A 72089-nucleotide genomic window follows, 5' to 3' on the forward strand; every position below is an offset into this window, starting at 1 on the left:
AGTACTTCGGGGTCTGATCTCAGCTCTGACTGATGGAGTGGGGGAGATTTTTAGAGGGGCCATTACTTTAGGTTCTGATCTATGAGCTTATTGATGGAGGGAGAGAGTGTTGTATAAGGCCCATGACTTTGGGGTATGATCTGAGATCTGATTGATGGAGCGGGAGTATTATAGGGGTCGTTACTTTGGGGTATCATCTGAGGTCTGATTGATAATGGGGGGTGTTATAGAGGCCATTATTTTGGGGTCTGATCTGAGGTCTGATTGCTGTAGGGTGGTGTTATCTAGAGGCCATGACTTTGGGGTCTGATTTAAGGGATGGAGAGGTAGGAGTTATAGAGGCTATGAATTTGAAGTTGAATCTGAGGTCTGATTTAAAGGATGGAGGATATAGGGAGCCACATGAATTTGGAGTTTGTATGAATTTGAGGCTAATCTGGGGTCTGTATTAATTTTGGGGTCTGGTATGGGTTTAATGCCTAAAGCCTGCATTGGGTCCCAACATTATATATTTCTGCAGCTGCACCCTTTGGCACTTTTATTTTGTCAGTACAGTATTTGTGGAGCAGCAGTAGGCACAATATTGGTGGACGCTACAGGCTGGGACTGTTAAAGGGGCAGCTGTATAGGGGGTTCTATAGAGCGTGGGGATGGACTGAAGAAGCAATGAGTCAATCATAGGTGTAACCTAATCTCCTGGGCCCTAATGTAAAATCTGTAACAGGCCTCATCTACAGTGTGCCATTTATTAATCCTGGGGTGTCACTACACTGAGGTGCTGCTCCTGTTCACTTCAATAGTGCTGCAGTAAACAGTTTAATCCACTACATACCGTAGTAGCTGGTGTGTAGTTCCAGCACCTATTTCCAGAGGGAATTTAAGATTTAGGCCTATTGCACACGACCGTATGGCTTTTTCAGTGTTTTGCGGCCCTCAAAAAACGGATCTGCAAAAAATAAGGATGACATCCGTGTGCATTCCTTTTTTTGCAGAACGGAACATCTGGCCCCTAATAGAACAGTACTATCCTTGTCCGTTATGCGGACAATAATAGGACATGTTGTATCTTTGAGGCCTCATGCACACAACCGTAGTTCAGGTCCGCATCCGAGCCGCAGTTTTTGCGGCTCGGGTGCGGACCCATTCACTGCAATGGGGCCGCAAAAGATGCGTACAGCACTCCGTGTGCTGTCCGGGTCCTTTGCTCCGTTCCGTGGCCCCGCCAAAAAAATATAGCATGTCCTATTCTTGTCCGTTTTGCAGACAAGAATAGGCATTTCTACAATGGGTGGTTTCCGGACCGAAAAAAAACGGAACGGTCGTGTGCATGAGGCCTGAACGGAATGGAAAAACGGAAATATGGAAACGAAATGCATACGGAGTACTTTACTTTACTTGGGACCTATTGAAATGAATGGTTCCGCATACGGTTCGTATACGGAACACAAAAAACGGAACGGAAAAACTAAAACGTTCGTGTGCATGAGGACTAAGAGTATCATCAGAAATTTGAGGGATTGTTTACTTGGGCTGATGCCAGACAATAACGAGTGCCTGACTAAAGATATAAAAAGTCGATCAATGCTCATTCAACAGGCTTTTTACATAGGCCAATGTAAATGCTATGGGGACAAATGATTGTTTAGTTTGCATGTTGTTTGACATATTTTGCATACAAGATGTGGTTGTTTTTTAGGCCTGCATACAAGATGTGGTCATCGATAAACAAGCATTTGCTCACTTGATGGCTGATCAACCTTACTTTTCAAACAGGTGTTTGATTTTCCTATATAACACTTATTTTTGGTTCATATAATTTTGGGGGTTTTCCTAAATCTTAGTCTATAAATTCACCGTTGGTAATGTCCCTTCTATTTTAAAGATACCTTTTCCTCACATTTATTAATTTTGTTCTTTTCACATTTTCTATATCTCGCCCGATCCCTTTGAACCTTGAGATCCCCCTACCTTCCCTCCCTTCCCTTTTTCTTGATTTTCCATTTGGTAAGTGCTAGGAAATTGGTCTCTGGAATAGGTGCCTTATTCTCTAGGCCTTTGTGGTCCATGGCAAAGTGTCATTCCTTCTTCTCAGCCAGCTAAGCGCATCGAGGCCCTAAGGGTAAGACTGTGTGTACACAAGATTATACATCACCATTACCATGTTTACATAGACTAATGTTCAGGAAAGAGCACTGTCATGTTTGTTCATTAGGCCAGTTGCTACAGGCAGTGAGTGTGGACTCACTGTGCCAACCAACTGGTTTGACTTTGGGCTAGTCCTGAGTGCATTATCCTGGCAATCCCCTGGTTTTAACCCTTTAACCCTTATAAAGGGATCTGGCCGCCGTTGCAGGGGAGCCACCAGACTGCTAACTCTTGTAATAGTCCCGTTCTGGTTGGCTGCTTACCTATGGGGTGAGAGACACTGGTGCAAAGCATGGATGGATCAGGCAATAATCCTAGTCAGGAAACAGGCAGAGGACTGAGCAAGCAGAATAGTGCAAATCTTTAAAACAGTCCAGAGGTCAGGGCAGGTAGCACCAGTTTAGATCAGAAAAAAAGGCACGGGTCAAATCAGGCCGCAGAGAGTCATAATCCAGGGACCAGGCAAAAGTTGGCACCCAGGCAGACAAACATATAACAGGCAGAGAGATTATATCTCTTTTTTTTTTACAGAGCCTAGCAAGCTAGTGAGAACTAAGTGAATTGATCAGGCAAAGGGAGGAACAAAGATCCTAACATATATAGTACAGCTGATATTTGCTGATTAGCCAAGCAGCTGCACACAGAGCAAAACAGGAATTAACTCTTGCAGAACTGCACTGTGAGGTTCAATGAATAGGCTCTTATCCAAACACAAGAATAGACTGTGGCCTGCGGTGTGGTACAAAGGAGTCTGGAGGCCAGACCCGAACAGAGGTCAGGAGAAGGATGGAGCACTCAGAAAATAGGTCGTCAGTGTAAAACTCCTGGAAAACATAAGGACATAAGAATACATGAGCACTGAAATAATGTATCCTTATAGTTCCCAGAAAACCTACCTATAACGTTCTGTTGCAGACAGTAGATGCAGGTCAGAGACCCAATGTGCCTTTTGTGACCACAATGAAGGTAAAGCTTGATTTTTCAGGGATTTCATAGCTGTGCAATGGGATGATTAACAGCTTTTAATTACTAAAGGATCCTAGTTTACCTTTTAAAATGAGATATTGATCTGCATTTAATGAGAAAACAATGTGTAAATACATTGGAAAGGACATTTATTTGTGAACTGTTGACCTGTACAGAAGACTGTAATACTCTGAGGATCTCTGCAGTGGACGTCAGCTCTCTACATATGTAGATGGTTAATGTTTATACGCAGATTCAAGATTCATTGAGCTCTCAGGCTGTATGTCACACACCGCCTCTGACAGCCATCATTTCCTTCTTAGCAAATCGAATCCCTGTAGCTAAGCCTAAGGAAGTTGATAAAGCAATTAAAGGCTTCTGTCTTGGTTACCATAGCACCATCTCGGCACACATCTGCTTACACAACGCCAGTAGGTATGCAAGGGGCTTGTATGACACGGGTATGACGGAGTTTGTGCTGCAGTGACATTTCTAAGACCCATGTTATGTCTCCTGCTATCTGCTATGACTTTCTAAATGGATACAGAAAACAGCGTGTGCGTTATATGTCATATGAATGCATGTTAACCCATAATATCCCAGATGTATAATACTGAATTTCCCAGCTTCTGCGGCTAGGAAATCTTATTCTTAATTAAAATTAAAAATATATTGGCATAATCTATAAGAAAAATCATGAACTGTACCCATTTCACACTAGAGACCAGATTCTTCTCCGATCTTGGATAATCACTGGGTAATACTGATTATTCTGAGCTTAAATATTTTTCTCTATTGTAGTAATAACTATGGCCATCTTTAACATTGATTGGACCCTGGGCAAGAATTTACTTGGGCCCCCTGGATCCCGCCTTCCCACACCCTAGCAGGCAATCACCCCCTCCACCACAACACACACACACAAAAAAAATCCACACACCTCATAGTGTAGTAAACTTTAATAATGATGAGTGGCCACTAGAGGTGTTCCTTGGCAGTAATGTAAATACTGCCTTTTTTTCCGAAAAGGCAGTGTTTACATTAAAAAGCTTGCAGAGACATGCTATAGACACCAGAACTACTACATTTAGCTGTTGTGGTTCTGGTGACTATAGTGTCCCTTAATATAGAAAAAAAAAAAATCACCACAAAAGTATCAAATAAAATGGCTGCATCATTATTCTAAAAATTTAAAAAGCACAACTTCTGACAAAAAAAATGTTTTTTTTACAATGTTCAGATAGTACTGTACTACTAACCCCTCCATCCACCCCTACATACAGGGTAATACAGCGCCACATATCTCTTACATCCAGTGACGTCTCTTTGATGTACAGGGTGGGCCATTTATATGGATACACCTTAATAAAAGGGGAATGGTTGGTGATATTAACTTCCTGTTTGTGGCACATTAGTATATGTGAGGGGGGAAACTTTTCAAGATGGGTGGTGACCATGGCGGCCATTTTGAAGTCGGCCATTTTGAATCCAACTTTAGTTTTTTCAATAGGAAGAGGGTCATGTGACACATCAAACTTATTGGGAATTTCACACGAAAAACAATGGTGTGCTTGGTTTTAACGTAACTTTATTCTTTCATGAGTTATTTACAAGTTTCTCTTTGTTTACAGCCATTGACATGTTGCCGAGGTTAACACGTGAGGAGCGGATAGAAATTGTGTTGATGTCTGGTGAATGCAGTAACCGGGTCATTGCAGCAGATTTCAATGCAAGACACCCTACGAGACCACCCATCTCCCATGCTACAGTTAGCAAACTGCTTGCTAAGTTTTGTGAAACTGGTTCAGTGTTGGATTTGCCAAAATGTGGACGCATGAAATCTGTCTCTAATGAAGAAACATCAGTGGCTGTCCTAGCTTCATTTAGCAAGAGCGTAGCACTCGCCGCATGTCACTGGAGAGTGGCATTAGTCGAACATCCCTTCAACAGATATTAGCTACTCACAAATGGCACCCTTACAAACTCCAGCTACTGCAGCATCTCAACGAGGATGACCCAGATCGGCGCACTGAATTTGCAGAATGAGCAAAACAAAAATTGGAACAGGACCCTCAGTTTACGCAGAAGATTTTGTACAGTGATGAGGCAAACTTTTATGTGAATGGTGAAGTTAACAAACAAAACCACCGCTATTGGTCTGACACTAACCCACATTGGATAGATCCCTCCAAGACTGTTGGAACAAAAAAAATTATGGTATGGTGTGGTATATGGGGTACAAAGATAGTGGGGCCATTCTTCATCAATGGAAACCTCAAGGCCACTGGATATGCGAAATTGCTACATGATGATGTGTTTCCCTCTTTATGCACTGCAGCTGGCACGTTCCCTGAGTTTTTCCAGCAAGATGGTTCACCACCACATTATGGGTGTCAGGTCCGAGCGTTTCTAGATGAACACTTTCCTGGAAAGTGGATTGGTCGTCGTGGGCCAGTTGAATGGCCCCCAAGGTCTCCCGATCTGACCCCCTTAGACTTTTATCTTTGGGGTCATCTGAAGGCAATTGTCTATGCTGTGAAGATACGAGATGTGCAGCACCTGAAACTATGAATACTGGAAGCCTGTGCTAGCATTTCTCCTGCGGTGTTGCTATCAGTGTGTGAAGAGTGGAAGAAGAGGGTTGCATTGACAATCCAACACAATGGCCAGCACATTGAACACATTTTATAAGTGGTCAGAAACTTGTAAATAACTCATGAAAGAATAAAGTTACGTTAAAACCAAGCACACCATTGTTTTTCTTGTGAAATTCCCAATAAGTTTGATGTGTCACATGACCCTCTTCCTATCGAAAAAACAAAAGTTGGATTCAAAATGGCCAACTTCAAAATGGCCGCCATGGTCACCACCCATCTTGAAAAGTTTCCCCCCCCTCACATATACTAATGTGCCACAAACAGGAAGTTAATTTTACCAACCATTCCCATTTTATTAAGGTGTATCCATATAAATGGCCCACCCTGTAAATGTTCTCTTTCCTCATCTTCTCCTTTCAGACCTTCTTACCAGACCACCATTTTTCAGCCATTTCTCGTTTCTGCAGTTTGACAAACAAAAGTTTACTACTTTTCCATCATCCTGCCATCTTCTTGACAAATCATCCTACCACCCCCAATACTGTGCCGCTCTGCTCCCCAATACTATACTGCAGAAACAGATAAACCCCCTGATAATAGTAGTACAATGCAGATAGTGCCCTTCAATAATTATTGGCACACAGTGCCCTGAAATAACTGCGCACAGCAAATAGTGCCCCTGACACTAATAGTGTAAACATAAAGTCCCTTAAAAATAATTGTGGTAATCTGATACTGTGCCAAGGTGCCCCCACAGTAATAGTGCTCCCACAAGTCCCACCAATAGGAATAATTCTCTGCTAGAGCACACATGGTAGTAATAGTGCTCCTACAGTGCCCCCAACATGTCCCCACTGTGCCCCAGAAGTAATAATGCTCCCATAGTGCCCATACTAGTAATCATGTTCCCAATAGACCCCCAGTAGTAATAAAGCCCATCATAATTCCCCCCCAGTAGTAATAATTCTCCCTATAATGTGCCAGTGCAAAAAATATCCCCTTTTAATGCCCCCATTTGAGCTAATGTCCCCATAGTGCCCCCGTAATGTGCCAGTATAAAATACCCCTATATAGTGCCCCCAGTAAATGCCCCATAGTGCTCCTCTCCCCCCTTCTTCCTAGTGACCCCATAATGTACCAGTATAAAATGCCCCATATACACTCACCTAAAGAATTATTAGGAACACCATACTAATACGGTGTTGGACCCCCTTTTGCCTTCAGAACTGCCTTAATTCTACATGGCATTGATTCAACAAGGTGCTGATAGCATTCTTTAGAAATGTTGGCCTATATTGATAGGATAGCATCTTGCAGTTGATGGAGATTTGAGGGATGCACAACCAGGGCACGAAGCTCCCGTTCCACCACATCCCAAAGATGCTCTATTGGGTTGAGATCTGGTGACTGTGGGGGCCATTTTAGTACAGTGAACTCATTGTCATGTTCAAGAAACCAATTTGAAATGATTCGAGCTTTGTGACATGGTGCATTATCCTGCTGGAAGTAGCCATAAGAGGATGGATACATGTTCTCATTCTGTTTACGCCAAATTCGGACTCTACCATTTGAATGTCTCAACAGAAATCGAGACTCATCAGACCAGGCAACATTTTTCCAGTCTTCAACAGTCCAATTTTGGTGAGCTCGTGCAAATTGTAGCCTCTTTTTCCTATTTGTAGTGGAGATGAGTGGTACCCGTGGGGTCTTCTGCTGTTGTAGCCCATCCGCCTCAAGGTTGTGCGTGTTGTGGCTTCACAAATGCTTTGCTGCATACCTCGGTTGTAACGAGTGGTTATTTCAGTCAACGTTGCTCTTCTATCAGCTTGAATCAGTCGGCCCATTCTCCACTGACCTCTAGCATCCACAAGGCATTTTTGCCCACAGGACTGCCGCATACTGGATGTTTTTCCCTTTTCACACCATTCTTTGTAAACCCTAGAAATGGTTGTGCGTGAAAATCCCAGTAACTGAGCAGATTGTGAAATACTCAGAGCGGCCCATCTGGCACCAACAACCATGCCACGCTCAAAATTGCTTAAATCACCTTTCTTTCCCATTCTGACATTCAGTTTGGAGTTCAGGAGATTGTCTTGACAAGGACCACACCCCTAAATGCATTGAAGCAACTGCCATGTGATTGGTTGACTAGATAATTGCATTAATGAGAAATAGAACAGGTGTTCCTAATAATTCTTTAGGTGAGTGTATAGTGCCCCAGTAGATGCCCTCAGTGTCCCCCAAAATTTGCAAGTATAAAATACCCCTTCTTAGTGCCCCCCATAAATGAGCCCATAGAACTCCTCTCTCCCCTTCCCCATAGTACCCACCATAATGTGCCCCAGTATAAAATACCCCTATACAGAGCTGGCATTTCTTACAGCCCCATTTTTTGGGGTGGCATTCTGGGGGCATTTATTTCTTGCCCATTTTGGGGGCGCACTATGGGGGCATTTCTTACTGGCACATTATGGGGGGGCACCATGGGGGAGAGGAGCACTATGGGGGTATCTGGGGGCCCTAAAGGGGCTTTTTTTTTATTATTATTGGCACATTATGGGGGGCACTATAGGGGAGAGCGGCATTATGGGGCATCTGGTGTCACTATAGGGGCATTATTTGGGGGCACTATGGGGAAGTGGGGGCTCTAAAGGGGCCTTTTTTATTTGCACATTATGGGGGCACTATGGTATCTGGTGGCATTCAGGGGGCATTTTTTACTGGCACATTATGGGAGGCATTATAGGGGAGAGCGGCACTATGAGGCATTATTTGGGGGCACTATGGGGGAGTGGAGCACTATTGGGGCATTTGGTGGCACTAAGAAGGGGCATTTTTTACTGGCACAATATGGGGGAGAAGAGCACTATAGGAGCATCTGCTGGGGGCACTAAGAAGGGGCATTTTTTTACTGGCATATTATGGGGGACACTATGGGGAAGGGGGAGAGGAGCATTATGAGGGCATTTACTGGGGCACTATATAGGGGTATTTTATACTGGCATACATTATGGGGACATTAGCTCAACTGCGGGCACTAAGCGGGGGTATTTCATGTACTGTCATATAGGGAGAATTATTACTACTAGGTGGTATTATGCAGAGCTTTACTACTACTGGGGGGCTATGAGGAACATGATTACTAGTATGGGCACTATAGGGGCATTATTACTACTAAGTGTGCTCTGGCAGAGAATTATGTCTATTGGTGGGATTTTGGGAGCACTGTTACTTTGGGGGGAACCCTGGCACAGTATCAGCTTAGCACAATTATTTTTGGGGGACCTTATCTTTATACTATTAGTGTCTGGGCGCAGTTATTTTTTAGAGCACTGCAGTATAGTATAGTGTGGCAGGAAAGGGTGTTCAGAAGATGTGAAGATAATGGAAATGTGGGAAACTAATGTCTGTTTGTCAATCTCTGCAGAGACGGGAGATGGCTGAAAAATCATCATGGCGGTCTGGTCTGAATGGAGAAGATAGAGAAAGAGAACGTCTACAACAAAGGTGACATCACTGGATGTAAGAGGTATGGGGAGCTATGTATTAGAGGTGATTCTCCGGCTCCTCCCCCTGCCATTTGCAGAGCTGGGTGAGGATGGCCAAAGGGGGCAGCTGGCCACGGGCGGGTGGCAGATGGTGGGGGAACAACAGGCCTTGAGCACTATCTGGGGAGGGAGGAGAGCGAAGGAGCTTCCTGGCTGTAACCTGCTGTTTATTGTATAATGTGAAGCAGGTAGTGCAGCCAGGACAGGTCCTCCCCTCTCTGTATGATGTGTAGAGACAGACCTCAACTATAGAATTTCAGCTGTACAGTGTTTGTTGGGAGTGGCCTATTATATGTAGGAGGGGCTTTTAATAAAGGGCGGGGCTTAAAATAGGCCACTTGACTGGATTTGCCCCCCAGGACTAAGGCTGCCAGCCCTCCCCTGGTAACAAGTGCCCCCATAGATGCCCCCCAATCATGTGCCAGTAACAAGTGCCCCCATAGATGCCCCCCAATCATGTGCCAGTAACAAGTGCCCCCATACATGCCCCTCAATCATGTGCCAGTAACAGGTGCCCCCATAGATTCCCCCCAATCATGTGCTAGTAACAGGTGCCCCCATAGATGCCCCCCAATCATGTACCAGTAGTAGTACCATATAAAAAAAATAAACACTTATACTTACCTCCATCAGGCTGGCAGTGATGAGATGCAGGCCTCTTCCAGCCTCTGTCCCGCGCTGTACGGCTCAGGTGGCGCGATGACGTAATCGTGCCGCCTGCAATGGCCTCTGATAAGCTATCAGAGAAACGGGGAAGGGAGATGCCTCTTCCTCCTCTGCCCCGCCACAGCACTTCCATCTGTATTGCTGTCCTGAGGACGGCGATATAGATGACTGTGGAGATGAGTGCTTCCACAATGGAAGTGCTCATCTCCCTGTGCCCTGCCGCCGCCCCCCACGTCACCAGTGGCCAGCGGGGCTCAAGAGGCAGCTGCCTTGGGCCCCCAGGGAGCCCTTAAAGACGACCCTGGTAATAACCACATTCAGTTACAAATTGCAGACTTGTAACGATTTGCAATTGTTGTTTCAGAAGATGATGCTGGATTTTTCCTGCTCAGTGAACGCAGATACCGACCTCCTCCACCATAAGTAGTTTAGAAGACATCCTACTGGAAGATGTTACCCAGGAATGGAGTCTGCTTGCTCTTGGTGGAGTCACAACCCATTAGTGCTATATCCATTGGGCATTTGGATTCTAAAATCATCTTTGCTGAACAATCCCAAGAAATTTTTTGGAATTGTACTATTGTCTTCTGTTATACATAGTTAAAGGGGTTGTTCTAGAGTTAAAAAAGGTACTTTGTTTACAGACTGCCAACAATGATGTGTCCTCTATAGTCACATGCCATGTCACTGCATCACCACTGAGTGCTCTGTTATTTTTCAACTCCTGGATGACCTGGGTCATTTTTTTCATACAATTCTATGTAGTTCCATTCCTCAGATATTGCTACTAGAAGTTTATTAAAAAATCAGAAAATTGGAGGAGACATAGTATTACTACTCTTGCACATATCATAGATAGGGGGTCTCTTTACCCCTTCCAATATTTACAGGCTACTTATAACTTTCCTAGTCATGCGATTTATAACTATTATCAACTGAAACATGCCTCTCGGACACAATTTGGGGGCCTTGATCTATTTTTCAATACTCCACTCCTTGAGCACATGGTGAGCAATAACGACCTCAGGAAACCACTGTCAGCATTTTATGGATATACTGCTCGGAGTTTTACACCCATGCAAACTACTACAGAAGTGGCAAAGGGACATCCCAGATCTAGATGAGGATGATTGGAAGACTCTCCTGACTGCTTCAGTCCCCCCAATGATTAGTGCTAGAGACAACTTAATAAATGTTTAATTCACACATAGGATTTATAATACCTCTCATAGACTTTGTTATGGGTGCATTGTCCTTGGCTGAGTGTCCCAGATGCTGTATAGCGGATGGTACGATGCTACACATGTTCTGGGACTGTACAGTCTTACAGGCGTATTGGAGAGACGTTCTGGGGTTTATGGAAACTAATTTGAATATGCCGAATATACTGCATCCCATGGTTTGCCTCTTTGGGCTCGTTGATGACCTTCCTCTTACCGTGGCTTTACGCAGCTTATTTAAATTACTCTATTATGCTAAAAAGGTTATCGTATACAATTGGAAGCACCCAAAGAGGCCCACCAAAAATGCTTGGCTTAGAGAAGTGAATAGGGTACTCCCACTTTATAAGCTTACCTATTTATCCCGAGGTTGTCCTGAGAAATTCAACAAGGTATAGGGACCTTGGTTAAGGATTCCTCCCACTGGTTTGGGACCTTTGGCTCCTTAGCTTTTATTTCTTTTTTCTCTGCTTTCTTGTTGATTTGTTTTTACTGTTAGGAAAAAAAGTTCCACGGCTACTGTTGGTGGCAATTGGGCTGCTTGTTGTTCTAGATCATATGCCAGCAACCTTCTACATGTGCTATTACTCAGAAGCCTAATTGCATAATGTTTAGTTTATTTACATGTATTTGGGATGAAGAAAAAGTTTAAGGAAATGGTATCTTTACTATTGATGGCCTATTGTCTGGGAATGTATATTTGCCATGGCTATGTTTTGTACCTGCTTTATACACTGATTTTCTTTTTCTTACCGTTTACTTTGAATAAACGTTGCTTTAAAAAAAAAAAATATGGGTGTTACCAGTGAGACACTGTGTGACACTGTCCAATCAGTGCTACCAATGTGAGACTCTACAGGGACACTCCTGCCCCCACTGGTAATACCCAGTTGTAGACTAATTAATACGTTTCTAGTAGCAGTTTTGAGGTTGGGCAGCATGGTGGCTCAGTGGTTAGCACTGTTGCCTTGCTGCGCTGGAGTCCTGAGTTTGAATACAATTAAAGACAATATATGCATGGAGTTTGTATGTTTTCCCTGTGTTTACGTGCCAAAAATATGCAAATTGGCTTCCTACGAAATAGGCCACTGCCACTGACTTCCCCGGCCACGCAACTCTCCCTGCGAGTCCCTGTGAGAAAAGTGCATTTCAAATGTTTGTCATTGTCATAGTAGAAATAACTGAGGAACAAAACAACGTTATATTAAAAGAAGCTCCAGATTTGTTATTACATGGGGAATCCAAGTAGTAGACATGTCAGGAGAGGTTAACAGGTCCTCTTTAAGAGTCTGTACAGGGTTATCATTAGGGCGAATCTAAGGTGGTACCTTTCAAAATTATTTGATAAGAGCGAGATTAGGGTGTCAAAAATAGTGACACTTTCATCATGCACATGAAAACTGAATACAATCTTGAGCTCTCTCACTTTACTTACAACTAGGCTTGAGCAAATCGATCTTCGGATAATAGATCCAAAGTCGATTCATTCAAATACTTTCGATTTGAATGCTGTTTCCGTACAGAATTAAAATGTATTGGCTCCGTGGAGTCAAAGTTAGTCTCTTACTACTGTATTCATACTGTATCTGCGTATTTAAAAACTATTTAAAATAGCAATCCAAGTGGGCTCTGGTACTGGCTGGTACCTCTGTACCAAAGCCCACTTCGGATTGCTATTTTACATTGTTTTTAAAGACGCAGGTATGAATCCAGTAGTAATTCACCAAACTCTCACACGACTTTGGCCGAGGCGAACATTGGCTCCATGGAGCCAATACACTGCGTGCAGAATTATTAGGCAAATGAGTATTTTGACCACATCATCCTCTTTATGCATGTTGTCTTACTCCAAGCTGTATAGGCTCGAAAGCCTACTACCAATTAAGCATATTAGGTGATGTGCATCTCTGTAATGAGAAGGGGTGTGGTCTAATGACATCAACACCCTATATCAGGTGTGCATAATTATTAGGCAACTTCCTTTCCTTTGGCAAAATGGGTCAAAAGAAGACTTGACAGGCTCAGAAAAGTCAAAAATAGTGAGATATCTTGCAGAGGGATGCAGCACTCTTAAAATTGCAAAGCTTCTGAAGCGTGATCATCGAACAATCAAGCGTTTCATTCAAAATAGTCAACAGGGTCGCAAGAAGCGTGTGGAAAAACCAAGGCGCAAAATAACTGCCCATGAACTGAGAAAAGTCAAGCGTGCAGCTGCCAAGATGCCACTTGCCACCAGTTTGGCCATATTTCAGAGCTGCAACATCACTGGAGTGCCCAAAAGCACAAGGTGTGCAATACTCAGAGACATGGCCAAGGTAAGAAAGGCTGAAAGACGACCACCACTGAACAAGACACACAAGCTGAAACGTCAAGACTGGGCCAAGAAATATTTCAAGACTGATTTTTCTAAGGTTTTATGGACTGATGAAATGAGAGTGAGTCTTGATGGGCCAGATGGATGGGCCCGTGGCTGGATTGGTAAAGGGCAGAGAGCTCCAGTCCGACTCAGACGCCAGCAAGGTGGAGGTGGAGTACTGGTTTGGGCTGGTATCATCAAAGATGAGCTTGTGGGGCCTTTTCGGGTTGAGGATGGAGTCAAGCTCAACTCCCAGTCCTACTGCCAGTTTCTGGAAGACACCTTCTTCAAGCAGTGGTACAGGAAGAAGTCTGCATCCTTCAAGAAAAACATGATTTTCATGCAGGACAATGCTCCATCACACGCGTCCAAGTACTCCACAGCGTGGCTGGCAAGAAAGGGTATAAAAGAAGAAAATCTAATGACATGGCCTCCTTGTTCACCTGATCTGAACCCCATTGAGAACCTGTGGTCCATCATCAAATGTGAGATTTACAAGGAGGGAAAACAGTACACCTCTCTGAACAGTGTCTGGGAGGCTGTGGTTGCTGCTGCACGCAATGTTGATGGTGAACAGATTAAAACACTGACAGAATCCATGGATGGCAGGCTTTTGAGTGTCCTTGCAAAGAAAGGTGGCTATATTGGTCACTGATTTGTTTTTGTTTTGTTTTTGAATGTCAGAAATGTATATTTGTGAATGTTGAGATGTTATATTGGTTTCATTGGTAAAAATAAATAATTGAAATGGGTATATATTTGTTTTTTGTTAAGTTGCCTAATAATTATGCACAGTAATAGTCACCTGCACACACAGATATCCCCCTAAAATAGCTAAAACTAAAAACAAACTAAAAACTACTTCCAAAAATATTCAGCTTTGATATTAATGAGTTTTTTGGGTTCATTGAGAACATGGTTGTTGTTCAATAATAAAATTAATCCTCAAAAATACAACTTGCCTAATAATTCTGCACTCCCTGTACATTTTAATGCTGTAGGGAAACAGCATTAAAATCCCGGTATTTGAATGAATCGACTTCAGATCTATGATCCGAAGGTCGGTTCTCTCAAGCCTACTTACAACTATGTGGAGTTGAATGATTGTCAATCCAGCACTTTCACCTGCACTGTAGATGTGATACAGGCAGCTCTCCACTGTGCATTGTAGGTAAGTTCTTTTTTTGTTATTTCAAAGCTATTTCAACAGAGGTGAGACTGGATGAATAACCTCTATACATTGCAAAAGCGGGTGTTATTTATTTTAATATTTTTGTATAATTCTATTATTACACAGAAAATGTTATCAATCGCTGATAACACCTCCCCGATGTACAATGCACCCTGGGAAATTTCCTTGTAGGCTCTATGGCCAGTCCGCTACTAATGAGTTAAGTAAACAATGGCAAGAAACTATTAATTAACTTTTTAAAAAAATTTCTGCATTTTTTTGACATGATATCGAGTTTATAACTGTTACATTCTGTACATAAGTTTCACCAAAATTACTCCTGATCATGTCATCGATGCAATAGGGACAATACATGTAGTAATTCCTATAGTGCCAGCTTCATGGTAGTCCCAACACAGCCAGATTCATTATAATCCCCATAGTGCTAACCTAATAGAAAAACCCAACATGCTTACCTGTTTCATGGTCTCACTCACCTTTCTTGTCCACTGTAAGGTTTGATGTGAAAAGTCAATCTCCAATGTTTGAACATCAGTAGCATGTCTGAGCAGTAAGATGACTGTATTACAGATCCCTCTTGCTAGAAGAAATATACAAAAATTTTAGATTAGATGGTTGATATATTTACAATTATGCTGTTCCCCTGCCATCAGGAGAGGCTGATTGCAGAAAGAGCGAATTTCTCACATTTGTCTCATTGATGGCGCACATAGGATGACACCCAAAGATATTGTATGTCAAAACTTTGTTACAGTATCTTCTATTGAACATTGAGTCTGGAAGATCAGATGAAAGAGGAAGCATGCTGAATGACTGTGCTGTCCAAGAAAACGAAGTGTTAAAGTGGTTATCCGATATCAGAAACATCCCCCCCATGTGCCGGGCCCCTCACAGGTAATATACTTACCCCGATCCCAGCGCCGCTCCTGGTCCCCGCACCGCCACTGCTGCTTCTCCCTGCACACCGATGAAAACATCCGGTGTCGGGGGGGGGGGGGGAGCAGCCAATGGCAGACGGGGATGGGGACAAGCCGCCTCCCCGCGGATGACGCTAGGGAGGCTCATTCCCATCCCCGCCTGCGATTGGCTACTCCCCCCCAACACCGGATGTTTTTATCGGTGTGCAGGGAGAAGCAGCAGGGGCCGTGTGGGGACCAGGAGCAGCGCAGGGAGCAGGGTAAGTATATTACCTGTGAGGGGCCCGACACATGGGAGGGATGTTTCTGAAATTGGATAACCCCTTTAACTTTGATGTATGACTTGTAGTGTGGACGAGCATGCTCTGCGAACACAAATTTTACTCGAGCATCACGATGCTCGGCACATCGCAGTGTTCGGCAAACAGTGTACTGGCATTACAGTGATTGGCTGGCCGAACGCGTCATTGGGTGCTATATAGCACCCGATGACACATGTTCGGCTCAGTCTTAGGCTACTTTCACACTAGCGTTCGGGTGTCCGCTTGTGAGCTCCGTTTGAAGGGGCTCACAAGCGGCCCCGAACGCATCCGTACTGCCCTAATGCATTCTGAGTGGACGCGGATCCGCTCAGAATGCATCAGTCTGGCAGCGTTCAGCCTCCGCTCCGCTCAGCAAGCGGACACCTGAACGCTGCTTGCAGCGTTCGGGTGTCCGCCTGACCGTGCGGAGGCAAGCGGATCCGTCCAGACTTACAATGTAAGTCAATGGGGATGGATCCGTTTGAAGATGACACAATATGGCTCAATCTTCAAACGGATCCGTCCCCCATTGACTTTCAATGTAAAGTCTGGACGGATCCGTTCAGGCTACTTTCACTTAGAATTTTTTTCAAATTATAATGCAGACGGATCCGTTCTGAACGGATACAAACATCTGCATTATAGGAGCGGATCCGTCTGAGCAGACATCAGACGGACCCGCTCTGAACGGTAGTGTGAAAGTAGCCTTAGTCAGGGAGAGCTATGCTGAAGAAGGGACAGATAGTGTAGGGAGTGAAATAGTACTATTTTAGTGAAAAAACTTGTTAGAGACCCAAAAGTCCTTTAAAGGACTATTGTTGTATCTGGCAGTAATATAATTATTAGCGCAACCTGCGCTAAATTGCATGGAATTGTCAGAGAGCCCCAAAAGTCCTTTTAAGGACTATTGTTGTATCTGGCAGCAATATATATTTTTAGCGCAACCTGCGCTAAATAGCTTGCAATTGTTTGGCCGCTGGTGACAGCGACATTATCTGCGCTACATCTCCTGTGTAATGTGTGCGCAGCCTAAAAATATCTGTGACATACATTTGTACTTTTTCTGTAGACGGTGTCCGCTGCAGACAGTTACATCTCCTGTATAACGTTTGCCCATCCGAAATATCAGTGACATTCAGTCAAATATTTTTGCTGCTGGTGTCAGCGACATTGCCTGTGACATTAATTCAGTGTAATTTTTTATTAGCTGCTGGTGACAGCGACATTACTTGGGCTATACCTCCTGTGTAACGTTTGCGCGTCCTAAATATCAGTGACAATAATTCAGTGTAATTTTTTATTAGCCGCTGGTGGCAGCAACATTACTTGCGCTATACCTCCTGTATAACGTTTGCACGTCCTAAATATCAGTGACATTATTTCAGTGTAATTTTTTATTAGCCGCTGGTGACAGTGACATTACTTGCGCTATACCTCCTGTATAACGTTTGCGCGTCCTAAATATCAGTGACCATATTTCAGTGTAATTTTTTATTAGCCGCTGGTGACAGCGACGTTAGCGCATCCTAAAATTATCTGTGGCATTCAGTGTACTTTTTTCATAGATGCTGCGGACAGCGACATTATCTGTGCTACATCTCCTGTTTAACGTGTGCGCATCCTAAAAATATCTGTGACATTCTGTGTACTTTATTTGCTCATACACTTACAAAACCTGCGCTACTGTATGTGACATACTTGCAAGTATATATACCATTTAATATGCGCAAGACGTGCAGTAAGGGACGGGAAGTGGCCATGCTGCTGATGGTGCATGCAGAGGCCGTGGCCCTGGGCGCGATGAAACTGTGCCTACTGCCAGAGCACAAGAAACACACTCATCCACGATTCCTAGCTTTATGTCCCAGTTTGCAGGGAGGCGCAGGACACCACTCTCAAAGTCAGACCAGTGCGACCAGGTGGTCGTTGGATTGCAGCAGATAATGCTTTCAGTCGGTTAAGCACCACCCTGTCTTCCACAAAGACCAGTCTCAGTAGCCAAGAGTCTGGTCAACAGAATCTTCACCCTGATACTTCTTCCTCCCACCATTTAGAGTCTTGGTAAACAAGTGATCCCACACTCAGATATTATGAGGAGCTCTTTTCATCGCCATTCCTTGATTTGGGCCTCTCGAAGAGAGGGACATGAGGAGATACTGGGCCCTGATTCCCAAACTCTTGAGCATCCACAGTCACAAGAAGATGACGGTGGGGAACGGCAATTAGTGTTTCACAAGGTGGATGATGATGATGAGACACAGTTGCCAATAAGTCAACCGCAATTAGTGTCTCAAGAGGTTGATTATGAGGATGAGACACAGTTGTCAATAACTGAGGTTGTTGTTAGGTCAACAAGTCAGGAGGATAACCAGAGTAAGGAAGTGGAAGAGGAGGTGGTGGACGATGAAGTCACTGACCCAACCTGGGAAGGTGGCAAGCCGAGCGGAGGACAGCAGTACAGAGGGGGAGGGATCCGCAGCACTGCAACAGGCATGAAGAGTCAATGGGGTGGCAAAAGGGACAAGGCGGGCCACACCAAACAGGCCCAAAACTGGAGCACCCTCTTGCGGCAATCTCCCTTGCCAAGGGGTAGGTGTTCCGGAGTCTGGCGCTTTTTTGAGGAAAGTGTGGACGATAAAAGAATTGTCATTTGCAACCTGTGCCATACCAAAATGAGCAGGGGCATTCACACTAGAAACCTTACCACCACCAGCATGATCCGCCACATGGCATCAAAGCACACTAATAGGTGAGCCGAACGCCTGGGGGTCACGCCACTGTGTCGGCGTGACATGCCGGCCAATCTCCTGTCCAAGACGCAGGCCCGGATGCCTCCCACCCTACACCTGGACCTTTGCAAGCACCATAAGCTAGCACATCCACTTCTGTGTCCCAGCGTAGCGTACAGATGTCTATACGCCAGGCCTTTGAATGAAAGTGCAAATACCAAGCCACCCACCCACAGGCCATAGCACTAAATGTGCACCTTTCCAAATTGCTGGCCCTGGAAATGTTGCCATTTAGGCTTGTGGACACTGAGGCTTTCCGCAGCCTGATGGCGGTGGCCGTCCCGCGGTACTCTGTCCCCAGTCGCCAATATTTTTCACAGTGTGCAGTCCAGTCTTACACCAGCATGTGTCCCGTAACATCACCCGTGCCCTGACCAACGCAGTTATTGGGAAGGTCCACTCAACAACTGACACATGGACAAGTGTTTTTGGCCAGGGACGCTACATTTTCCTGACGGTACACTGGGTAAACGTTGCGGAGGCCGGGAGCGAGTCATACCCTGGGATGGCACAGGTGCTACCGACACCAAGGATTGCGGGCCCTACTTCCATCCGGATTTCTGCCACCTACGTTAGTGGCTGCAACCCCCCCTTCTCCTCCTCCGCCTCCTCCTCCTCTGCCTCCTCCTCCTCTTCCACCTCTGAATTATCATCTTGTAGCATCAGTCAGACATCAGTCAGTAGCTGGAAGCAGTGTAGCACTGCAGTGGGGAAGCGGCAACAGGCCGTGCTTAAACTGATCTGCTTAGGTGACAAACAGCACACCGCCACAGAGCTGTGTGGATAAGGGACCAGACTGAGCTTTGGCTCTCGCCACTCAACCTATAACTAGGCATGGTTGTGTCTGATAATGGCCGTAACTTGGTGGCGGATTTGGAGCTCGGCAAGCTCACACACATACCATGCCTAGCCCACGTGTTCAACCTAGTGGTTCAGCGGTTTCTCAAAACCTACCCCAATTTGCCTGAGCTACTAGTGAAGGTATTCCGCATGTGTGCCCATTTCCTCAAGTCATCGACAGCTTCCGCCGGTCTGGCATCGCTGCAGCAGCGCTTGCAATTGCCAGCTCACCGACTGTTGTGCAACGTTGAGCATGCGCTGGAACTCCACATTCCACATGTTGGCCAGGCTTTGTCAGCAGCAGAGGGCAGTAGTGGAATACCAGCTGCAACATGGTCGTCGCGTTTCCAGTCAGCTTCCACTCTTCACAAGCGACGAGTGGGCATTGATGTCTGACTTCTGTGAGGTTTTACGCAACTTTGAGGAATCAACACAGATGGTGAGCGGTGGTAATGCTATCGTCAGCGTAACCATCCTATTTCTGTGTCTACTCAAACGCTCGCTGCTCACAATTAAGAGGAAAGCTTTGCATGTGAAAGAGGTGAAAATGGGGGAAGACAGTACACAGGGTGATAGCTAGACCACCCTCAGTTCGTCTTCCCAGCGCAAATTGGATGATGAGGAGGAGGAGGAAGAGGAGGAGAAGGAGATGGTTGCCACCACTACAGAGGGTAGTACCCACGGAAGTTTAATTTCATCTGTTCAGCGTGGATGGGTAGAAGAGGAGGAAGAGGATGAAGAGATTGAGAGTCATCCTCCTGATGAGGATAGCAAAGTCTTGTCTGTTGGGACTCTGGCACACATGGCTGACTTTATGTTAGGCTGCATTTCCCGTGACCCTCGCGTTGTACGCATTTTGCCCAACACCGATTACTGGTTGTTCACCCTTCTCGACCCCCGCTACAAAGAGAACTTTTCATCTCTCATTCCTGTGGTGGAGAGGACGAGCAAAATGGTGCAATACCAGAAGGTCCTTGTGGAAAAATTGCTCCAAAAATTTCCAGCTGACAACGCTGGCTGCAGAGTACGTAATTCCTTGGCCAACCGAGGAGGGGGGACGAGGGGAACACACAGCAGTTCCAACAGAGGCAGGGCAACACTCTCCAAGGCCTGGGACAGTTTTATGACACCCCGCCAGCACTCTCAACCTGATGTGTGGCCTATTGTCAAAAGGAGAGAAACATTTTGGAAGATGGTGAAGGAGTACATAGCAGACCGTGTCAGCGTCCTCAGTGATCCCTCTGGGCCTTACAACTATTGGGTGTCCAAGCTGGACACGTGGCACAAACTGGCGCTCTACGCCTTTGAGGTGCTGGCCTGCCCCGCTGCCAGCGTTTTGTCAGAGCGTGTATTTAGTGCTGCTGGGGGCATAATAACTGATAAGCGCATCCGCCTGTCAACTGAAAATGCTGACCAGTTGACTCTTATAAAAATGAACAAGGCCTGGATTGCCCCTGATTTCTCTACTCGACCAGAGGAAAGCGGCTGAACATAAAGGCACTCTAAATTTGGCTTTTATGGTGTGTTGAATACACTGTATTCCCATGCACCCCTTCCACCACTAAAAAGGGTATATGGTTCAATCTCCCTTTTCTCCTCCTCCATCATATCAACATGCTTATTAGGCTGCCCTCGCTCCTAATGTTATATAGGGTCAGCTCAGCAGCAGGCCCTCACCCATAATGTTTTAGAGGGTCATCAGCAGGCCCTCACCCATAATGTTTTTGAGGGTCACCATCAGGCCCTCACCCATAATGTTTTTGAGGGTCACCAGCAGGCCCTCACCCATAATGTTTTTGAGGGTCACCATCAGGCCCTCACCCATAATGTTTTTGAGGATCACAAGCAGGCCCTTGCCCATATTGTTTTAGAGGGTCACCAGCAGGCCCTCACCCATAATATTTTTGAGGGTCACCAGCAGACTCTCGCCCATAATGTTTTAGAGGGTCACCAGCAGGCCCTCACCCATAATGTTTTTGAGGGTCACCAGCAGACTCTCGCCCATAATGTTTTAGAGGGTCACCAGCAGGTCCTCACCCATAATGTTTTAGATGGTCAGCTCAGCAGAAGACCCTCACACCAAATGTTTTAGATGGTCAGATCAGCAGCGGGCACTCGCCCCTAATGTTTTAGGGGGTCAGCTCAGCAGCAGACCCTCACCCCTAAGGTTTTAGATGGTCAGATCAGCAGGTCCTTGCTCCAATAGTTTTTGAGGGTCACCAGCAGGCCATCAATCATAATTTTTCAAGGGTATTTATGATGCCCTCCTTTATGTGTAATAAAGGGTGTATTATAGTGTCGGTTCCTTGTGATTTTTGGCAGCCTTTTCACTTAGTGCATAGGCTTTATGAGTGTAGGAGTCCCTCTACCTGAACAATTGTACCACAATGTGAATGAGGCCCTCCTTAATGTGATATACAGGTTGTATCTGAGTGCCTCTTCCTTGTAATTTTTGGCAGCACTTGCCCTTTATATACAAGTAAATATACAGGAAAGAATGTTTCCTAACAATTTTTCCTCTGAAATCAATTTTATCTTCGGTTTTGTGCGTATTATTGTCAGTCTGTAAAAGTGGCGTACTACTCGGACAACATCGTTCCCAGCAGCTACCTGGGAGTCCAAGATGCATCCAGACATCCTCCCCATGCTGTTACCGAACCATTTCGGTGGTGTTATCATCAATTTCTGACCTTTTCCTGTAAACCAGACACCTTCCCCTCTTCAGAGCAGGGGGTGCCTGGTTTAATGCTCGGGTTCTCCCATTGACTTCCATTGTGCTCGGGTGCTCGGTAGAGCACCCGAGCATCCCGAGGTGTTCTACTCGAGCACCCGAGCACTATGGTGCTCGACTAGTAAAACTAATGACTAGTAAGCAATATGGACTTTAGTACGTCTATATTAGTAGATCTGAGTGATTGATGATTCTTTACACTTCCAATTTATCACTTTGTATTGATTGAACCAGACATAGAAGAGTATTCCTTGTCTTGTGTGAGGATGTACAGCTTTCTTTTACCTGAAACATGTATCTTGATTTTCTCCTTAGCTCATAGAGACTGCATTATAACATTAAAACCTCATTTTATTCTTTGTTGTACTCCGAGATTTGTATTGACAGTTATTTTAATTTTTCTCCTTTCTTAGGGTACTTTCACACTAGCGTTATTCTTTTCCAGTGTTGAAATCCGGTAAAGGGTCTCATACCGGAAAAAAACGCATCAGTTTTGTCCTAATGCATTCTGAATGGAAAGCAATCCGTTCAGTATGCATCAGGATGTCTTCCGTTACCTCCCTTGTATGGTATTTGACCGAACATAATAATGTTCGGTCAAATGCTCACCCATAATGTTTTAGAGGGTCATCAGCAGGCCCTCACCCATAATGTTTTTGAGGGTCACCATCAGGCCCTCACCCATAATGTTTTTGAGGGTCACCAGCAGGCCCTCACCCATAATGTTTTTGAGGATCACCAGCAGGCCCTCGCCCATAATGTTTTAGAGGGTCACCAGCAGGCCCTCACCCATAATGTTTTTGAGGGTCACCAGCAGACTCTCACCCATAATGTTTTTGAGGGTCACCAGCAGGTCCTCACCCATAATGTTTTAGATGGTCAGCTCAGCAGAAGACCCTCACACCAAATGTTTTAGATGGTCAGATCAGCAGCAGGCACTCGCCCCTAATGTTTTAGGGGGTCAGCTCAGCAGCAGACCCTCACCCCTAAGGTTTTAGATGGTCAGATCAGCAGGTCCTTGCTCCAATAGTTTTTGAGGGTCACCAGCAGGCCATCAATCATAATTTTTCAAGGGTGTTTATGATGCCCTCCTTTATGTGTAATAAAGGGTGTATTATAGTGTCGGTTCCTTGTGATTTTTGGCAGCCTTTTCACTTAGTGCATAGGCTTTATGAGTGTAGGAGTCCCACTACCTGAACAATTGTACCACAATGTGAATGAGGCCCTCCTTAATGTGATATACAGGTTGTATCGGAGTGCCTCTTCCTTGTAATTTTTGGCAGCACTTGCCCTTTATATACAAGTAAATATACAGGAAAGAATCTTTCCTAACAATTTTTCCTCTGAAATCAATTTTATCTTCGGTTTTGTGCGTATTATTGTCAGTCTGTAAAAGTGGCGTACTACTCGGACAACATCGTTCCCAGCAGCTACCTGGGAGTCCAAGATGCATCCAGACATCCTCCCCATGCTGTTCCTGAACCATTTCAGTGGTGTTTCCAATAATTTCTGACCTTTTCCTGTGAACCAGACACCCTACCCAATTCAGAGCAGGGGGTGCCTGGTTTAATGTTCGGGTTCTCCTATTGACTTCCATTGTGCTCGGGTGCTCGGTAGAGCACCCGAGCATCCCGAGGTGTTCTACTCGAGCACCCGAGCACTATGGTGCTCGACTAGTAAAACTAATGACTAGTAAGCAATATGGACTTTAGTACGTCTATATTAGTAGATCTGAGTGATTGATGAGTCTCTACACTTCCAATTTATCACTTTGTATTGATTGAACCAGACATAGAAGAGTATTCCTTGTCTTGTGTGAGGATGTACAGCTTTCTTTTACCTGAAACATGTATCTTGATTTTCTCCTTAGCTCATAGAGACTGCATTATAACATTAAAACCTCATTTTATTCTTTGTTGTACTCCGAGATTTGTATTGACAGTTATTTTAATTTTTCTCCTTTCTTAGGGTACTTTCACACTAGCGTTATTCTTTTCCAGTGTTGAAATCCGGTAAAGGGTCTCATACCGGAAAAAAACGCATCAGTTTTGTCCTAATGCATTCTGAATGGAAAGCAATCCGTTCAGTATGCATCAGGATGTCTTCCGTTACCTCCCTTGTATGGTATTTGACCGAACATAATACCGCAGCATGCTGCAGTATTTTTTCCGGCCAAAATCCCAGAACAATACCGCACTTACTGGATCCGGCATTAATTTCCATAGAGATGTATTAATGCCGGATCCAGTACCAAGTGTTCCGGAAAATGCTGCATTGCCGGATCTGGTTTTCCGGTCTGCGCATGCGCTGGGACAAAGGAGGAGCTATTTTTGCTTTTGATATTTAAATTCCGGATCCATTATTCCGGGAGATACCGGATGAGACGGATCCGGTAATTCACCGGATCCGTCTAACAGATCCGGAAAAAACACATTTTAGTTTGCATACGGTTTGCCGGATCCGAACAACGCTAATGTGAAAGTACCCTAAGTTTGCCATAGTATTTAGCAATAACTTTTCAACACCAAGATTTCATTGGATACTATCAGTTTGGTACTATCAGTTTACAACCCCCCTATCCCCCCAAGTGTTCTGGAAATTGCACTGTTGCCGGATCCGGTTTTCCAGTCTTCGCCTGCGCCAGGACATAGGAGGAGCTATTTTTGCTTTTGATCTTTGAAAAAAATAAAAAAAACGATCCGTTATTCCGGATGATACCGGATGAGACGGATCCGGTATATGACCGGATCCGTCTAACGGATCCAGAAAAAACTGATTTCCGTTTGCATACGGTTTGCCGGGACTACCTGCCGGATCCGAACAACGCTAGTGTGAAAGTACCCTTAACTGGAGATTCGATAATCAATCTTTTACTCTGGATTTCCATTTACAGTGTGCCTGAAGCACATACGTATATATATGTTTGATTGATATATAACCACTTTGTACATTCAGACATGTAACTTTTGTATGTTGATTTGAAAAACGTTTTTTAATAAAAAAAACTATTGACATCTCCCCTCACACCACGAAAACAGCTCTGATCAATTGAGGCATGGACTCCACAAGATTTCTGAAGGGGTCAGCATCTAGCATTAAGACAATAGTAGCAGATCCTGACTCCTATGTAAGTTGTAAGGTGTAGCCTCCATGGATTGGACAATTTTGGCAGGGTGGTAGGGTTCTGCTGAAATAGGTCACTGTTAGTGGAGATGGTGCATGGACTGCAATAATAAGATAGGTGGTACATTTCAAAAAAACAAATACATGAATGCCAGACCCAGGGTCTCCCAGCACAACATTGCCCAGAGCATCATACTGTCTGCTGGCTTGTCTTCTTCCCATATTGCATCCTAGTGCCATCAGTCCCAACCAGTCTGTTGTCCTTTCTTAGACAACTCTTGACAGGTACTGCATATAGGGAGCACCCTGCAAGACCTGCCATCCTACTAGAGAACCCAGTTCTCTAGCCATCACAATTTTGTCCCTTGCCAAAGTTGCTCAGATCCTTACACTTGCCTATTTTTTTACTGATTCCAACACATCAACCTCTAGAACCGCCTGTTCACGTACACCTAACCTTTGATTCATGCCATTGTTATGAGGTAACCTTTGTTATGCATTTCACTTGTCAGTGGCTTTAACCCCTTACTGCTCTGTGATGGACTTTGTCGTCACAGAGCGCTGCTAATTAATGCTCTGTGCTGTAATAGAACATTAGGGGGTGGCACAAGCTCAGGAGCTAGGCCCACACGATAACTTGTGGGTGCCAGTTGTATTATACAGCGGGCATCCAGCTGTCAGTGCCAGGATCAGAGATAACTCCGATCCTGGCAGTTTATCCCCTCAGATGCTGCCCCCAGCAGGATGTGTTAGCACGCCTCTTAGAATAACTGTGCACTGTAATACAGGAGTGTTTTAGTGCAAATTGCAAGTCGTCAAAAGATTGCATGTTCAGGTCCCTTAAGTTTTTAACAATATAAAAAAAAAATCTAAATGAAAAAACTAAACATTTTTCCCTTTGGCCCCAAAAAATCCATTCTATTAATATATCCCACTATTTAACCGTCATACAAAAAATCCCAAATGCTGGAATTGTCATTTTTTTGTCACTTTACCTCCTGAAAAAAAATTGAATTAAAATTTTTTTTAAATGTCCCATGTATTCCAAAATGGTATTAATAAACTATAACATGCCCTGAAAAAAATTAGTTCTCTCACAGCTCCATTAGTAGAAATGTTATGCGCATCAGACTATGTCGACACAACGTAAACTTTTTTTTTAAGCATTTAAGTTTTTAAAGGCAGTAAAACATAATAATTATTTAAATGTCATTACTGCCATATAGTGAACACCGTTAAAACAAAACCCTAAAAATAATGCAATTTTAGGAACGAAATTTGGCTGTGACCTTAAGCGGTTAATGTTATGGCCGATTGGTGTACATGCAATATAAAAGATTCAATGAAAAACAGTGCATTTTCCAGTTAGTCCAGAGAAGTTCATTTATAAGAAAAGCAGATACCCAGGAGACACACGTAATGAAGACCTAATGTCTGTTCCCTATCATCATTAGATTAGCTGGACTTAAATGAAGCTAAACCAAGCAGAATTGCACAAAGAAAGCTCAACATTTTCTTTCAGTGATAGTTCTAAAACAACAGCAAATGCAACTTCCTCATGTATAATATATATGCACCAATGGTGGCATTATCTAGCCAAAAGTTACTTGCCCTTTCTAGCACCACTAGGATATCATCCCATTTAAAAGAAAAATGAAGACGACAGGGTAGATATTTGCATCTTGACCATTCTTCTGACATCATTAAAAACAACCTGGCAATATTGTCACTTGGGGGGTTGTAAGCTGATAGTACCAAACTAATAGTATCCATTGAAATCTTGGTGTTGAAAGATTATTACTAAATACTATGGCAAACTTAGGGTACTTTCACATTAGCGTTGTTCGGATCCGGCAAACCGTATGCAAACTGAAATATGGTTTCTCCAGATCCGTTAGACGGAGCCGTTGAAATACCGGATCCGTCTCATCTGGTATCATCCGGAATAATGGATCCGGAATTTAAATATCAAAAGCAAAAATAGCTCCTCCTATGTCCCAGCGCATGCGCAGATCGGAAAACCAGATCCGGCAATGCATCATTTTCCAGAACACTTGGTACTGGATCCGGCATTAATACATTTCTATGGAAATTAATTCCGGATCCAGCAAGTGCGGTATTGTTCTGGGATTTGGGCCGGAAAAAATACTACAGCATGCTGCGTATTTTTTCCGGTCAAATACTGTACAAGGGACGTAACGGAAGACATCCTGATGCAAACTGAACAGATTGCTTTCCATTCAGAATGCATTAGGACAAAACTGATGCGTTTTTATCCCCGTATCAAGACCCTTTACCAGATTTCAATACCGGAAAAGAATAACGCTAGTAAGAAAGTACCCTTAAAAGGGAACTTCCAGTGTCCAGGTATTTTTGACCTATCTTTAGGATCAGATCATTGGGGGTCCGACATCCAGCACTCCCACCAATCAGCTATTCACAACAGCTATCCATTTGAATGGTAGCTGGGCTGCAGTAACCCAGCATGGTCACTACTCAGTAGACAGAGCCTCCTGCTTTCGTCTACATTCACTGTGTTATTTATGGAGCTGGTAGCTGCCAAAAACAGCTTATCTGTTCCGGTGGTCGGCTGCCTAATGATTTGATACTGATGACCTGTCCTCAGGACAGTACATCAATATCTAGGTACTGGAATACCCCTTTAAAGATAATAAAGGATGATGGTAACACTAGACTGTCACGGCGCAGTGTGGGTGGTAAACCCACACCGAACACAGGAGGGAAAAGGTACTAGCCTGGAAACTAGGGAAAGGGGAAAGGTTACCACCTAGTGAATCCCTAAACTGAGCCCTGACTACTATCAGTATGAACGGACCTCGATACGCAGGAACCTAGAGCCCTAACTGACCCTAAAGGGCCCTGGAAATAGGACAAGAAATGACCTGTTCCTTCCCAGCTGAAGGAACAGGAGACTCCCTCAGGCCTAATATCAAAAGATAAGGGAATACAACAAACAAGAAGTAGGGAAAAGACACGTAACTCCGAAGTACACAGATAAGCAAGAACTCAGAGGAGAACCATACACCAGCACTTCCACAACCAAAAAGGAGCTATCAACCGCATAGCATGATGGTTAAGAACAGACTAAATAGAGGAGTTGGAATGACCACTTAAGCTACACCTGAGACAAGAGGTGTGGTCATAACCTTCAACAACACAGAAACAAGTGAAACCAAAGAGACTGTCAGATCACATCACATGCAGCCAGTCTCTTAGATCTTCTGACCCCTGTCACTGGAGAGACTGTAACATAGACCGACCTTGCTACCTTTTTTATATACAACCAACCACAATAGCTGCTCAATAAATAACTGCCAGCCGCCATGCTACTGAAACAAGTAAGGAAGGAGGACACATGGGTCTGCAATGGAGCTGTAGACAGAAAATGATAGGATATTTGTGATCTGCAAAGTTACTTCATCAGTAAAAGCAGTGGTAGGCCTCTCTCACGGACTCTCATCAGTTGTCATCCTGACCATTCACTGTGTTTTTGGTCTTCAAAACTCCTTGTTTCACTGTTTTGCCTCTTAGGGTGCATTCACATCACCGCATGTATTTTGGGGTCCACCAAACGCAGATCTGCAAAAAAAAAACTGATGGCGTCGGTCTGATGTCCATAATGCATTGTTTTTTTGTGGACCCATTGTAACATTGTCTATTCTTGTCCGCAAAATAGACAAAAATAGGACATGCCGGAGTGAGAAACAGACATATAATACGCTGTTGTGGCCCCATTGAAATGAATGAGCCCGCATACAATCTGCTACAGTTTGGACAACTTCATGTCACGCTTCGGTGTGAGAGTGAAACACCACACCGAGCATAGGAGGGAAGGGGGAAACAGGGAATCAGGACTGAGAACTAGGGAAGGAAGATGGACACCTCCTAGTGAAAACCCTAACCAAAATCCTGACTGACTTCAAGTATGAACAGACCCCAAAGGTAGGTGAGTTCATACGCAGGAATACCTAGTGTCCTATCTAACCCAAGAGGACCCTGGTCCAAAAGGAAAGACGAACAGGAGTCTACACACCGAACCCAAACAAAATTCAAAATGGAAAGGAAAGACTTAACTTCAAAGAGGCTATGGAAGCAACAGGAACTCAGCCGAGATCCAACCACATTCTATCCAAAGGTCCAAACAGAAGCTATAAACCGCACAGCATTGTGGGGGAAAGCAACTATAAATAGAGAAGGTTAAATGACTACATAAGCAATACTTATAGATCCACAAGGAAAACCTGTCAGATCAAAGCACGTGTTGCCAGTCTCACAGATCTTCTGCTTCTCACTATCGCCAGGATGTCCGTATGTCTCGGTACGTCCGTGACACTTCACTTTTGTCACAAAAGTTCTGCATGGGAAAAACACTTTTTCCAAGCTTGTTCATTCTGTAGTGCAAGAAAGGATGATTTGAATGATAAAATGGCACATTTAAATTGATACTTCCATCAGAAGGGCATATCTTTTTAAACTTAATAAACTTTAAATTTTTGTCATTTTTTCTTTTGGCAGTATTATACCATTGAAAATACACATAAAACTCCTATAGAGATAGGTAATACACTGCCAGTTTATGGCTGTTGTGAGGGAAAAATGTCACTCATCCCCCGCCTCTCTGTGACTGCAGTGAAAGGTCAAAGTGAGAAAGTGAAGTGAAGCTGTTTGCCATGCTAAAAGTCCAAACAAGCGAGGAAGTTAAAGAAGTCGGAACAGAAAGCAGAATACATGGAGTGAGTTCAAAAACGTATATCCAGAAAATCATTTACCTTTTTTTGTAAAACTAAAATACATAGAACGTTCCAATATAGGCTTGTTAATATGCAATAAAAAGGTTTGATGGTGATATCTATTGCTTATTTGTGGTCTTAAAGTAAGTCAAAACCTTGGTTCCATTTGGCATACCTCCCATCCTGATTTTAGTGGCTATCCCTTGGCCCCGGGAGGGCTGTGACATTTCAAATATACCTGTATGCATTGCTCAGGATGCAGATACAGTTAAATACAGTGGTGAAGCAGAGAGCTGTCAGCTTCCTGCTCCATTATTCCCCAGGCTGTGCCCAGGCTCTTCCCAGCAGAAGGTACAATGCAATGACATCATCGTGCATGCTGAGCAGGAATGTGCACAGGCCAGGGATCATCACCCCCCTATGCGCTCTCCTGCTCAGCTGCATTGCATCGCGCCTGCTGTTGGGGAGAGCATGATGTGCTCTCCAGAGCTAGATATTACTTTATTTGGTTAATACTGTAGGGGCAGCACGACTGTAAGGAGGCAGTACTAATATAAATGGGGCATTAAGGGAGCATTCAACTATGATGGGGCATAACTACTGTATGGGGGCGCCAAGGAGACATAACTACTGTGTGTGGACACTAAGAGCTTTCTTCTACTGTGTAGGAGTGCTAAGGGGGCATAAGTGCTGTATGGGGGCACAAGGGGGGCAAAACTACTAGGTGGAGGCACTAAGGGAGCAATCAACTGTGTGGGGACACTAAGGGGGTATCACTACTGTATGTATGGGTGCATTAAAAAAGCATTATACTGTGAATGGGGCATAACTACTGTGTGGGAGCACTAAGGAAGCATGACTACTGCATAGGGGCACTAAGGGGTCATTCTACAGTGTGGGGGCACAAAGGAAGAATAACTACTGTGTGTGGGCACCAAGGGGGCTTCACTACTATGAAGTGGCACTAATGGAGCATTCTTCTGTGTAGGGGCACTAAGGGATTATTCTACTATTTGGGGTCCCTGGGGGGGGGGGCATAACTACTGTGTGAGGAAACAAAGAGGATTGGGGGGGATTGGGAGTGTATAGATAGGCATTTGGTGAAGGCGTGGCATGGGTAAAAAAAAATTGACACAGTGTGCTACGGGCATCGTTGCTTTTGTCCCTCCTTAGAGTTTGCAAAAGTTGAGATATACAGTATGCATCTAGTCTTTGCTGGTGATTCCGCTACTTATTTAGCTCTGCATGAGCTATGATCAGTGAATCCATTTTATTTGCACTATTTAATGAAAGTCTGATATCCAATTTCTGTCTCCTTAGAGATTCCTTCTCTCTTTACTCTGCAGCTCTGCTTGTTTAGATTGGTAGCAGTGTTTAAGCACAAGGGCAGCACAAGCTATGTGCATCTCCTTAGAAAGCTCCTTAGGCTACCTACAAACAAAGGGGCACTTTTACTAACCTATTTACACCACTTTTGTGGCGTAAATAAGTTGCACATTTTCTCCCACGCCATTTGTGCAGCAAAATGTGCAACATTTCTCCTTTCATGACGCAATACAAATGGCGAGAAAAGGGCAATATTTATCTTTCTTCACAACATTATTTTTGCGCCGCTCTTGATAATGTCCCCTAAAGTATGGTTGAGGATCCTGGACAAAAATGTATGGACGTTCCCTACAAAAATATACGTTCCTGGACATAAATGTATGGATGTTCCATTTTGGGGAGGTAGAAAATGGCAATGCCCAGGGGTGGATTGGGAACTCAAAGTGGCTCTGGGAAAAATTGTAGAAGAGGCCCAATGTTGTAGGCGGTACCAAACTAGCAGAAGGTGTGGCCAAGCCAGGTAAGCGGGGTATTGTAGGGCAATCTGTAGTTTTTATTTATACCATTTTAGAATATGCCTTTTTAATAATTTTTTCATCCGCAGTTTGGATTTTTTTTTTTCATTATGGAGTTCACCGCGCAATGATCTTTATTTTTTATTGTTGTTTTGTTAAAAATATGTGGAAAAGGGCTGACTTCAATTTTTATAATGTTTTATAGTTTTGAAAACGTTTTTCACTTATTTTAAGGGCTGTTTCACATGACCATGTCCATTGCAGCAATTGCGCTCTGTGTGTGAGCGGGATCCTCCGGTCTGGACTTGCAGGAGCGCACGCGGCGTTATCATGACTTATAATGCTATGTGCCTCTTCCTGACCTAACTTCTACAGGATCATACTGACAGCTTTATGTCACTAGGATTCTGTAGGAATAAGGTAATCAGAGGCACATACCATTATAAATCATGATAATGCCATGCGCTCCTGCTAGTCCAGAATGGAGTATCCCGCTCACACACAGAGCGCAATTCCCGCAATGGAGTCGCTTGCTTGAAACAGTCCTAAGTCACCCTAGGGGATTCTTACATGCGATCGCTGCTCCCATAGACTGTACATGTATGGTGGAGATCAGGAAGAGGTTAAAATAAAAGTAATTTCCGCATATAACTAGGGTCTTGAGCATTATAACAGTGATTGAGAACACCCGTGTATTTAAAAGACTTATTTTCCTTTTATCCAAATTGTCACTGATAGGTTTTGAACCAGGGATCCTTCTGCATCAGAGGCAATAGACTTACCATCTGAGCCACAGGCTTGATAGCTTTGGGTGAGTGGAATTTCTCTAAATAAAAACCTTTACTAGTATTCCTGTACAATGTACTGGTATCTACAGATATATCTCTGTATACCAGCAAGTCAAATTTATTTACTAATCAAAAAATGTAATGGAGCAAAATAAGTAACAATAAATATATATGTAATTTATTTTCCTCCATTACATTTGTGTGCTTACTAAATAAACTCTTCTTTTGTGCTACCCCAGGATTGTAAATCATGTGTGAAAGACTGTTGTCTTATAAGGTGTGCTACAGAGCACACTGTAACCAGCTAGAGGAATTTTTCTAACTAAAATGTCCTGCTATATAGAGCATTATACAAGTATACTAATGCAGGTTTTCATTTACAGAAATTATTTTCTATACTAGCAGTGTGCCCCGTGTGTGTGTGTCATTTATTTTGCTCCATTACATTTTTGTGATTTACATGATTGTGGTTCTTAAATAATTACTATTAATAACTATATTAGGCTTATATCGTTATCACAATGTCCTGGTATATACAGTCAGGTCCATAAATATTGGGACATCAACACAATTCTAACATTGTTGGCTCTATACACCACCACAATGGATTTGAAATGAAACGAACAAGATGTGCTTTATCTGCAGACTGTCTGCTTTAATTTGAGGGTATTTACATCCAAATCAGGTGAACGGTGTAGGAATTACAACAGTTTGCATATGTGCCTCCCACTTGTTAAGAAACTAAAAGTAATGGGACAATTGGCTTCTCCGCTGTTCCATGGCCAGGTGTGTGTTATTCCCTCATTATCCCAATTACAATGAGCAGATAAAAGGTCCAGAGTTCATTTCAAGTGTGCTATTTGCATTTGGAATCTGTTGCTGTCAACTCTCAAGATGAGATCCAAAGAGCTGTCACTATCAGTGTAGCAAGCCATCATTAGGCTGAAAAAACACAACAAACCCATCAGAGAGATAGCAAAAACATTAGGCGTGGCCAAAACAACTGTTTGGAAAAAAGAAGGAACACACCGGTGAGCTCAGCAACACCAAAAGACCCGGAAGATTACACAAAACAACTGTGGTGGATGACCGAAGAATTCTTTCCCTGGTGAAGAAAACACCCTTCACAACAGGTGGCCAGATCAAGAACACTCTCCAGGAGGTAGGTGTATGTGTGTCAAAGTCAACAATCAAGAGAAGACTTCACCAGAGTGAATACAGAGGGTTCACCACAAGATGTAAACCATTGATGAGCCTCAAAAACAGGAAGGCCAGATTAGAGTTTTCCAAACGACATCTAAAAAAGCCTTCACAGTTCTGGAACAACATCCTATGGACAGATGAGACCAAGATCATCTTGTACCAGAGTGATGGGAAGAGAAGAGTATGGAGAAGGAAAGGAACTGCTCATGATCCTAAGCATACCACCTCATCAGTGAAGCATGGTGGTGGTAGTGTCATGGCGTGGGCATGTATGACTGCCAATGGAACTGGTTCTCTTGTATTTATTGATGATGTGACTGCTGACAAAAGCAGCAGGATGAATTCTGAAGTGTTTCTCGCAATATTATCTGCTCATATTCAGCCAAATGCTTCAGAACTCATTGGACGGCGCTTCACAGTGCAGATGGACAATGACCCAAAGCATACTGCAAAAACAACCAAAGAGTTTTTTAAGGGAAAGAAGTGGAATGTTATGCAATGGCCAAGTCAATCACCTGACCTGAATCCGATTGAGCATACAAGACAAAACTGAAGGGAAAATGCCCCAAGAACAAGCAGGAACTGAAGACAGTTGCAGTAGAGGCCTGGCAGAGCATCACCAGGGATGAAACCCAGCGTCTGGTGATGTCTATGCATTCCAGACTTCAGGCTGTAATTGACTGCCAAGGATTTGCAACCAAGTATTAACCACCTCCGGACCGCCTAACGCAGGATCGCGTTCCGGAGGTGGCAGCCCTGCGCAGAGTCACGCATATATGCGTCATCTCGCGAGACGCGAGACTTCCTGTGAACGCGCGCACACAGGCGCGCACGCTCACAGGAACGGAAGGTAAGAGAGTTGATCTCCAGCCTGCCAGCGGCGATCGTTCGCTGGCAGCCTGGAGATGTGTTTTTTTTAACCCCTAACAGGTATATTAGACGCTGTTTTGATAACAGCGTCTAATATACCTGCTACCTGGTCCTCTGGTGGTCCCATTTGTTTGGATCGACCACCAGAGGACACAGGTAGCTCAGTAAAGTCCCACCAAGCACCACTACACTACACTACACCCCCCCCCCCCCCCGTCACTTATTAACCCCTTATTAGCCCCTGATCACCCCTGATCACCCCATATAGACTCCCTGATCACCCCCCTGTCATTGATCACCCCCCTGTCATTGATTACCCCCCTGTATGCAAAGCTCCATTCAGATGTCCGCATGATTTTTACGGATCCACTGATAGATAGATCGGATCCGCAAAACGCATCCGGACGTCTGAATGAAGCCTTACAGGGGCGTGATCAATGACTGTGGTTATCACCCCATATAGACTCCCTGATCACCCCCCTGTAAAGCTCCATTCAGATGTCCGCATGATTTTTACGGATGCACTGATAGATGGATCCGATCCGCAAAACGCATCCGGACGTCTGAATGAAGCCTTACAGGGGCATGATCAATGACTGTGGTGATCACCCCATATAGACTCCCTGATCACCCCCCTGTAAAGCTCCATTCAGATGTCCGCATGATTTTTACGGATGCACTGATAGATGGATCCGATCCGCAAAACGCATCCGGACGTCTGAATGAAGCCTTACAGGGGCGTGATCAATGACTGTGGTGATCACCCCATATAGACTCCCTGATCACCCCCCTGTCATTGATTACCCCCCTGTAAAGCTCCATTCAGACGTCCGCATGATTTTTACGGATCCACTGATAGATGGATCGGATCCGCAAAACGCATCCGGACGTCTGAATGAAGCCTTACAGGGGCGTGATCAATGACTGTGGTGATCACCCCATATAGACTCCCTGATCACCCCCCTGTCATTGATCAACCCCCCTGTCATTGATCAACCCCCCTGTCATTGATCAACCCCCCTGTCATTGATCACCCCCCTGTCATTGATCACCCCCCTGTCATTGATCACCCATCTGTAAGGCTCCATTCAGATATTTTTTTGGCCCAAGTTAGCGGAATTTTATTTTTTTTTTCTTACAAAGTCTCATATTCCACTAACTTGTGTCAAAAAATAAAATCTCACATGAACTCACCATACCCCTCACGGAATCCAAATGCGTAAAATTTTTTAGACATTTATATTCCAGACTTCTTCTCACGCTTTAGGGCCCCTAGAATGCCAGGGCAGTATAAATACCCCACATGTGACCCCATTTCGGAAAGAAGACACCCCCAGGTATTCCGTGAGGGGCATATTGAGTCCATGAAAGATTGAAATTTTTGTCCCAAGTTAGCGGAACGGGAGACTTTGTGAGAAAAAAATTAAAAATATCAATTTCCGCTAACTTGTGCCAAAAAAAAAAAATTTCTATGAACTCGCCATGCCCCTCATTGAATACCTTGGGGTGTCTTCTTTCCAAAATGGGGTCACATGTGGGGTATTTATACTGCCCTGGCATTCTAGGGGCCCCAAAGCGTGAGAAGAAGTCTGGTATCCAAATGTCTAAAAATGCCCTCCTAAAAGGAATTTGGGCACCTTTGCGCATCTAGGCTGCAAAAAAGTGTCACACATCTGGTATCGCCGTACTCAGGAGAAGTTGGGGAATGTGTTTTGGGGTGTCATTTTACATATACCCATGCTGGGTGAGAGAAATATCTTGGTCAAATGCCAACTTTGTATAAAAAAATGGGAAAAGTTGTCTTTTGCCAAGATATTTCTCTCACCCAGCATGGGTATATGTAAAATGACACCCCAAAACACATTCCCCAACTTCTCCTGAATACGGCGATACCACATGTGTGACACTTTTTTGCAGCCTAGGTGGGCAAAGGGGCCCATATTCCAAAGAGCACCTTTAGGATTTCACAGGTCATTTACCTACTTACCACACATTAGGGCCCCTGGAAAATGCCAGGGCAGTATAACTACCCCACAAGTGACCCCATTTTGGAAAGAAGACACCCCAAGGTATTCCGTGAGGGGCATGGCGAGTTCCTAGAATTTTTTATTTTTTGTCACAAGTTAGTGGAAAATGCTTATTTTTTTTTTTATATATTTTTTTCATACAAAGTCTCATATTCCACTAACTTGTGACAAAAAATAAAAAGTTCCATGAACTCACTATGCCCATCAGCGAATACCTTGGGGTCTCTTCTTTCCAAAATGGGGTCACTTGTGGGGTAGTTATACTGCCCTGGCATTCTAGGGGCCCAAATGTGTGGTAAGGAGTTTGAAATCAAATTCTGTAAAAAATGACCTGTGAAATCCGAAAGGTGCTCTTTTGAATATGGGCCCCTTTGCCCACCTAGGCTGCAAAAAAGTGTCACACATCTGGTATCTCCGTAATCGGGAGAAGTTGGGGAATGTGTTTTGGGGTGTCATTTTACATATACCCATGCTGGGTGAGAGAAATATCTTGGCAAAAGACAACTTTTCCCATTTTTTTATACAAAGTTGGCATTTGACCAAGATATTTATCTCACCCAGCATGGGTATATGTAAAAAGACACCCCAAAACACATTCCTCAACTTCTCCTGAATACAGAGATACCAGATGTGTGACACTTTTTTGCAGCCTAGGTGGGCAAAGGGGCCCACATTCCAAAGAGCACCTTTCGGATTTCACAGGTCATTTACCTACTTACCACACATTTGGGCCCCTAGAATGCCAGGGCAGTATAACTACCCCACAAGTGACCCCATTTTGGAAAGAAGAGACCCCAAGGTATTCGCTGATGGGCATAGTGAGTTCATGGAAGTTTTTATTTTTTGTCACAAGTTTGTGGAATATGAGACTTTGTATGAAAAAAAAAAAAAAAAAAAAATCATCATTTTCCACTAACTTGTGACAAAAAATAAAAAATTCTAGGAACTCGCCATGCCCCTCACGGAATACCTTTGGGTGTCTTCTTTCCAAAATGGGGTCACTTGTGGGGTAGTTATACTGCCCTGGCATTCTAGGGGCCCAAATGTGTGGTAAGGAGTTTGAAATCAAATTCAGGAAAAAATGAGGAGTGAAATCCGAAAGGTGCTCTTTGGAATATGGGCCCCTTTGCCCACCTAGGCTGCAAAAAAGTGTCACACATCTGGTATCCCCGTACTCAGGAGAAGTTGAGGAATGTGTTTTGGGGTGTCTTTTTACATATACCCATGCTGGGTGAGATAAATATCTTGGTCAAATGACAACTTTGTATAAAAAAATGGGAAAAGTTGTCTTTTGCCAAGATATTTCTCTCACCCAGCATGGGTATATATAAAATGACACCCCAAAACACATTCCCCACCTTCTCCTGAGTACGGAGATACCAGATGTGTGACACTTTTTTGCAGCCTAGGTGGGCAAAGGGGCCCATATTCCAAAGAGCACCTTTCGGATTTCACAGGTCATTTTTTACAGAATTTGATTTCAAACTCCTTACCACACATTTGGGCCCCTAGAATGCCAGGGCAGTATAACTACCCCACAAGTGACCCCATTTTGGAAAGAAGAGACCCCAAGGTATTCGCTGATGGGCATAGTGAGTTCATAGAACTTTTTATTTTTTGTCACAAGTTAGTGGAATATGAGACTTTGTAAGAAAAAAAAAAAAAAATCATAATTTTCCGCTAACTTGTGACAAAAAATAAAAAGTTCTATGAACTCACTATGCCCATCAGCGAATACCTTAGGGTGTGTACTTTCAGAAATGGGGTCATTTGTGGGGTGTTTGTACTGTCTGGGCATTGTAGAACCTCAGGAAACATGACAGGTGCTCAGAAAGTCAGAGCTGCTTCAAAAAGCGGAAATTCACATTTTTGTACCATAGTTTGTAAACGCTATAACTTTTACCCAAACCATTTTTTTTTTTACCCAAACATTTTTTTTTTTATCAAAGACATGTAGAACTATAAATTTAGAGCAAAATTTCTATATGGATGTCGTTTTTTTTGCAAAATTTTACAACTGAAAGTGAAAAATGTCATTTTTTTGCAAAAAAATCGTTAAATTTCGATTAATAACAAAAAAAGTAAAAATGTCAGCAGCAATGAAATACCACCAAATGAAAGCTCTATTAGTGAGAAGAAAAGGAGGTAAAATTCATTTGGGTGGTAAGTTGCATGACCGAGCAATAAACGGTGAAAGTAGTGTAGGTCAGAAGTGTAAAAAGTGGCCTGGTCTTTCAGGGTGTTTAAGCACTGGGGGCTGAGGTGGTTAAAAAGTGAAAGTTTGATTTATGATTATTATTATGTCCCATTACTTTTGGTCCCTTAACAAGTGGGAGGCACATATGCAAACTGTTATAATTCCTACACCGTGCACCTGAATTGGATGTAAATACCCTTAAATTAAAGCTGACAGTCTGCAGTTAAAGCACATCTTGTTCATTTCATTTCAAATCCATTGTGGTGGTGTATAGAGCCAAAAATGTTAGAATTGTGTCGGTCTCCCAATATTTATGGACCTGACTGTATATAGATGTATCTGTAGATACCAGTACATTGTGTATTAATACTAATAAAGGATTTTAGTTAGAGAATGTATTCTCACAGACTGTAGTGTGCTCTGTAGCACAACTTTCTCTAAGGCTACATGCACATGACCGTTGTTTTGGTCCGCATCCGAGCCGCAGTTTTTGAAGCTTGGATGCGGACCCATTCACTTCAATGGGGCCGCAAAAGATGCGGACAGCACTCTCTGAGCTATCCGCATCTGTTGCTCCGTTCCGTGGTCCGCAAAAAAAAATATAACCTGTTCTATTCTTGTCCGTTTTGCGGACAAGAATAGGCAGTTATATTAATGGCTCTCCGTGCCGTTTCGCAAATTGCAGAATGCACACGGATGCCATTAGTGTTTTGCGGATCCGCAATTTGCAGACCGCAAAACACACAACAGTCGTGTGCATATAGCCTAAAGCAGAAGGTTGTATGTTTGAACCCCTCTGGTGATGGTTTCAAAGTAGAGTCAGGCAATGTTTTAAACATTCAAGGGTATCCCCATACACTGTCAGAAGGTTGACAGTGTTTGGGGATACCCCCAAGGATGATTATATATATGGAAATAGCCATATATGGAGTCAGGCAGGGAACTCCTAAGCAAAGCAAGAGTGGATACCATGTTACGGCCCACTGCTTCTGAAAGGCAGTCGGCCCATCCAGGTAAGGTAGGTTGCCAATCCGCCCCTGGTACTACCCAAATAATAGCACTTCTCAGTATTAAGTAAAAGTACAATATATCATCCATATAACATAGTTTTCTAATGCCTACATGATTGGTGTCATGCAGTAAACACAGGTAAAATGGCCAAATAATTCCATATATGGCACCATAGTATAAATTCAAAATTATCTGCTAAGTAGATAGCCCAAACGTCATAAATGGTCGGAGGCAGTTTGTGGCCCTACATGAGGGGCCAGGGTGGTTAGTTCTTTTGCTCTTAGTGTAATTAGGACCTTGGTCCTACTACTGATCCAAATATGGAGAGGTGTCATAAACTTTCTTTCTTAAAGGGTTTTTCTTTAAATTGTAAGATAAAATAAGATAAGATATTAAGTGGTGATGATGAGGATAGTAGTAGTTGTACTCATTTATACTCACAGGAGTCAGGTAAAGGAAATGTAAATCTCTTCAGTGCTGAGCACAGGTCTCTTGCTGCACAACCTTTAGACTCCGATCTCCCATTTACGTCACTTGTAGAACAGCACATCTCGCCCACACAGCATTGTTGTTTGGATTTTGAAGGGGGTGGGGGAGCCATAGGACCAGGTGGTAAAGCATGAGAGCTATTGGCAGATACAATGAAGTAGAAAATACATCCTAGTTTCATCTCACAACAATCTGTCATACCAAAAGAAACAGAAAAATGTATTTAAATAAAAAAATAGATGGTTAATTTCAATCTGACAATTGGAACACTTGACCAGCCTTGCATCATTAAAAAAGTAGCAATGTTACTTTGTGTAGCATATGTATTATTGGAGTTAATATGTTAGAACACTTTAATTGGTGGTAAGGCTGAATCATGACTTTCTCATTTTATATGGAAGAAAATGAATTTAATTGCTTCTTATTTATGTGTAACCACACACGTATACTGTATACTTAGTAATACATAGTGCAGAATATGCTTAGGTTAGGGATTAAAACAATATGGAATAAAAGCATGAAGAAAACAAACATAATTTGAGGGTGATTCATGTTATTTGGTTTAATATAATTATCCAAGTCTGAAAGCCTGAATTTATTGTTAATTGTAATTTAATTATTGCTGATTAAAAGGAAACATCCATGAAAAAAGATTGACTCATTTACATTTTAAATGCACAGTATCTCCAAAGAGGATGTCCAGGACTTACCAAAGACCTATCCTTAGGTCGGTGGAAGTACAACTCCCGACGTCCCTGCTGTTATTGTTTTCACAGACTACACCAGAACCAGGCACTAGAACTACACTGTGGCTCCATACACATACACATGGCTTAATACAGTATGTGCCATTTTCAGGGGCGGACTGGCCATAGACCCAACAGGGAATTTTCCCGGTGGGCCGATGACCCATAGGGCCACCCAAACTGCCGTTAGCCTGGTACATACTACTAGGGGAACCATAAGGGTCATTATTAGAGCACGTCCAGGCAGCATGCTGTAGGTAGGGCTGGTTTGGTGTTGTGGCCCACTTCTCTCCTGCTCCCTATCCATATTAGACACAATTGGAGGAAGAGAACAGAACGTGGCAGCTATTGATGACCACCATAGAGGCGCAGCTCCTTATGAGGTATTTTGTCCTGCACTGTGGTGGTATTACTGACCCTGCCAACTTGTGTTGGCCCCATCTACTTGTGTTGTCCCGCCTTTTGTCAATTTGGACCCACCTACAACATTGGGGCCACTTTTAGGTTTTTTTCCAGGGCCACTTTAAGTTTCAAGTCCGCCCCTGGCCATTGTGCTCTAAATTTTGGAACAAAATTCTGTTATAAAGTAAGACAACTGATACTGTACATGTATGTGGTATGAACTAAGTCGTATTTAGTGCAATTTGTTTTATTTGCATATCAATGGTGGCTGCTGCGGCGGAGTGACGTTTCGGCACCTCCGTGCCTTCATCAGACTGCAGCAAAACATAAAAATAAATATAGGTATAATATAAATCAGAGTGCCGTATAACATGACAGCTGAAAGAGCCTCTCGTGGTAAGGACACAGTCAGGTGCCGCCATCTCTCAATTAAAGAAGGGAGGGCTGTGATGTGGGGTTAAGGAAGTTATCAGGTAAGCAGTGGTTATTTAACATTTTCTATCATCGTCACTGTTAACACATTCCTAACAGACCAGCTATGAAGTACATAATAACGAATGGTGGGGGTCTAATGCCCCAGAAGCAACTTACCTAGTGCCGCTGGTGGAGGGAGTCACAAAGGTGTGGACGCAGTCGGGAGTAAACATGCGGTAGTACCGCTGACAGGTATATGCGCCATGTCTGTGGTAACGGGTACGGGGTTTAAATAACCCCGCGCTGCTCAGCCGTGTAAGCGCGCCTCCGGAAACCGGAAGTGCGTCACGTGGAACGCATACTATCGCCGCGATGCGTTCCACCAACAGGAAGTATGTTGGTGGAGCGCACAGCGGTACCAGCAGTCACAGAGAAGAGAAGGGGGGTAAACAGGACAAAAGTGGTGTTGTCATGGAGTGTTCGTGATGATGATGCATGTTGTGTAATAATCTAGTTTTGGGCTGCATAGTGGAATGGAACGCATCTGTGAGAAGTGCTGCGTTCCAGCGACCGGAAGTCGGTCATGGGGGTGTGTCGGTATACTAGGTACTATGGTTACAAGTGTTGTGTACGGATATGGCGAATGGGGCATCGTGGTCTGACAAGTATAGTGGATAAGGGGATCTGGTGACTCCATATATGCAGGAATATGTGGAATGAGGGCAGATGGAGGGAATGATGAAGATGAATGGTGTCCTAAAGAGTATAAGGGGCCATAATAAATTGAAAGGGTCATATAGTGGGTATGTCATAGTAGAAGCAGGAATAGGGACACCGCTGCTGTTATGGTAGCCGAGTCTATATGAAGGGTAGGAAATCAGTAAATGTAGTAGAGTGTAATGAGGTATAGTCAATGTATAGAGGTGATGTTTATATAAAATGGGGACGTGCTATCGGTTGTATCCTGGAGGTGATTGTATGGTGGACTATAGTGATTGAGGCAGACTATAATGGTAGAGTGTAGTGTGATGACGCCAAGTGAGTAACTAAGACGGACATGGTAGTGAAATAAGGATATAACATATGACGTGGGTCCACAGTATGATACAACATAGAACATAGGACGTAGGTTTACATTGTGATACATAAAGGATACATTGCGGCACTAGAGTGGTCCTGGAGAATCAATGGGCCTGTAAAGAGAGAAAACATAGGTGGTTAATCAGTGAACATTATGGTCGTTATAATAGGGTTTGTATCTCATATTCCCTGTTTAGACCTTTTGGTTCCATGCTTTCGAACTTGTGTATCCAAAAAGCCTCTCTTTGTTTAAGTAGTTTAACTCTGTCGCCACCCCTTCTTGGTGTCGGGATGTGCTCTATGACCTGGTATTTTAATTGGGAGATGGAATGTGAGGCCTGGTTGAAATGGTATGGAACGGGGAGCAGGAGATTTTGTTTGCGTATTGATGATTTATGTTGACAAATTCTATTGCGGATGGTTTGTGTGGTTTCGCCGACATAAATGAGTCCACATGGGCATTTTAGTGTGTAAACAACAAAGTCAGAATCGCATGTAAAGAAGTCGTTTATCAGGAACTGTTTGCCTGTGTATGGGTGGGAGATGCTATTGCCTTTTTGTACGTGAGAACATTGGATGCAGTGGTGACAGGGAAATGTGCCTTTTTTGGGTGTCCTTAGAAATGTCTGGCGGGATATTCTGGTGGCTGAGCCAATGTCTGCTCGGACTAGTAAGTCTCGTAGGTTCTTAGGCCGTTTGTGACACATTAGGATTGGATTTTTAAACTCCTCAATGTCTGGATAGGCTCTAGTCAGTAGGTGCCAGTGGGATCTGAGGCTATTCTCCATTTTTCTAGTACATGGATGGTAGGTATGGACAAATGGAATGCGTTTACCGGTTTGGCGGTTGGTATTGCGGGGATGCATAGGATGTTTTATGAAATGTGTCGGGTAGCCTCTCTCTTTGAAGCGTTCCTGCATTTCTTCAATTCTCTTGGTCTGTGTAGGTTCTGTTTGCACAATTCTGTGTATCCTCTGAAATTGTGACATCGGGAGCGATTTTTTGGTGTTAGTTGAGTGAAAGCTTGAAAAATGTAGTAGGTTGTTCCTGTCGGTAGGTTTTCTGTATAGGTCGGTTGTGAGGTTTCCGTCCGAATTTTTGGTTATTAGTGTGTCTAGGAAATTAATTGTTGTAGGATCAAAGTGAATGGTGAATTGGAGTTCTGGTGTGATATTATTCAAGAATTTATGGAATGTGAGTAATGTTTCAGTTGTTCCGTTCCATATGCAAAAGATATCATCAATGTATCTTTTCCACAGTTGTACATGTGTTGTGAAGTTGTTGTCTGGATATACGTAAGACTCTTCAAAGTCTGCCATATAGCTGTTGGCGTATGGGGGTGCCACGTTGGACCCCATTGCCGTCCCTTGTTTTTGTAGATAAAACTGATCTTGAAACAGAAAGAAGTTATGGTATAAAACTATGGAAAGTAGGTCCTTACATAGGGTGATCACATTTGGGTGTTTGTCTGTCTTCTGAAGTATTTTATCCACCGCTGCTATACCTTTTTGATGTTGGATGTATAGGAGTATAGGCTACACACATCCCAAGTAACTAGAATGGTGTCTTTTTGTATGGGTCCAAGGTTTTTTAGAATGTCCAGGAAAGCATATGTATCAAGTAGGAAAGATGAAGTTTTTTTAATCTCGGGGGTCAGTATTTTTTTTAAAAAGATGGATAGGGGTGAGAGAATGGAGTCAGTGGAAGCTACAATGGGACGTCCGGGTGGGTTGAGCAAATTTTTGTGAATTTTGGGTAGGGTGTAGAAAACTGGGATGATTGGGTGTCTGTTAGTCAGAAAGTTGGCTGTCTCTTGGTCTATAGTACCTTTTGCTATGTGTTGAGTTAATGTCTCTTGAATTTTCCCCGCTATGCTTGTGGTTGGGTTGTGACTGAGTTTTTCATATACGTCTTGGTCATTTAGCTGCCTTAAAATCTCAGCTGTATAGTGATCTTTGTCCATTATGACCAGGGCACCGCCTTTGTCAGCTGGTTTGAAGATGATGTTTTTTTGTTTAGTAAGGTTTTTGAGTGCCTGTCTGTCGAGCTGGGTGAGATTATTTGTGAATTTAAGTTCATATTTTTCTACGCTCTTCCTGAAAGAGTGCAAATCCTTCTGTACCAGTGATATGAATGTCTCTACCGGTGGTTGGGTTTTGGGTGGCATATATGTGCTCTTATTCCTTAGGGACAGTTCTTTGCTTGAGATAAGGGCATTGGGACTTTGGGAAATGTTTTTTTCTTTTATGGTACTGAAATGTGCTGTCAGTCTTATGCGTCTGTAGAACCTGTGTAGGTCCAGTTCTAATTGAAAGGTGTTGAGTGTATGGGATGGGCAGAAAGATAAGCCTTTTTCTAGCAGTGTCATGTCTGCTGGGCTAAGTGATTGAGATGAGATATTGACTACCAATGACTGTGTCCTTACCTGTGATCTAGTCGTCACGGATGTTGACTGTGTTCCCTGGAGGTGTGTTCCTCTTTGGGATCTTCTTTGGCCTCTTGGTGGTCGAAATTCTGGTTGTCTTGAGCGGTAGTGTGGGTCCCGATTGGACCCTGAATTAGAAGTCGGTTGAGGAGGATCTCCATCTGCTGTTGGTTGGAGTAGTGTCGGGCCATCGGTAAACTCTGCTTAGGCGGTAGTCCTCAGTATCCCTGCGGAACTTGTTTCTCTTGGTATCCTCAATTTCTTTTCGTTGAGTTGCCAGATGGGTTTTTAGTTTTTCCTGTAGTTTATCGTAATCTTCTTGTGAGAGTATAGCATTTACTTGGTCCTCCGTACTCTTAATAAGATCCTTGGTGTCTGTAATGGCTTGTTGTAGAAAAGATAATGTAAGCGTCATGATGTCAAAAGAACATTTGTTAAGTATCTGTTCGAATTTAGAGCAGTACTCCGGGTTATCTTTGAAAAAAGTGGGTCTTGTTCGTATCCTCAGGCCTCGAGGTATACGCTTGACCTTCAAGTATTCGGCCATGGTTACGCTGTGCAATTCGAAGCTTAGTAGTTTTTATGGATTCTCTTTCCAGGTCTCTAGCCTTGAATTCAGAGCTAGGTGTTTGTAGAAAGTCGCTCGTGAGGGTGACTTTGGATAGGATGGAGTTAATTTCATCCTCTTGAAAGGAAAGCGTGTCGCTTGCCATGTTCTTTTCCACAGTGCTTCACCAGGATAGGGATTCTTTATATGTGCAAGCAGAGCCCTTGTAGCACTCAGTGGATGTATGGAGCTGGAGTAGGGTTCCCACCCCTTCTATAATAGATACAAAGACTCCAGCGAAGTCGTATTTAGTGCAATTTGTTTTATTTGCATATCAATGGTGGTTGCTGCGGCGGAGTGACGTTTCGGCACCTCCGTGCCTTCATCAGACTGCAGCAAAACATAAAAATAAATATAGGTATAATATAAATCAGAGTGCCGTATAACATGACAGCGGATACATAGCATAAGTCTCTATGTGCGTCATATTTCCACAAACATATATATATTTTATAGGAAAGTAGTGGATTCTCACATCCATTTACTGATTTCCTACCCTTCATATAGACTCGGCTACCATAACAGCAGCGGTGTCCCTATTCCTGCTTCTACTTTGACATACCCACTATATGACCCTTTCAATTTATTATGGCCCCTTATACTCTTTAGGACACCATTCATCTTCATCATTCCCTCCATCTGCCCTCATTCCACATATTCCTGCATATATGGAGTCACCAGATCCCCTTATCCACTATACTTGTCAGACCACGATGCCCCATTCGCCATATCCGTACACAACACTTGTAACCATAGTACCTAGTATACCGACACACCCCCATGACCGACTTCCGGTCGCTGGAACGCAGCACTTCTCACAGATGCGTTCCATTCCACTATGCAGCCCAAAACTAGATTATTACACAACATGTATCATCATCACGAACACTCCATGACAACACCACTTTTGTCCTGTTTACCCCCCTTCTCTTCTCTGTGACTGCTGGTACCGCTGTGCGCTCCACCAACATACTTCCTGTTGGTGGAACGCATCGCGGCGATAGTATGCGTTCCACGTGACGCACTTCCGGTTTCCGGAGGCGCGCTTACACGGCTGAGCAGCGCGGGGTTATTTAAACCCCGTACCCGTTACCACAGACATGGCGCATATACCTGTCAGCGGTACTACCGCATGTTTACTCCCGACTGCGTCCACACCTTTGTGACTCCCTCCACCAGCGGCACTAGGTAAGTTGCTCCTGGGGCATTAGACCCCCACCATTCTTTATTATGTACTTCATAGCTGGTCTGTTAGGAATGTGTTAACAGTGACGATGATAGAAAATGTTAAACAACCACTGCTTACCTGATAACTTCCTTAACCCCACATCACAGCCCTCCCTTCTTTAATTGAGAGATGGCGGCACCTGACTGTGTCCTTACCACGAGAGGCTCTTTCAGCCTTGAACTTCAGCATTTGAAAATATGCATTGTTACTATTATTTTATTTTATTTTACCTGATTGCTTTTCTCTTTTCTTTTTTCTTTCTTTTTATTCCTAAAATAATTTGGATGTGAGAATCCACTACTTTCCTATAAAATATATATATGTTTGTGGAAATATGACGCACATAGAGACTTATGCTATGTATCCGCTGTCATGTTATACGGCACTCTGATTTATATTATACCTATATTTATTTTTATGTTTGGCTGCAGTCTGATGAAGGCACGGAGGTGCCGAAACGTCACTCCGCCGCAGCAGCCACCATTAATATGCAAATAAAACAAATTGCACTAAATACGACTTGGCTGGAGTCTTTGTATCTATTATAGAAGGGGTGGGAACCCTACTCCAGCTCCATACATCCACTGAGTGCTACAAGGGCTCTGCTTGCACATGTGGTATGAACTAGAAAGTCCGCTGGTTTTACACATTCTAACCAGCCACCAATTATCAAGAAGGAGGCATTCCTTCCCAACAATTGACTGCTCGTTCAGAGCAGGTAAAAAGCGCCATTTACTGTTTAGTCATGCATTCTGAATGGAGAGAGATCAGTTCAGGATGCCTCAGGATATCTTCCGTTCATCAGCATTCTGTTTTGTGACCGGTTATAAAAACAGGAAAAAAAACAGAGCCTAACGGAAAGGATGCATCCTGATGTGCAAAATAAAAACGGATCCATTTAATTCTGGTATTGAGATCCTCTGCCGAATCTCAATACCGGAATTAACAATGCAAGTGTTAAAGTAGCCTAAGAACAGCTGAAACATGCAGACACTCTCCTGAACATGGCCAGTGCCTTCTGAAAGCCACAATACTTTATTTATCACAAGCTTCATGGAGGGAGCATATGTTATTTCCCCCTTAATGCAGTGCAGCCACGATATTCCTGCCAATGTCACTGACACTGACCACCTTGCTCAGTTGTAATTGACAAGGAGACATCCAGTGGGATATTTTCTGCTTGATCCACTGTAGCAACTGATCCACTGCGTGGCTTCTCCCATCCAGGCTCATCAGTTCTAAGACAGCATGGCAATGCTTCAGTTTACACATATGATAGGAGTGGAACACTCTGCCCTGTTTTATTGGCAATGAGAGGATGTCTATTGCGGATGACATGGAGTAGGTGGATAAGCACTTGAAGTGGGAACTAGACCGACACTAACATGGAGGTGTCAATAAGACCTGGCCTCATCGCTGCGGTGTGGCGTCATCGCTACTTCGCAAAACACTGACTCAGTGGAAAGACACGTACTGTCCGTGCCTGTGGTCAAGGTGTCAACAGTACCATGCACCATGCCACAGAGCGACAATTATAAGACGTGGCCCACGTTCTCCCCCACATGAGAGTATAAGGCAGAGATGGCTATTTTGTAGATATAGTGCCAGCCAGGTGTTTTCCATCAAGGCTGAGTGCACAACATAAGTTACCTAAGGGCTCTTTCACACCTGCGTTGTTGTGTTCCGGCATAGAGTTCCGTCGTCGGGGCTCTATGCCGGAAGAATCCTGATCAGGATTATCCTAATGCATTCTGAATGGAGAGAAATCCGTTCAGGATGCATCAGGATGTCTTCAGTTCCGGAACGGAACGTTTTTTGGCCGGAGAAAATACCGCAGCATGCTGCGCTTTTTGCTCCGGCCAAAAATCCGGAACACTTGCCGCAAGGCCGGATCCGGAATTAATGCCCATTGAAAGGCATTGATCCGGATCCGGCCTTAAGCTAAACGTCGTTTCGGCGCATTGCCGCATCCGACATTTAGCTTTTTCAGAGTGGTTACCATGGCTGCCGGGACGCTAAAGTCCTGGCAGCCATGGTAAAGTGTAGTGGGGAGCGGGGAGCAGTGTACTTACCGTCCGTGCGGCTCCCCGGGCGCTCCAGAGTGACGTCAGGGCGCCCCAAGCTCATGGATCATGTGATCACATGGATCACGTCATCCATGCGCATGGGGCGCTCTGACGTCATTCTGGAGCGCCCCGGGAGCCGCACGGACTGTAAGTATACTGCTCCGCCGCTCCCCACTACTACTATGGCAACCAGGACTTTAATAGCGTCCTGGGTGCCATAGTAACACTGAACGCATTTGGAAGACGGTTCCGTCTTCAAATGCTTTCAGTACACTTGCGTTTTTCCGGATCCGGAGTGTAATTCCGGCAAGTGGAGTACACGCCGGATCCGGACAACGCAAGTGTGAAAGAGGCCTAAAGGCTTTGGAATCCAGTTAGTGGTATGGCAATGACTACAGCACCAGTAACTTGGCCAGGTGGGAGATCAGCTTGCACACAAGCAGATTTCTGAGTGCTTATACTTGTCTACCTGCCACACACTCCATTATGGATGACTGATGACAGTGCAGAGGAGGAATCTGAGCAGGAGGAGAAGAAGCAGTTGATGATTATGACAAGGATACTTTACAGCTTGGGAAAGCAAGCTGGCTGCCACAAAGAAGACAAGGAGAAGGAGGATGGACTTGTTCTGATTGGGAATGTTGCCCAGTTCTATTTTCTAACAAGATCTGGTGATGCCACCTCATGTGTTGCAATAGAGCTGTGGTGCCTATGTTTGTGTTTCAACACCCACAGTTGATCATCATCCTGCATATCTTGCACATGGCAGTGGTTTTCTCAGCAGGTACTTTGGAGAAAAATTGCACATGAGAGATACCCACACAGAACTATGATAAAGGAGGGCGTAGCTTGTCCATGGCGGAGTAGTATGTGTGGAACTGCAGCTCTCCCTCCACTTCTCCCTTTACAGCTATCCAACTACCATTCCTGACCAACACACCGGCAAGATGGGTCGCAAAACGGCCAAGGGCACCCCTAACACCAGCCCGACATTGCCGGTATCCAGAAGTTCTTTGGATTCCAAACACTTGCAACAGGGCCTCCGGCTTCACCCAAGATGGCCACCGGCGTGTCTTCTCCGGCATCAGATCATAGCATGCTCTCCTCTCCACTCAAAATAGACCCAGGGAGCCCCTTCTCGTGCACTTTGCTGCAGGATGGGACCTTTGGGTCCAACTTTAGGCTCTGCCTACAAAAGAGGACTTGGAGAAATCAGTTTTTTGGGCTGGAGCAGACATACCACGCGAAGATGGATAAATCATTTGGGCCACTGTGTAGAAGCCTCAGAAAACACACAGGAGGCCATGCACACCCATTCAGATGACCACCAGAAGGTACTGCAGGCCCACTCTCAGCCTATAACTCAACTATTGTCCCACCTGAACAAAATATAGACAACCGCCACCACAGGAATAACTTGCGGATAAGAGGGGTTGCTGAAACTGTCCAGGAGGGTGACCTAGAGGTCACGATCCAGACTCTGTTTGGCTCCTTGCTGAATGGCACAGTGCTGCTCCCTATTGAACTGGACCGCATACACAGGACTTTGGGCCCCAGACCAACTGATGCGTTCTAGACCTAGAGACATAGTATGCCGGGTGCACTTCTTCAAAATAAAGGAGGACATTCTGAGGGCTGCTCGCCAGTCAGAGAAGTTGGAGGTTGGGGCGCATCTATCCAGATCCTGCCCAATCTATCTAGAAGGAAATTGCAGCTGCGTAGGGCGGTGAAGCCCATTCTCACTCTTCTGAAGAAAAAGGATATTACTAGAGATGAGCGAATCGAAGCTGAAGTGGAATTCGTTTAAAATTTGAGGAAAAATTTGATTTGCAGCGAATGCGAATTTCCACGCTCTTCGTGGTAACAAATCGCAATTTTCCTAAAATGGCGGCTACACGTGTGAGGACTGAGGACATGGGGCAAGTAACTCTGGGAAGGCGGGATCACCCAGATTGACATGCCTGCATGCAGCCAATCAGCAGCCAGCCAGCCCTGTGATGTCACAGCCCTATAAATACAGCAGCCATTTTAGATTCTGCCATTTTCCAGCGTTCAGAGTGCAGGGACAGATGAGTGAAGGTGCTAGGGACAGCAAGTGGAAAAACAATTGTGGGGGGAAAAAATGACAAAAAAAAACTATTTCTAAGTGCAGGGAAAGGATAGGGAGGAATCATTTCACAGCATCTTAGTGCAGGGAGAGACGTCAGAAGGTTCTAGGGACATTGATAGGAAAGTGATTTACAAGTGCAAGCAATGATTTTTTGGGGATCCAAATAGTCATTAGACAGCTCTGTCATTCCAGCTATTTGTTATTGGGCTGCAAGTGTTATGTTGAAAAGCCTTTAGAGGCTTATATCTTAACATCAGTACTACAAGAAAAATTTATACGCATTTCACTTCTGCAGTTATTTGTGGTGAAAGCGTATAGTGGTGTATTTCAGTAAAAAGATCAGAGTTTGCCCTGGAAAAAGCTGTCCTGCCCCGCATGTAGTGTGGCATCAGAGCTGGTGTTTAGTGCGGCGGGGGCCATAGTTACCCCATTGAGAACTCGCCTGTCTACCCAAAATGTGAAGAGACTGACCTTGGTCAAGATGAATCAAGCGTGGATCAGCCAGGATTTCCAACCACCAATTCCTGATGCATGAGACTAGATAATCCATGGTGCCACACCAACACTTTGATACAAGAGAACGGTTTCTTCTGACTACCTGCCTCAGCTAATATTTTGATGCTGCAACCCACCTGATGCCACACATATGATGCCAAGTGCTCCTTATTTTACCCAACTTTGTCAGCGGGTACTGGTATTGCCACCCACCACCCCACTCTGTTACCGGGTCACTTTGTGGTCTCCTGAAGCAGCTGCTGCTGCCATCTCCAAACTATGTCACCTTGCCACTCTGTGGTCTCCTCATGCTGCTGCCATCTCCACACTATGTCACCTTGCCACTCTCGATAAGTGTCCAGGCCCTGATGGATTCACACCCCGCTTCTACAAGATGTTCCTGGATGATGTCTCTAACCCTCTTACTAGAATGTGCAACTCTCTCACTGATGGTTCCTCCTTCCCCTCTCAGGCGTTGACTGCACATATATGCGGAATTCCTAAACCAGGCAAAGATCCCCTGGTCTGTAGTAACTACCGGCCAATATTATTGATCAACATAGATGTGAAGGTCTATGCTAAAATTCTGGCCGATAGACAAAAGATCATTATGCCTTCTTTAATACATAGCGACCAGATAGGCTTTGTCCCGGGACGGGAAACAAGAGACAACACAATACGCTCTCTGGCCCTTATTGCGTGGGCTCATACGACCGCTTTCCCCCTTTGTCTTCTCTCGATCGATGCTGAAAAAGCCTTTGACCGGGTGGATTGGGTCTTCTTGGGAGAAGCCCTGAGATCCTTTGGCTTGGGACCCTGCATGGTAACCCGTATTTTCACTCTATATAATAACCCTAGAGCTTAGGTTCGAGTCACCGGCTCTTTGTCCTCCAGCTTTCTGATACATAACGGTACCAGACAGGGGTGTCCACTCTCCCCACTGTTATACATCATGGTCATGGAGTTCCTGGCTAGGGCTCTCAGGGCTAATGAATCTATCAGAGGAGTCAAACTGGGGGAACTGGAGTCCAAGATAGCTATTTATGCAGATGACCTCCTCATTTACTGTTCTAACCCGGTTATTGGTTTCCCCAATATTTCGAAGGAGTTCTCGACCTTTGGAGACCTTAGAAACTTTAAAGCAAACCTCCACAAATCCGAGCCACTTAACATATCTATACCTGCTAGTACTGTATCTATGTTGCAGTCTTTTTTACCCTTTCAGTGGGCGAAGGGACATATCACTTACCTGGGCACGGCAATCACCTCACGATTAGCTGATCTCTTACTCTATCAACTCCCCACCCCCCCCCCCCCCTCTTATTGAGGACATTAACCAGCTCCCGACCGCCTAACGCATGGATGCGTCCTGCGGGCGGCCGGGTTATTCCTCCTTGACGCATCGGCGCATCATCTCGCGAGACGCGAGAATTCCTGTGAACGCGCGCACACAGGATCGCAAGGTAAACAAGTTGATCTACAGCCTGCCAGCGGCGATCATTCGCTGGCAGGCTGTAGATGCGATTTTTTTAACCCCAGAAAGGTACATCAGATGCTGTTTTGTTAACAGCGTCTGATATACCTGCTACCTGGTCCTCTGGTGGTCCCTTTTGCTTGGATCGACCACCAGAGGACACAGGCAGCTCTGTAAGTAGCACCAAGCACCACACTACACTACACCCCCCCCCTGTCACTTATTAACCCCTTATTAACCCCTGATCACCCCATATAGACTCCCTGATCACCCCCATGTCATTGATCACCCCCCCTGTAAGGCTCCATTCAGACGTCCGTATGTGTTTTGCGGATCTGCGGATCCGCGGATCCGCAAAACACGGACACCGGCAATGTGCTTTCCGCATTTTGCGGATCCGCACATTGCCAGAACTATATAGAAAATGCGTTTTCTTGTCCGCAATTGCGGACAAGAATAGGACATGTTCTATATTTTTGCGGAACGGAAGTGCGGACCCGGAAGTGCAGATCCGCAATTCCGGATCCGAGCGGGACAAAGTCTGTCCCCATAGAAATGAATGGGTCCGCAATTCCGTTCCGCAAAATGCGGAACAGAATTGCGGTCGTGTGAATGGGGCCTAAGGGTCCCTTATCACCGCCAGTTAGTTAGCCACTTGTTAGGTAGTTAGCGCCCAGCCCACCGCACCGCAGTCACTGATTAGTCGCTGATTAGTCGCTGATTAGCGTCATCGCTGTCGCTAATCAGCACTAGTACTATATACTATCTGTAAGTGATCAAGACTGATCGCAATCAGATCTATATCAGTACATTAGGGTCACCTTAGGCTCTACAAAAAACGCAGTGTTCGCCCGATCAGGCCTGATCTTGTGCGCACACTTGCGTTTAGTCCGCCCCACCGCAGTGACAGAAATGGGTTTTTTTTCTGATCACTGCAAAAACACCGTAAAATCACTGCGGCGCTATAAAGATCACTTTTGAGCTTTTTGGATCTTTATTAGCGATCGCAGCTTTTTTTTTGCACATTTTTTGGCAGACATTTTTTCATCCACATTGATCGATGCGAATGAAGAAATCTGTGCCGTTCATTTTTTCTTTCAGCCCAGAGGCTGAACGAAAAATAAAAATCTCATTACCCGTATGCTCAATATGAGGCCTCATGCACACGACCGTGCCGTTTTTTGCGGTCAGCAAACCGCGGATGCCGGCGGGCGCCGGCAATATAAATGCTTATTCTTGTCCGCAAAGCGCGGACAAGAATAGGACATGTTATATTTTTTTAGCGGGGCCGCGGAACGGAGCCACGGATGCGGACAGCACACGGAGTGCTGTCCGCATCTTTTGCGGCCCCAATGAAATAAATGGGTCCGCATCCGAGCCACCAAAACGGTGGCTCGGATGCGGACACAAACAACGGTCGTGTGCATGAGGCCTAAGGAGAATAGCAGAAACTCCTAATGCTGGCCATACATGTAATGATTGCGGAGACCCTCAAATGCCAGGGCAGTACAAACACCCCACAAATGACCCCATTTTGGAAAGAAGACACCCCAAGGTATTCGCTGAGGGGCATATTGAGTCCATGAAAGATTGAACTTTTTGTCACAAGTTAGCGGAAAGGGAGATATTGTGAGAAAAAAAAAAAATCTATTTCCGCTAACTTGTGCCCAAAAAAATAATCTTCTATGAACTCGCCATGCCCCTCACGGAATACCTTGGGGTGTCTTCTTTTCAGAATGGGGTCACATGTGGGGTATTTATACTGCCCTGGCATCTTAGGGGCCCTAAAGCGTGAGAAGAAGTCTGGAATCCAAATGCCTAAAAATGCCCTCCTAAAAGGTACTCGTTGGACTTTCGGCCCCTTTGCGCATCTGGGCTGCAAAAAAGTGTCACACATGTGGTATCGCCATACTCAGGAGAAGTAGGGCAATGTGTTTATACCATGCTGGGTGAGAGAAATATCTCAGTAAATTGACAACTTTGTATAAAAAAATGGGAAAAGTTGTCATTTACAGAGATTTTTCTCTTACCAAGCATGGGTATATGTAAAAATACACCCCAAAACACATTGCCCTACTTCTTCTGAGTACGGCGATACCACATGTGTGACACTTTTTTGCAGCCTAGGTGCGCAAAGGGGCCCAAATTCCAATGAGTACTTTTAGGATTTCACAGGGCATTTTTTACGCATTTGGATTCCAAACTACTTCTCACGCTTTAGGGCCCCTAAAATACCAGGGCAGTATAAATACCCCACAAGTGACCCCATTTTGGAAAGAAGACACCCCAAGGTATTTCGTGAGGGGCATGGCGAGTTCATGTAAAATTTTATTTGTTGTCACAAGTTAGTGGAATATGAGACTTTGTAAGAAAAAAAAAAAAATCATTTTCCGCTAACTTGTGCCCAAAAAATATATATTCTAGGAACTCGCCATTCCCCTCACGGAATACCTTGGGGTGTCTTCTTTCCAAAATGGGGTCACTTGTGGGGTATTTATACTGCCCTGGCTTTTTAAAATGACAACTTTGTATAAAAAAATTGGAAAAGTTGTCTTTTACAGAGATATTTATCTCACCCAGCATGGGTATATGTAAAAATACACCCCAAAACACATTTCCCTACTTCTCCTGAGTACGGCGATACCAGATGTGTGACACTTTTTTGCAGCCTAGGTGCGCAAAGGGGCCCAAATTCCAATGAGTACCTTTACGATTTCACAGGGCATTTTTTACTCATTTGGATTCCAAACTACTTCTCACGCTTTAGGTCCCCTAAAATGCCTGGGCAGTATAAATACCCCACAAGTGACCCCATTTTGGAAAGAAGACACCCCAAGGTATTTCGTGAGGGGCATGGCGAGTTCATGTAAAATTAAATTTTTTGTCACAAGTAAGTGGAATATGAGACTTTGCAAGAAAAAAATATATATCATTTTCCGCTAACTTGTGACAAAAAATAAAAACTTCCATGAACTCACTATGCCCATCAGCGAATACCTTAGGGTGTCTACTTTCCGAAATGGGGTCATTTGTGGGGTGTTTCTACTGTCTGGGCATTGTAGAACCTCAGGAAACATGACAGGTGCTCAGAAAGTCAAAGTGCGTAAATTAATTTTTTAGTTTGTAAACGCTATAACTTTTACCCAAACCAATAAATATACACTTATTGCATTTTTTTTTATCAAAGACATGTAGAACAATACATTTAGAGGAAAATGTCTATATAAATGTAGTTTTATTTGAAAAATTTTACAACAGAAAGTGAAAAATTTCTTTTTTTTGCAAAAATTTCGGTCAATTTAATATCAAAAAAAGTAAAAATGTCAGCAGCAATGAAATACCACCGAAAGAAAGCTCTATTAGTGAGAAGAAAAAGAGGTAAAATTCACTTGGGTGGTAAGTTGTATGACCGAGCAATAAACCGTGAAAGTAGTGTAGTGCAGAATTATAAAAAGTGGTCTGGTCATTAAGGGGGTTTAAGCTAGGGGAGCTGAGGTGGTTAAGAAAGATCTCCATTCTTGGAAGAAAATACCTTTATATTGGTTTGGGAGGATTCATACACTAAAAATGAATATTCTTCCATGGATATTATATTTCTTTAGAGCTATCCTCATCCCCTCACCAACTGAATTCTTTAGGGCCTTTCGCTCAATTTTCCTGGACTTTGTATGGGCAGGCACATCCCCAGACTAGGTATACGTTTCCTGACCTGTTCTAAGCTTGGGGGGGTCTTCCTGATCTACAACTTTACCACAAAGCTGCAATCTTTTCATATGTCCGAGATTGGTTCCATGTTGGGTCATCTTAAAGATGGACTCAGTTTGAAAGGCAGGAAGTGGGTCGGCCCGCTCAAGATCTGCTCTGGATTAAAAAGTCAAACAGACCCCCACACCTCCCATCGCTGACAGCGGGAATATTGCTGGGATAGATATGCGGTGTCTCTAGGCCTTACTACCCGTCCAGGACCCCTGACTCCTGTGTTTGATAACCTGGACTTCCTCCTCAGAGTGGGGCAACTGGCGATTTTGGGTCTTCCTAAGGGGACAATCCTCGGGTGCATCACTTTCTCAGGGACTCAGCCGTGCGCCCCCTTGACTCATTCCCTGGAGCAGTAGTGGGTCATGGTATCAATATGCCAGATTCAAAAGCTTTCTCTCTTCTCTGGGATCCCTCTTGACTCCCTCTAGAGACCTCACCCCTTTTGAATCTATCTGCCTTCAATCCACTTCAACCATGCATCAGGTGTCTCTGGTCTACGGATTGCTCCAGGAAAATGGGGGAACCCTATCTTCCCTGCCTTATGTATTGGCATGGGAGAGAGAGTTGGGGAGATCTTTCTCCTCAGACCAGTGGGAGAAAGCATTCATTTTGTCGCATAAGTCATCACTCCAGGAGAAAAACTTTAAGATCCTATCCAGATGGTACAGGACTCCTGCGCTCCTTCGCTCATTCTACCCCTCATGTCCGGATCTGTGTTGGCGCTGCGGCAAGAAGGTGGGTACTATGTCCCACATCTGGTGGCAATGTGATTGTGTGGCACCCTTCTAGAGGGCTTTGAATGATTTGTACAACCAGTTGAGTGGCAGCGCCTTGAAATGGACCCTTGAGGAGGCTGTGCTATCTATTCTCCCAGGTTCCATCTCTACCCTTAAAACGGGCCTCCTGAGATTCTTTTTGCAGGCCGCTCGTCTGGTTGTACCTAGATATTAGAAATCCCCCGATACACCACCCCTTAGAAAGTGGCTAGACACATTTGAGATGATCCATAAAATGGAGGAACTATCAGCGGAAGATGAGGGAGTAGATGAGAGATACCTTAAAACCTGGACCCCTTGGATTCTATTTAAAGGTTCACAAGCCTTTCGCAATTGGTTGGCTCGGGCTGATGTTCGGACATAAGTCCTATGCTTTTGTTTTTTTTCTTTTCTTTTCAGAAGATACAGTATGCCAGGAAGTATATCCCCCTCTTCCCTCCCCTTCCACTTTTCTCACTCCCCCACAACAAAGTGTATGATCTTATATTTCACAATCCTCTCATGCATGATAATTATTATTATACTTCTGTCACGGATGAGAGTGGGGGAAACCCTCATCCGTGCAATGTTATGGAATAGGGTAGCTGCTAGGCCAGGACCACAGGATCAGGGAGCAGGTCACCTCCTATCGCGTCCCTAATACTGACCCTGACTCCTAACTTTTTTAAGGCAACCCAGATGGTTGGAGGGCTCATACTCTGGAACCTAGGGTCCCTACTATCCCTCAGGAAAATCCTGTGCTAGGAGCAGGGTACGACGACCTGTTCCTCCAAGACACGGACGAACAGGAGTCTCACTGGCCAAGCTGCAAGGAAAGGGGAACATCAACAGCATAAGGATATGGCAGGCAAGTGAAACCACTTCCACACCTACCTGCCACAGACACACTGACTGGAACCTGTGCTCAATAGCTGTTATCCACACCAAACACAAAAGGACACAGCACACAACATAAACTCACAAAGGAAACCAGATCCATAACTGCAATAAGGTGAGACTCCACACAAAACATAAGCATAACATCAATACATTAGTTTTATGACCACAAGGGTGGCCCTCACTGGATAGATGGCATCAGGATACCAGGAGGATGACTCCAGCATAACATGCCTGGAGTACCCCTCAGCTACAGGCTTCCAGCAGAGGCTAAATAGCCCAAGTAGCAACACCCACACAGACATACTAGGAAAGGAGTTAACCCTTCCAACACCAGACAAGGTAAGTGTCACTTAAAGGGGAAATGCACACATAATATAAATCCCGTGCACACCAAACATAGAAAGTGAACACATACATACATATGTTACCAGATGCAACCGCATGCCTTGACAGCGAGCCGCCTAGCAACCAGCCCAGGCTGCTACACTGCCAAACCTAATTATGTTGCCAGCGGCAACCACACGTGAGACAAACATACAAACTGTCCTCACGATAGACAACAAGCAGACCGCTGGTAACTGCATGCGACACAAAGAGTCACGACCATAGGCCGTGACAACTTCATGTAAGATATGCAAAATCTATATTATTCTGAACAGATAGTATTTATACGATGCTGTACCATGACAGCAAGCTGATACACTTCAGAGCTGTTATATATTGTTCTTTTCTTTGTCCTTTTCAATAAAACTATTTAAACAACAGAGCTACATTTTGACACAGTTTTTGAGGTTTTGGCCATGTTGCCTCTGCTCTTTATTGCCGCTGAGGCCACCACCCTCCTCTTTTGATGTCAGCTCCTCCTCATCATCTAAATCTGACTCCCAGGTCCTGTCCAATGAAAAATCATCATCATAGTCCTCACACTCCCTGCCACTTTAACCACCTCCGGACCGCCTAACGCAGGATCGCGTTCCGGAGGTGGCAGCCCTGCGCAGAGTCACGCATATATGCGTCATCTCGCGATGGGCGAGATTTCCTGTGAACGCGCGCACACAGGCGCGCGCGCTCACAGGAACGGAAGGTAAGAGAGTTGATCTCCAGCCTGCCAGCGGCGATCGTTCGCTGGCAGGCTGGAGATGTGTTTTTTTTAACCCCTAACAGGTATATTAGACGCTGTTTTGATAACAGCGTCTAATATACCTGCTACCTGGTCCTCTGGTGGTCCCATTTGTTTGGATCGACCACCAGAGGACACAGGTAGCTCAGTAAAGTCCCACCAAGCACCACTACACTACACTACCCCCCCCCCCCCCCCGTCACTTATTAACCCCTTATTAGCCCCTGATCACCCCTGATCACCCCATATAGACTCCCTGATCACCCCCCTGTCATTGATCACCCCCCTGTCATTGATTACCCCCCTGTAAAGCTCCATTCAGATGTCCGCATGATTTTTACGGATCCACTGATAGATGGATCGGATCCGCAAAACGCATCCGGACGTCTGAATGAAGCCTTACAGGGGCGTGATCAATGACTGTGGTTATCACCCCATATAGACTCCCTGATCACCCCCCCTGTCATTGATTACACCCCTGTCATTGATCAACCCCCTGTAAAGCTCCATTCAGACGTCCGCATGATTTTTACGGATCCACTGATAGATAGATCGGATCCGCAAAACGCATCCGGACGTCTGAATGAAGCCTTACAGGGGCGTGATCAATGACTGTGGTGATCACCCCATATAGACTCCCTGATCACCCCCCTGTAAAGCTCCATTCAGATGTCCGCATGATTTTTACGGATGCACTGATAGATGGATCCGATCCGCAAAACGCATCCGGACGTCTGAATGAAGCCTTACAGGGGCATGATCAATGACTGTGGTGATCACCCCATATAGACTCCCTGATCACCCCCCTGTAAAGCTCCATTCAGATGTCCACATGATTTTTACGGATGCACTGATAGATGGATCAGATCCGCAAAACGCATCCGGACGTCTGAATGAAGCCTTACAGGGGCGTGATCAATGACTGTGGTGATCACCCCATATAGACTCCCTGATCACCCCCCTGTCATTGATCACTCCCCCTGTCATTGATCACCCCCCTGTCATTGATCACCCCCCTGTCATTGATCACTCCCCCTGTCATTGATCACCCCCCTGTCATTGATCACCCTCTGTAAGGCTCCATTCAGATATTTTTTTGGCCCAAGTTAGCAGAATTTATTTTTTTTTTTCTTACAAAGTCTCATATTCCACTAACTTGTGTCAAAAAATAAAATCTCACATGAACTCACCATACCCCTCACGGAATCCAAATGCGTAAAATTTTTTAGACATTTATATTCCAGACTTCTTCTCACGCTTTAGGGCCCCTAGAATGCCAGGGCAGTATAAATACCCCACATGTGACCCCATTTCGGAAAGAAGACACCCCCAGGTATTCCGTGAGGGGCATATTGAGTCCATGAAAGATTGACATTTTTGTCCCAAGTTAGCGGAACGGGAGACTTTGTGAGAAAAAAATTAAAAATATCAATTTCCGCTAACTTGTGCCAAAAAAAAAAAAATTCTATGAACTCGCCATGCCCCTCATTGAATACCTTGGGGTGTCTTCTTTCCAAAATGGGGTCACATGTGGGGTATTTATACTGCCCTGGCATTCTAGGGGCCCCAAAGCGTGAGAAGAAGTCTGGTATCCAAATGTCTAAAAATGCCCTCCTAAAAGGAATTTGGGCACCTTTGCGCATCTAGTCTGCAAAAAAGTGTCACACATCTGGTATCGCCGTACTCAGGAGAAGTTGGGGAATGTGTTTTGGGGTGTCATTTTACATATACCCATGCTGGGTGAGAGAAATATCTTGGTCAAATGCCAACTTTGTATAAAAAAATGGGAAAAGTTGTCTTTTGCCAAGATATTTCTCTCACCCAGCATGGGTATATGTAAAATGACACCCCAAAACACATTCCCCAACTTCTCCTGAATACGGCGATACCACATGTGTGACACTTTTTTGCAGCCTAGGTGGGCAAAGGGGCCCATATTCCAAAGAGCACCTTTAGGATTTCACAGGTCATTTACCTACTTACCACACATTAGGGCCCCTGGAAAATGCCAGGGCAGTATAACTACCCCACAAGTGACCCCATTTTGGAAAGAAGACACCCCAAGGTATTCCGTGAGGGGCATGGCGAGTTCCTAGAATTTTTTATTTTTTGTCACAAGTTAGTGAAAAATGCTTTTTTTTTTTTTTTTTTTTTTTTTCATACAAAGTCTCATATTCCACTAACTTGTGACAAAAAATAAAAAGTTCCATGAACTCACTATGCCCATCAGCGAATACCTTGGGGTCTCTTCTTTCCAAAATGGGGTCACTTGTGGGGTAGTTATACTGCCCTGGCATTCTAGGGGCCCAAATGTGTGGTAAGGAGTTTGAAATCAAATTCTGTAAAAAATGACCTGTGAAATCCGAAAGGTGCTCTTTTGAATATGGACCCCTTTGCCCACCTAGGCTGCAAAAAAGTGTCACACATCTGGTATCTCCGTAATCGGGAGAAGTTGGGGAATGTGTTTTGGGGTGTCATTTTACATATACCCATGCTGGGTGAGAGAAATATCTTGGCAAAAGACAACTTTTCCCATTTTTTTATACAAAGTTGGCATTTGACCAAGATATTTATCTCACCCAGCATGGGTATATGTAAAAAGACACCCCAAAACACATTCCTCAACTTCTCCTGAATACAGAGATACCAGATGTGTGACACTTTTTTGCAGCCTAGGTGGGCAAAGGGGCCCACATTCCAAAGAGCACCTTTCGGATTTCACAGGTCATTTACCTACTTACCACACATTTGGGCCCCTAGAATGCCAGGGCAGTATAACTACCCCACAAGTGACCCCATTTTGGAAAGAAGAGACCCCAAGGTATTCGCTGATGGGCATAGTGAGTTCATGGAAGTTTTTATTTTTTGTCACAAGTTTGTGGAATATGAGACTTTGTATGAAAAAAAAAAAAAAAAAAAATCATCATTTTCCACTAACTTGTGACAAAAAATAAAAAATTCTAGGAACTCGCCATGCCCCTCACGGAATACCTTGGGGTGTCTTCTTTCCAAAATGGGGTCACTTGTGGGGTAGTTATACTGCCCTGGTATTCTAGGGGCCCAAATGTGTGGTAAGGAGTTTGAAATCAAATTCAGGAAAAAATGAGGAGTGAAATCCGAAAGGTGCTCTTTGGAATATGGGCCCCTTTGCCCACCTAGGCTGCAAAAAAGTGTCACACATCTGGTATCCCCGTACTCAGGAGAAGTTGAGGAATGTGTTTTGGGGTGTCTTTTTACATATACCCATGCTGGGTGAGATAAATATCTTGGTCAAATGACAACTTTGTATAAAAAAATGGGAAAAGTTGTCTTTTGCCAAGATATTTCTCTCACCCAGCATGGGTATATATAAAATGACACCCCAAAACACATTCCCCACCTTCTCCTGAGTATGGAGATACCAGATGTGTGACACTTTTTTGCAGCCTAGGTGGGCAAAGGGGCCCATATTCCAAAGAGCACCTTTCGGATTTCACAGGTCATTTTTTACAGAATTTGATTTCAAACTCCTTACCACACATTTGGGCCCCTAGAATGTCAGGGCAGTATAACTACCCCACAAGTGACCCCATTTTGGAAAGAAGAGACCCCAAGGTATTCGCTGATGGGCATAGTGAGTTCATAGAACTTTTTATTTTTTGTCACAAGTTAGTGGAATATGAGACTTTGTAAGAAAAAAAAAAAAAAATCATAATTTTCCGCTAACTTGTGACAAAAAATAAAAAGTTCTATGAACTCACTATGCCCATCAGCGAATACCTTAGGGTGTGTACTTTCAGAAATGGGGTCATTTGTGGGGTGTTTGTACTGTCTGGGCATTGTAGAACCTCAGGAAACATGACAGGTGCTCAGAAAGTCAGAGCTGCTTCAAAAAGCGGAAATTCACATTTTTGTACCATAGTTTGTAAACGCTATAACTTTTACCCAAACCATTTTTTTTTTACCCAAACATTTTTTTTTTATCAAAGACATGTAGAACTATAAATTTAGAGCAAAATTTCTATATGGATGTCGTTTTTTTTTGCAAAATTTTACAACTGAAAGTGAAAAATGTCATTTTTTTGCAAAAAAATCGTTAAATTTCGATTAATAACAAAAAAAGTAAAAATGTCAGCAGCAATGAAATACCACCAAATGAAAGCTCTATTAGTGAGAAGAAAAGGAGGTAAAATTCATTTGGGTGGTAAGTTGCATGACCGAGCAATAAACGGTGAAAGTAGTGTAGGTCAGAAGTGTAAAAAGTGGCCTGGTCTTTCAGGGTGTTTAAGCACTGGGGGCTGAAGTGGTTAAACAGACTGTGATATGCGATCATGGGCTCCTTGGCCCACCTCACGATTCCCTCTTCTGTTTTTTCCCCAAGTGCCACTGTCACCATGGCTACCAGTGCCCCTACCACCACCACCATGGTTGCACGTGTGACTACTACTACAACCACCAACACAGCTATACATTTGAGCCATCAAGTCCCCCTGCCGGCCCCCTGAACCTGCTCCTCATGTGGTCCAAATGTTGACTGTTCTCGCACTAAAATAAGATTATCTGCACACTTCTATTTGGTAGAAAAATTGCAACACGATCTTTGGGAAAAAGTACAAGCCTAATTTGATGTCCCCTGGCTGCAACTAAACTATACACTGGCATTCATGTACTGAAATAAGAGCAGCTTATGCATCAATATATATCCTGCTGGTGATGCTGCGATATATGCCTAAAAGAACAGTAGAAGCTTTGCAACAGGTTTTTGGACAATTCTGGCTCATATACAGAAAAAAAAGAGTACTGTCTCCTTAAAATCTCACTAAGACACCCATTACCTGAACTGCCTCTATGGTGTCCCAAATGATAAATCCTGACTTTTAGCCTAGTAATTTAATCTACCTAACTAAATATATCTTCTTCACTATCCCTACACTGTCTTCTTGTGTGTCCACATGTCCTGAAACACCAGTGGCTGTGCTCAGAATGGTTTCTGTGCTTCAGAGCTACCATAGAGCCTGATAGACTGGCCAATATCATCCCTCCTGATTGGTTGTCAGGCTGACTGCAAAGCAGTGTGGGCAAGCCCACCGGCTAGCATCTCCCCCATGCAATCGATTCCAAAGCTCCAAAATGTCACCCTAAGATAAGAGAAAATTGAGATAAAAAAAAAAAACAAGCAGATAAATAATACAGATAAAGCAAGCCCTTATCTACAAGTCAGGAATAGATGCTGGAAGCTGTAAATTATTATCTATAATAAGGACAGTAGCTTCTTCAGGGTCCTGCATATCACACATGGCAGTACAGGACATGTAGTACCACACTGTACTGCAAGGAGAAGCTATAGACAACCAATACAGGTGTTTTACCAGAGAAATGGACGTGTTCATTGGTTGGATATTAGTCTGAGATATTGTAAGTTGAGTCTAGTTTCAACTTAAAATGGCCCAAGAAAGATAATTGTTAGTCCAAAATATTGTATCCTGAGGCCCTAGTACGGTATCTTGAAGGACCACTGTAGTTCAATAATTTAACAACTTAAGAACAACCCCTGTACATATATGTGGAAGTCTGGAGTCACAATGTCACCCGCTCAGAAGCTGATTGGGCGCCATTGCCACCTGGTTTATGCTGTTTTAAACAATGTTCATAATTGGCGGTATCGCAGATCACATTTAAACCCTCAGATGCTGTAGTTAGTTGTAACCATGGCATATGACTGAGTGGCGAATCCGCGGGAGCACTCCGCTCCCAAGGCCCAAATGACTCGCTGTGGCAACCTTGGGCTCTCTAAAGGAACCGAGCCCTACCACAGCAATGATCCTATTGAGCCCTGCCCCCAACGGTAATTCATTGCAGTCTTAGGGAAAAGTGATCAGATGATCGTATGTTCAAGTCCCCTAGAGAGACTTTAAAAAAGTAAAAACTGTTTTTAAAAATATAACAAAAGTTACAAAAAAATAAAAAAAATATAAAATCACCCCCGAAAACACAAAAACTGAAAAATCACTTAGTCCTTGAGGTGTTAATGGAAACCCACATTACGTGCAAGTTAATTATACCTAGATCAACAATTTCTCATTTCCTAATATCTACAGACACTTAGGCTACTTTCACAATTGCGTTGTTGTTTTACGGTATTGAGATCTGGCAGAGGATGTCAATACCGGGGAAAAAAAATTCAGTTTAGTCCTCATGCATTCTGAATGGAAAGAGATCTGTTCTGGATGCATCAGGATGTCTTGCGTTCCGGCAGCATTCTGTTCTGTGACCGGACACAAAACCGATGTAAGCTGAAGTTTTGTGTCCGGTCATAAAAACAGAAAAAAACTGATCCGGCACTGAAAACAATGTAAGTCAATGGTGACGGATACGTTTTTATGGAGCCTAAAAAACAGGATCAGTCACCCATTGACTTTGATTTCACACAACTGAATCCTAACAGAACGGATGCATCCTGATGTGCAAAATCAAAATAGTCCCACGTAATTCCGGTATTGAGATCCTCTGCGGGATCTCAATACCGGAATTTACAACGCAAGTGTGAAAGCAGCCTTACAAATAGCTTTTTGCTTCAATTTGTTTCCTGACTTGAATGTGGCTGAATACATTTCAACACATTTCCATAATATTTTCTTGCTTCTTTATAAATGATGTTTTACTTTACAGTGAGGACTGACAGAAAGAACATTATGAGAATTAAAGGACAACGGGCCAGTGCCTGAATAAATTGGAAACCCTACTACACAAACCACACAATCCAGCAGGCAGGGAGAGGATATTTTATCCTGTTATATTCCAGGAATAGGGATAAAGGGCTTCATTTATCAAACTGGTGTAAAGTAGAACTGGCTTAGTTGCCCATAGCAACCAATCAGATTCCACCTTTCATTTTGGACAGTTCCTTTGGAAAAAAAAGGAGGAATCTGATTGGTTGCTATGAGCAACTAAGCCAGTTCTACTTTACACTAGTTTGATAAATGACCCCTAAAGTTTCCCAAAGCTATAACAAAATAAAATAAAAAGAATATACAATGCAATAGAATTATAAGAGGCAAAACAACATTATTAAAAGCAGAGCTGTTTTAACACTTTTTGTGCCATCCCCCACCCCATGAGAATTGTTAATTGTTTTGCAATATACACATTCAATTAAATACCACAAGGGTATATTCTCACGTTGCAGAAATAACATAGTGGCAAAACCTGGGTCTCATACCAAAAAAGACCGACAACCTGACCGCTGTGTGGGGATATACCTTAAGAACAGTTCTATCTATTTTGAGGCAATTTTTTTGGACTCACAAGTGACAATTCCTCTGACTGGAGCTCTCCTTTTTCTTCTCTGATTTGAGTTATTGGCTCTCGATCTGACTTAGACCGCCATGTTAAATCCTTCCCAACCATGACTTAATAGTACCTCTGACAATAAAACCAGATAGCCAGTGACTAGTGTTGAGCGAAGAGATCTTCAGATGCTTCATCTGAAGTCGTTTCATTCAAAACTTCTGAATAATACTGTATGGCGATCCATCTCTCTACAGTATTAGAATGTATGGGCTTTGATGAGCCGAAGTAAGTTAATCGCGAAGTCACACGTGACTTTATTGAATAACTTCGGTAGTGGACTAGTACCTCAGACCCTGGGCCGAATTCGTTTTCAAATTTTAAAGTGGTTATTTAACGAATAACAGTTCGGCTCATCGGAGCCCATACATTCTAATACTGTACAGAGACGGATCTCCATACAGTATTATTCCAAAGTTTTGAACTAAGCGACTTCAGATGAAGCATCTGAAGCTTGCTTCACTCAGCACTACTAGTGACTAGAGATGGCCCGAATAGTTTGCCGGCGAATAGTTCCCGGCGAACATAGCTTGTTCGCGTTCGCTGCGGCGGGCGAACATATGCGATGTTCGGTCCGCCCCCTATACATCATCATTGATTAAACTTTGACCCTGTACCTCACAGTCAGCAGACACATTCCAGCCAATCAGCAGCAGACCCTCCCTCCCAGACCCTCTCACCTCCCGGACAGCATCCATTTTAGATTCATTCGGAATCTGCATTCTCAGTGAGAGGAGAAACAGTGCTGCTGCTGCTGATCTAATGGGGAAAGCGTTAGCTAGGGCAGTGTTCTGTGTCCACAGACTCATCTGCTGTAAGGACAGCGTCCTGACAGCACCCCAAAAAGCCCTTTTCAGGGCTGGTACATCAGTCTGCTTTTTTTTTATATATACATATATTGCAGTTGCCTGCCCGTGTGTGAGAGGCTGCAGGCTCAGTCACAGACAGTACTGTGTGCACACCATTCATACAGGGTGTGACAGAAAATACCTTGCAGATAAAAAAAATTCTATTTAATATTTTTCTGTGATCTAATCCCATTTGCAAGCCCGTGTGTGTCAGGCCCACACAGACTGTACTGTGGCCACTGGCTAGTGGCTAGACCTCCACTTATACCGTTACAGGGTGTCATTTACTCACAAATACCTCGCAGATAAGGCCTCATGCACACGGACGGTTTTTTTTGCGGTCCGCAAAAACGGTTTCCGTTGTTCCGTGATCCGTGTCCGTTTTTTCATCCGTGGGTCTTCCTTGATTTTTGGAGGATCCACGGACATGAAAAGTAAAAAAAAAAACTAAGTTAAGTTTGCATTGAAAATGATAGGAAAAACGGACACGGATCACGGACGCGGATGACTATACGGACCCATTGACTTGAATGGGTCCGTGAACCGTTGTCCGTGAAAAAAATAGGACAGGTAATATTTTTTTCACGGACTGGAAAAACGGATCACGAACGCGGAAGCCAAACGGTGCATTTTCCGATTTTTTCACAGACCCATTGAAAGTCAATGGGTCCGCGAAAAAAAAAACGGAAAACGGAACAACGGCCGCGGATGCACACAACGGTCGTGTGCATGAGGCCTAAAAAAAAAATTCTATTTAATTTTTTTCTGTGATCTAATCCCATTTGCAAGCCCGTGTGTGTCAGGCCCACACAGACTGTACTGTGGCCACTGGCTAGTGGCTAGACCTCCACTTATATCGTTACAGGGTGTCATTTACTCACAAATACCTCGCAGATAAAAAATTCTATTTAATTTTTTTCTGTGATCTAAACCCATTTGCAAGCCCGTGTGTGTCAGGCCCACAGAGACTGTATTGTGGCCACTGGCTAGTGGCTAGACCTCCACTTATACCGTTACAGGGTGTCATTTACTCACAAATACCTCGCAGATAAAAAAAAATTCTATTTAATTTCTTTCTGTGATCTAACATTTGCAGAAATTCGCGTTCGGCGTTCGCGAACGGAAAATTTTATGTTCACGACATCACTACTAGTGACCCAACCAGTCATAGTGGCACAGATGGTAATAGTGCTCCACACAGAAAAAGTAAGGGTACTTTCACACTAGCGTTTTTCTTTTCCGGCATAGAGTTTCGTCACAGGGGCTCTATACCAGAAAATAACTGATCAGGCATATCCCCATGCATTCTGAATGGAGAGTAATCCGTTCAGGATGCATCAGGATGTCTTCAGTTCAGTCTTTTTGACTGATCAGGCAAAAGAGAAAACCGTAGAATGCTACGGTTTTTATCTCCGGCGAAAAAAACTGAAGACTTGCCTGAATGCCGGATCCGGCATTTTTCCCCATAGGAATGTATTAGTGCCGGATCCGGCATTCAAAATACTGGAATGCCGGATCCATCCTTCCAGTCTGCGCATGCGCAGACCGGTAAAAATTTGAAAAAAGATACAAGACGGATTGGCTTCTACTGTACCTCACAGGCAGGGACGGATTGGCCACAGACCTTACAGGGAAATTTCCCGGTGAGTCCTCCTCACGGTCAGCCATTGGAAGTTTTTGAGGATGGATTTTGTGCTGCTTGCAGTATTTTGTGATGGACTGTGGTATTTGGCTCTGTTGGGGTGGTATAATGTGCCACTATATGGTATTGCTGGCCCTGTCTTCCATCAATTTGGACCTAAATACAAAATGGGACCACTATTAGTATTTTTTCCAGGGGCACTTTAAGTTCCCAATCCGCCCCTGCTCACACAGTTTTTTTTTTTTTTCCTTCCTCTGGATCAACTTCCAAGATAACAGGATGAACTGGATGGACAGATGTATTTTTTTAGCCTTATAAACTATGTTACTATGTTACAACTGTATTGCCATCCTCAGGCTGGTGATAGAGTTGAATGCTGCAGTGGGGGCAGCAGTATTTTGTGCTGCACTGTTTATTCGGTTCTGCTAGGGTACTGCACTACAGTATGGAAGTATTGACCCTGCCTACTTATATTGTCCTGCCATCTGTCAATTTGGACCTGCCTACAACATGGGACCACTTTTAAGCTTTTTTTTCCAGGGTCACTTTAAGTTCCCAGATCGCCCTTGATTGTAATTCTTATTTATTAAAGAGGACAATTCACCTATTATGAGACTGTGAACTAACTATACAGACATGTAGAGCGGGGATCTCACTGCACTTGCTATTATCTCTGGGTGCCGCTCCGTTCTCCCGCTATGCCCTCCGGTATCTTCGTTCACAAAGTTATGGTAGGCGCAGTCTGCCCTTGTCCTGCTGTAGCGCTGGCCAATCGCATTGCAGAGCTCACAGCCTGGGAGAAAATAACCTCCCAGGCTGTGAGCTCTGCGCTGCGATTGGCCAGCGCTAGAGCAGAACAAGGGCAGACTCCGCCTACCATAACTTAGTGACTGGAATCTCCGCCTACTATAACTTAGTGAGCGTAGATACCGGAGGGCATAACGGGAGAACGGAGCGGCACCCAGGGATAATAGTAAGTGCAGTGAGATCCCCGAGCGCCGCTCTCCATGTCTGTATAGTTAGTTCACAATGTCAGGATCAGTGAAAGGTCCTCTTTAAGTTTATAAAAGGAGTAAATAGCTGCCTAGTAGTCTAGGTTACCGACATGACAGTACTACAGCATGCCCATTATGCAAACTTTGAAAGTTCTCAACTGTAGCATCCACAGAGCCCCCATAACAGTGACATCCACAGAGCCCCCATAACAGTGACAGCCACAATGCCTCATAACAATACCAGTCACTGTACTCCCATAAAACAATCACATCACCCAGAAAACCCAGTGAAAGCCTCAAGGTTTCCCAAACACTGTTGGCTTGGCGCTATCACAAAAATAGCCGCACAACCCGCCACACTGAACCACAACAACACAACCCACAGTGCTCCTATAAGAGTGCCATCTCCACAGCACAGCTAGCGTAACGTAACTATGATTCACAGGGCCCCATAGCAAAATAAGATGGGCCCCCCTCAACCTAAGAAAAATTTAAACAGCAGCATACATTACAATAATTAACTGTATCTATAATAATATCAGAAAACCCACATTACAGCAAAAATCCACCATTACAGTAAAAAGTTACAATGTTCTTGCACCTGATTGGGCACCCACAACCTCTGGGCCCCATAGCAAGTGCTATGGCAGCTATGGCTATAGTTACACCCATGCTATCTAGACCATAAATGAGAAACCGCAGCAAAAACACAAATAGCTTTTGTATTTCTTTATCAAAGTTACTCCTCAAAGTTATCCTATCAATGACTCACACTCAAAAATACATAAAGTAGTAAAAAGCCCATACTTGACAATAAAGTCCTTTGTGGGTGGGTCCTTCTAGAGGACCCATGTTTCTCTTCAAATATAAAGAGAAAGCTATTTACGTTTTTCCCATTTATAGTCTGAATTGGAGTCGTTTTGGGATATTGACGTGTATGCACCTTTGTGGTCCCGTTTATTGAATTCAAGACCCATGCTATCTACACAGCCAAAGGTTACCCAGTATCTCCTCAGATCAGATTCATACAGCCTATGTAAGTCCCATGATACCAGGGTGCTATCAGGGTGTTATACGCACAAAACCTGGGCATTCTGGGAAAGTGGACATGTCTCCAACTTCTATGTG

At 44.0% G+C, this 72089-nt stretch overlaps 1 long non-coding RNA gene across 1 annotated transcript; it reads right to left on the reverse strand.

The window, feature by feature from the left end:
- Positions 1-2158: 2158 nt before the first annotated feature.
- Positions 2159-40614, reverse strand: LOC120992548. Its single transcript, XR_005776997.1, has 3 exons — positions 40522-40614; positions 15167-15270; positions 2159-2969 (listed from the first exon to the last, which is right to left on the reverse strand). It is a non-coding gene; the product is annotated as an uncharacterized LOC120992548 (long non-coding RNA).
- Positions 40615-72089: the final 31475 nt, after the last annotated feature.

This window comes from Bufo bufo, chromosome 2 (genome assembly GCF_905171765.1).
Source record: "Bufo bufo chromosome 2, aBufBuf1.1, whole genome shotgun sequence".
NCBI lineage: Eukaryota > Metazoa > Chordata > Amphibia > Anura > Bufonidae > Bufo > Bufo bufo.